The 72,089-nt window shown below is 40.9% G+C and overlaps 1 protein-coding gene across 2 annotated transcripts; it reads left to right on the forward strand.

The window, feature by feature from the left end:
- Positions 1–17,541: 17,541 nt before the first annotated feature.
- bcl11ba (BCL11 transcription factor B a) lies at positions 17,542–55,076 on the forward strand. 2 transcript variants are annotated; one of them, XM_029493514.1, is made up of 3 exons: positions 17,542–18,370; positions 25,941–26,441; positions 53,004–55,076. In XM_029493514.1, exons 1-3 carry the CDS (start codon positions 18,316–18,318, stop codon positions 55,004–55,006), a joined length of 2,559 nt encoding a protein of 852 aa, XP_029349374.1. In that variant the 5' UTR covers positions 17,542–18,315; the 3' UTR covers positions 55,007–55,076. The 2 variants fall into 2 exon arrangements, with proteins under 2 accessions (XP_029349374.1, XP_029349373.1); XM_029493513.1 differs by having other exon boundaries at positions 17,673–18,370; positions 25,941–26,445; positions 53,011–55,076.
- The last annotated feature ends 17,013 nt before the right edge of the window (positions 55,077–72,089 follow it).

The raw sequence follows: 72,089 nt of genomic DNA on the forward strand, positions 1-72,089 counted from the left end.
ACGGGGAGAACATGCAAACTCCACACAAAAAGGCCCAAGGCCAGAAACCAAACCGGCAACGTTCTTACTGTGGGGCGACAGCACTAACCGCTATGCTGCCATGTTGCCCAAAGCAAACTATATGCTTATATATAAATGCATAAATATATTATATAGGACAGCTTGGTGACAGTGGTTAGTGCTGTTGCCTCACAGCAGTAAGGTTGTGAGTTCAATTCCCTGACCTGGGACATTTCTGTGTGAAGATGGCAATGTGGGAGGAAACCCATGCAAGCACAGGGAAAGCATGCAAAGACATGCATGTCTACGTTGACTGGTTAATGTAAATCACCTGTAGGTATGACTTTGAATATAAGTTTTTCATCCCTGTCTGCCTTTATGAGTTGGCCCTGTGATGGACTGGTGACCTGTCCAAGGTGTACCCCGCCCTTGCCCAATGTGAGCTGGGATTGCTCCAGCACCCCTCCCAAGACCTCGCCTTGTGATACGGAAACGGATATGTGGTAGAAGATGAATGGATGAATACTATATATACTGTAATATATCATCGCTGCAACTATATTCTCAAATGGCAGTAGCATGACAGCAGTAATCTGTTGAGTAGGAGTACTAAATACTAATTCAATGTTCCAATGTTTTTTACTTTTCATTACAGTTTTTGCTGTAGCATTTTGTTTATCTAAAGTCAGATATCAGTATGATCATTTGATTTTCCAGTCTAAACAGTTTTTTTTTTCATTGGAGACAAAGGTGAAGTCACTGTCTGACAAGGTTTTCATTATTTTAGTGGATTGGTGTTGAGAAATAATGTGTTGTGTGAATAATATTTCTTGTGAATGAACTGCATTAACGCCACTGAGAAAACTATGACCTAAAATCAAATCTCTTGTAAAAATATTTGAATTAACTGCATCTGTTTTTATTTTAAAGGCATACTGTCACATTTAAAAGACCTGCTGCTTCGATTCGCTTTATTTAGCTTATATAGTGCAAGTATAGCAAGTATATAACAATGAAGTCTAATCTAATCAGACACTGTAAATTAAGATTTACGCATGTAAATTGTCTGGGTAATTTAAGCAGCAGTGGTGTGTTTGAGGTCTCTATAGTGAGTATATACTGTAAACTCTGTTCACAGAGTTTATCACCAGAGTGTCCCTTTTAACTAACAAATTTTTATCCTCTATGACCCCCACTCCACCATCGCCTCTCTGTTCTTTCTCCCGGCTATGGTGTGATGACTTGTCAGGAAATGGTGCTGAGAAGACAGAGAGATGACAAAATCAACTCAGATATATACATACACACACCCACACACATGTGCGGGCATTCACACACCCAGGCACAGCGGTGGACTGACCAGTGAGCGGTGAAGAGGCCCAGTGTCAGTGTCCCACCTCATTTTCATCAGACCTCACATCTGTGACCCAGAATCCTCCAGACCTGCCACCCCAGCTCCCAGTGTGTGTCTGTGTGTGAGTGTGCTTCCTTTGACCATATCCATGAGTACCGTGGCCCTGGCTGCTCAGGTGGACAGAGTGCTTGTGACATGATGGCTCCTGGCACAGTAGGCTCTCCTGCCCAGAAGCCCAACTGTCAGGCCAAATATCTAAGGGAGGATGGAGGGATAGAGAGAAAGACAAAGGATGGAGGAGAAAGCGAGGGGAGATCAAAACTAATGCATTCACTACAAAGTCACTACTGTATTCTTGGCTGTATCTTCTGCACTTGGATCTGAAAAAATTGCAGATTTCTCTCCTTTTTACTTTTTGATGAAAAAGACCTACACAACATAAACACAAGCACCAGCTTAAGGTGTGCTCCTCTAGCACTTTCAGCTCCTTCAGCACCTTCACCATCAACAACTTCTTCAGCTTCTAGAGCTCCTTCGACTCCTCTTGCTCAGTTATTCTAAACATGAATCAGGCTTTTCTTCAGTTCAGATTAGGTCCAACATCAGGGCCTGTACTTGAGGCTCCAATTGTTAGGAAATTCTTTGAGCCGGTCCTTTCCACAGGTCTCAGGTTTGTGGTTGTTAAGAAATACTTGATGTGGAGGCTCAGTATCACAACAAGACTACTTCCTGTTTGTCAGCAGTGTCCTGTATATAGGAAAATATGCATGTGTGTTGGCTTGTGTTGCCATCACCCAAGACGCTATTACCAGCTGATTCACCTGTAGAACTCTCTTCTCTGATCTGTACTGCCTTTATAGAGCGACATTTTTGAACTGAAATAAAAAAGAATACACACCACACAGAGTTCTTTCTCCCCTATACAGAGCTTTCCCATTCAACAAGTGTAGTGCTATAGAAAAAAAGTTTTATAGACTTGTCAGTCTATCTCATGATCAAGTCCAGGCGCATCAGTCCCTGTTAATTATTTTTGCAGCATTTCCTGTTCTCCACTGTCAGCATCATCAGCATTCTCCATATTCCCAAGCTTCACTGTCTGAAAGTAACAACTGTGTGAGACCAACAACTCTGTTTCCATCCTGAACAACCTGAAATGGACCCCATGAATTTGAGACTCAAAAAGCTTCAGGCTCGAGTTTTGTTGAGAAGTTCTCCTGTACTTTAAACCTCCCAAACTCCAGCTCCAACCTCCTTGTAACTTCAGGAGACCTGCCAAGGCACCATTGGGCTTAGATCTACAGCGCACACTGGATCGGATCTGAATTTGAGTGGCAGGGATGAGGCTCAGCACCTCTAAATCTGAGGCTATGGTTCTGAGTAGGATTCCAATGGATTACCGACTCCAGGTGGGGAATGAGTCCTTGCTCCAAGTGAAGGGGTTCAGGTTTGTCAGGGTCTTGTTCCCAAGTGAGGGAACTCACTGAGATCAGCAAGACTGACCAGGGAATCGGGGCAGCTAGTGCGGTGCTGATTTCACTTTACTGCACCTTTGTCATGAAAAGGGAGCTGCGCCAGAAGCTAAAGCTTATGATCTACCGGTCAGTCTTAGTTTCTACCCTCACCTGTAGTGCTGTTCTGGATCTCCGTGTGAGTGTTGTTGATCAACATTAAAAAAACAAACCTGTTGACGAGGGATATTGTCTGGTTCAAGCAGTCAATTGAATTTGCCTATCAATAGAATGAGAGTAACGCAGCTTTCCCTCTCAACCAGTCTAACATCACTAGCCAATCAGAAGTAAGGTGTGGGTGGGCCTGAGAGAACTTGGTTGAGATCCAGCAGCAGGTGATGTGGCATTCGGGACAACTTGGGGACAAAATGAGCTCAAAGTTGTCAAACTCTGGAATTAATGCTTCCAAAAAAAGACAAATAACTGCTGCACACATTTTAGCGTCCAGAAAACAGTGAAACGACAAGCCTTTTGGTTATTTATTTCCTATTTTATATTTAGAATAAGAATGATATAGTATAATATTGCCTTCGTTGAGAGAAGCCGCAGGGATGGAGTTTTTGGTCAGTGCTAGAACACTTAGACAAGATGGCCCCCACCCCAACATCAGAGACATCCACCTTGACCACAAACTGACGTCCAGGGTCAGGCACCTGGAGGATGGGTGATGAGGTGAACCGATCTTTTAGGGTCTGGAAGGCTGCTTCAGCTGAGGGTGACCACTGCAAGGGCACTTTGGAAGAGGTCAGGGCGGTGAGAAGGGCTGCCGCAGAGCTGTAGTTGCGGATGAACCGATGGTAAAAGTTGGCAAACCCCAGGAAACACTAAAGCTGTTTGCAGCTTTCAGGAACAGACCAAGAGGTGAAAACTGAGACCTTGGCTGGGTCCATCTGGATTTTGCTTTGAGCCACAGTGTTCCCCAGAAATGACAAGAGACATGGAACTCACATTTCTCTGCTTTTACATACAGGGAGTTCTCCAGGAGGCGCTGGAGGTCGGAGTGGACATGATGAGTGTGCTCCTGCTTGGACCGGGGAAAGATGAGTATGTCATTGAGATAGACAAAGACATATTGGTTGAGCATTTCTCGGAGTACATCATTTATCAGTGCCTGGAAGACGGCAGGGGCATTGGTGAGGCTGAAGGGCATTACGAGGTATTCGTAGTGTCCAGTAGGGGACTGCCGTCTTCCACACATCTCTTTCTCTGATGCGGACGAGGTGGTAGGCATTGCATAGGGTCAAGTTTGGAGAAAATGGTGGCCCCTAGGAGCAGTTCAAAAGCAGTGGAGATGAGTGGCAGTGGGTAACGGTTTCTTGTTAGTGATATCATTTTATCATATTCAGTCCTCGGTAGTTGATACAGGGTCTCAATGTCTTGTCCTTCTTCCCCACAAAGAAAAACCCTGCTCCAGCTGGAGATGATGAAGGAAAAATGGCATACAGAGAGTACAGGCGCCCCTTTGGATGTTACGTACCAGGCGGAATATCTATGGCACAGTCATAGGGACGGTGTGGGGGTAGAGACTTGGCTCTGGCTTTACTGAAGTCCTAGCGGAAATCATGGTACTCAGGTGGCACCCCGGTGGGGTCAGGTGAAAAACTGGAGCTGGAGGAGTGAAGCGGCGATGAGGCTTGCTGCAGGCACCTCTGGTGGTAAGAGGGGCTCCACTCCTGAATGGCCCCAGTGGCCCAGTCAATGTGAGGGTTGTGTGCTAGGTCTATAGCTGGCCAGATTGTACTGTGATGGGTGGACCCATTGCAGCACAGATAAACCAGGTCTCTGGAATTCACAGTCTTTATTCAACAGATTTAGCTGGAACACAGCAACCAGAAGAAGCAGAGCAAAGCAAGTGAGGATAACAGGACTCAAACCCAGGTCTCCCGGGTTCCGGGGAAGTAGGTTAATGTAGGACCACAGGACAGGCTTGACTGAGCAGTAGTAGTAGAAAACAGACAGGCAATACTTGTAGTCAGGGACAGAAGGCTGGTGGCTTTACCAGGGCAGAGACATGAAGCAAAGGTTGGAGGCAGGTTGGGTTGATACCAGGTAAACACTGAAGAGACTGGCATGAGAACCCCTGCGTGAGCTGGGCCCTGCCCAGCTGCATAGGTTCCTCTTCCCCTGCAGGGAGGGAACGGTGGTGCCCTGCTGATGGTGATTGGTAGAGAGTGGACCCAGTGAAAGCTGGGGATTGTTGCAGGTGGTCAGGCTTCTGCTGGTGGCCCCCCTGGAGTGCCTTGAACTCCCGAAGTCTGTTGTCGCCTCACATGTGCTCTGAAAAGAACAATAGAGAGGCCTACGTGTCCTTCCAGTAGCCTGGATTCACGCCTAAAGTGGGAATTCGAGTTTGAACAGGAACTGAACGCAGACATTAGCTAGACTCAGGCGCCCTCAGCAAGGGTCCCTGGTGATGTCACCCAGGTGATAAAGACACACGGTGGCTCTCGGCTTTCACTTTTCCCAGTGCCCCAGTTGCAGTAGGGAGCTGTCCCAGCTTTCGTCTCGACTTCTCGATCACTGAAGGGAGCAACCCCAAACGTTTGGATCCTACCACCACAAAAACCTGGGTCACAGCCTTCGGGACGGGACGAGCACAGACTGCTGTTTTTTTGTTGTTGCTGTTTTCTTTAATTTTCTCTTCTCCTCGAACCTAGCGCGGACTGCCGCAATCAGCTGCGAAGACCAGCACGCAAGTATCAGCCTTTTTTTGAATTCAACAGGCCAATATAATCAATTTAAAACTGGCTTCGGCTCAGATGCAGCCCATGTATCGAAGGTAAATGCAGAAAACTCTTCTGAAATTGTAATAAACATCCCAGTGCTCCACATCTCACAACTGCTACTACCATTACAGTGAGCAGGGGAATAATGTAAGAGTGGAGAAAACATTAGCGGCAGCTCTGTTAACTCGTATTTCCTCCTGACATGTCTGTGAATTACTTAAAAGAAGACTGCTGATAATATCAAGATGGAAAAAGTCTGTGATAGATGTCTAGTACAAGATGTTGAAAAATAACAAATACCCATGAAATTACTTGACAAATGTTACATAGAGTGAAGAATAGACGTAATAGAAGATTTTAACTAAAAATTTGTTTACGTCTGGCCAACTTTTTTTTTCATGGTAATGATGACCCCAGGATGGAATTGCCCACTTCCCAAATACAGAATACATTAAGCATGATGAGTTAAGCATATGTCAGCATGTGGTCCCACCATTAACACCACCTTTTTTCAAACTCTTGTTACAGATGGATGGACCTAAGTCTAAAAGTGCAGTCTGGCAGGATTTCAATCAGCCAACAACACCAGGGAAGGCTGTGTGCAAAACATGCAATGGTGAAGTCAGCATGGGAGCAACAATAGTAAAAACTAAAAACACTTCCAACCTGTGGTCCCATCTCACGATTCATCACCAAAACTGCTCAGAATAGACGTGAAGCTGTATCAGCATCTCATACAGATGAGGCCACTCTATTGCAGCCAACAGTACTGGGCATGTTTGATAAACAAAGAAAGTGGACAAACTAATCATAGAGATGATAGTTACTGATAACCAAGTGTTATTATTGAACTGAAAAGCTGCAAGAAGTTCACCACAAGGTTGTGGACAAGATCAAAGCCATAATTCAACCAGAAAATGACTCTCTCTCCTTCACCACAGACTGCTGGTCTGGTGTGACAGAGTCTCTCATGAGCCTGACATGCCATTTTATTGACAATAAATGGCCAAGAAGGGAGGTTGTTTTAAATACGAGTGATGCCAGGGTCCCACACTAGAGAATACCTGAAAGACACATTCCTTAGTGTGCTTGAGGAATGGAAGATAAGCAAAGATCATGTAGCACTAGTGTTTTGAGACAACGGCGCAAATATTGTGAAGGGAATGAGGCTTGCTGAACTCCCAGATCTTAGCTGCACAGCTCACACTTTGCACCTTGTTGTGCATGATAGTCTGTCAAGTCAAAGAGCCATCACAGATGTTATTGCAATGCTTAAGAAGTGTGCTCCACATTTCAACACCTCCGTTTTGGCCAAACAGCATTTGCGAAACATTCAGAGGGAACTTAGCCTACCAGAACACAACATAACCCAGGCTATTCCAATGAGGTGGAACTCAACGCTCCACATACTGCAAAGAATGCTGGAGCAGAGGCATGCGCTTTACCTGTACTGTGGTGAACATGGAGGATTTTCATGTCCTACTGGTCAACAGTGGGACCTTGTGTCCAATTTAATTCAAACTCAAACCAATAGAGGAAGTGACACTACAGGTGAGCCGCAGTAACTCATCAGCATCCTGCATCATCATGCCTGACTGTGTTGAAGATGCTACTTCAAGATAATGAGGGGCCCTCCATCAAAGGCATTGGAACACTCAGGCAAGCCATGAGGGAGAGCCTGGAGAAGCATTTCTCAAAATTAAAAGACACAAAGCCGGTGGTGCTGGTCTGTCTCTTAGATCCTCATTATAAGAGTCATGTATTGTCCTTTGCCACAAGACTGAGCAAGGCCAAAATATGGCTGGTAGAGAAAGAGGACGCTGCCACACAACAGACCTCTCAAGAGGAACATGCTGTAACAGAAGGAGCCTGTGTGGAGGAGCAGGCAACTATTAGGAGGCTAGTGTGGAGGAGAAGACTGCTGCATGTGGGACATACGAGGATGATGGAAACACCCACAAAAGACAATGGAGAGAACAGGCGTCCTTTAGCAGCCGTGTGGATGAAATATTCACTTCTCTGTTGGCACCCCACAATGATGACCAGCTGGCCAGCAGCTGCATTGAGGATGAGCTGCACCTGTACCTGAAGGAGCCAGTGATTGACAGGCGGAATGGAGATCCACTTCAGTGGTAGAGACAGAATGAAGTGCGCTTCAAGCAACTTGCCAAACATGCAAGAAAATTTCTTTGTGCACCACCTTCATCAGTCCCAAGTGAGCGAATCTTGTGAGGTATCTGCAATTCATGAGAGCATGCTGAACAACTTTGCTTTTTGCACCACAATCTCGTGCTGCTCAATTGGGACTGATCTTCCCTGCTGCCACCGAGGAACTCATCACGCCGCCATTGTCTGAGGGGCAACATGGACATGCATGACATGCACATGCACACGCGCGCCCACACACGCACACACACAGACCCATAGATAGGCTGGTGCGATTGCGGTTGCTGTTGCTGTGCTATTGTAATTGCCATTGCTATCACTATCTATTAGTATTGCTGCGTATGACATTACTCCGGTTACCGCTATAGCTATCACCATCGCTAAGGCTATCGATGATGCTAATCACTTCTTATTACATGTGTGTTACCTGTTGTAGATTAGTAGCTGATGTGTATCAATGGATAATCAAATTATAACAGCCATTTATCCTGAGTGATGTTATTTTGAATAATTATTGCTGGGCATAAATTCTGTTTATATTTAGTAATTTAATCCGTCGTTGTTTGTGATTATTGTGGCTATAATTGTGACAATTGCTGGATTCCTAACAGTCGCACATTCACACGGAGGAGCCTTCAGCATCATACCCTCATCACTGAGTCACCTGGGGGGGTATTCCAGGTAGGACTTTCAACAAACTCTGAGTCTAACCCTGATCTCTGAATTGACTTACTCTGAGTATCCGGTTCCAGAACAGCTGATCTGAGTTGGTTACCCAATATGAACTGGGATTGGCTCCAGCATCCCCAATTATGAGTGAAAAATGTGACGGACATTTTCATCAACAAAAACCCACTAACAGATTGGAAATAAAGTCAATCAGAGCTATTTTTCATTTTTGTCAACTAATTAACCTCATTAAACTTGCTGCCTAACAGACAATGGGAAGAGGTATGTGTGATTTGGCTCTGAATAGTCAGCATATTGTTGCTTTTTGTCCTCAAGAGGGCAAAGTTCTGGGTTAGAAAGCCAAAAGCCATGTCAGTGTTGAAAGAAAAAAAGGACATGAGAGCTTTTTTAAAACAAAAGCAAGGATTTGGCTCACCACTGTTGGGTTTAGGATGAGTATCTGAGGACAATACTAATTGTGGTGAATACAGAGCTTTGGCAAAGCTGCATTCCACCATCGGAAGCCAGCAATCGTGTTTGTGTACATGTATATGTGTGTGTGTGTGTGTATTTGTTACTGTGCATTCCCTCACTCGTTTGTTTGCTCACCCACTCTGCTTCCTCCAGGGACTCCAGTGGAAGTAGGCTTGCTGTCCAGCTGCCAAGCAAACCTGATTTAGCCACACTCAGCTTCCATTTTTCTTCAGTAAAACAATCATGTTTGCCCAAGTGGCTGGTGGCCAATGACCGAATGTCACTGGGTTCTAAACTGGTCCTGTCTGCCTTCAGGCATCACAGTGCTGCGTATAGATGGACTCTTCAGCGATTTAGCTGCAAGAGTTTAGATGGAGCTTCCCCTGACTAAAGCTCTCTACTATCCCTGTTAAATTTAGTACTGATTACCTCCAGCCCTCTACAATTAATATGTGGAACTTAGACATAAACACATATATGTTTAAAACTGAAGCCATTTAAGCAACATTAGATAACCGCTTCTACTACCGCTTATCCATAAGGGGGTGGTAGAGCCAATCCCGGCCAACGTTTTGGTCAAGGGCAAGGTACACCCCGTACAAGCTGCAAGTCCATCACAAGGCCAGCACACAGAGACATAGAGACACAAACAACTACTCACATTCACACTTAGACCTAGAGGCAATTTACAGTCCCCAATCTACCTAAACATGCATGTCTTTGGACAGTGGGAGGAAACCAGATTACCCAAAGGAAACTCACGCAAGGTCGTCAGTTCATAACAGGGTCAAAACATAGAGACAGACAGAGACAAACAACCACTCACACTCACATTCAGACATACAGACGATTTCGAGTCACCAATTGACCCAAACGTGCATGTCTTTGGATGGTGGAAGGAAACAGCAGTACCCGGAGCAAACTCACGCAAACAAAGGGAGAACACGCAAACTCTGCACAGAAAGGCCTGGGAACCAAACGCACTATTGACCTTCTTATTGTGGGGCAACACTGTTAAATATTACGCTGCCATGCTGTCTCTACTATTATAATTGTCTATATCCCTTACCTAATGCTGATATATTGATTGTTATTATTTCTAATAATACCAGCAGTAGAACTGACAGTTGTAGTAACTGGAGGGCACCAGCAGAGTAGACTTATGGCAAGCTTCTCACTTCCCACTTCCCCTCCTGAGTCATTAAACATGACCAGAGGATGGCTCTTGCACCTGGGACAGTCAGACCACCTTTCCTGATTTCTCACCCCTATGTACTCACCACGTATCCAATGTGTGAAGCCAGCTACAACCATCAAAGTGTGGCATGAAGGGACAGACTTGATATATGTATGTTTACCTGTCACACTACTTGTGGCTCTCACACAGATATCGACCCAGTTGGACTATAACAAAATCACTATAGACAGTGTTACTACAGAGAAACAAATCACCATTTACCCAAATCAGAAGCCATGGATGAACAAGGATGTGTGGCTCCTGCTGAAGGCCTGCAACACTTCCTTCAGATCAGGTGATCCACAGGCTTACAGTATATCCAGGGCCAACTGAAGAGGGGCATCAAAAAGGCCAAGAACTGCTACAAGCTGAACCCTATCAGTGACTAAAAGTCCAGCTACTCCTCCATGACATCCACAGATGTTTCTTTCCTGGGATAGATTAAGCTAAATTACTTTTATGCTTGCTTTGACAGAGACCAAAGAGAGACAACCACCTGGACCAGATCTTCTGCAGACCATCAGCCTCACAGTCACCTCCTCAGACGTCTAATAAAATGGATCTTCTTAATCACCAAAATTCAGTGCTTCTCCATAAAGAATAAATCAAAATAAATAAAACAAAGAAAACTACAGATGACCTGCTATTGTTTTTTGTCACATGCCTTGAAGTAGGGCTGAACAATTTTGGAAAATAATCGAATTGTGATTTTTTTTTCTTCAATATTGTGATTGCGATTTTTTTTTATTTAATCCTCTTTTTTTTTTAACAAAACGACATGAATTATTTTAATATGGCCAACAAAATATTAGATACATTTAGTATAGAATGTTTTTTCCCATAGGACGGGTGCCTTTCTCAGAATTAAAAGATCACAGGTCAAAGGCCACAATAAGATGCAAGAGTTAAAATAAATAACATGTTTATTTAACTGCTCATTACAGAAACATAAGAGCAGCAAATCTTTGGCTTTGCCTCTATGTATTTAAAAGAAAAAAAAGGTACTGTTTAATAGTATGCACTTTTTAAACATTTTGCAAAATAAAGATATTTTTAAATGATTAAATTAAATCTATCTTACTGCTCCTAAGTCGTCATTAACATTTCACATGAACTGAAACACAAAATTTGCCTCTACTGCTTTGAAAGTATTTTGGAAAATCTAAGTAAATAAAGTTATAAATAAAAATATGGGTTAATATGCAATATCTGGATGCAGGGTGTGACTCTACTTTTCCTGGTGAACAGAGGCCACTCATGTTGTACATTAAGATTTTTTGTCTGATTCTTTTTTTAAGTTTTCTTCTTAATAATATTCTTCTTTTCTACTTGAGGATTTTTCATCAATCTATTTATCTGTCCATATATTCTTACTGTGTTTCGTTTATTATTATTATTATTATTTTAGACACGTTGTTGTTTTTGGACTTTTTATATTTTTTATATTTTGTGATTGGCAGTCTTCGTCCTCTTTGTATGTTGAACTCATACAGACTTATGTGTCCAATGTTGTGTTTATTCCTTTAAGATTTTTTTTCTGTTCATCTCCCCCCTTTAGTTTCTTATGTCCTCAAGCGGCTCTCTCTCAGCAGGTAGGACAGGTTGTCTCCTGATCAGGAGGTTGTTGATTTTTTAATCTCCTCCATTTGGCATGCCCCAGTGTCCTCTTTCAAGATACTGAAGCCTAAATTACCCCCAATGTGTCATCAGTGTGTGAGAGGTATATGGCCGAAAAGTCAGGATGTGTGAGTGAATGGGTGATTGCTTTTTGAGAGTGTAAAGCATTTTGAATGGTCAAACAGCACAGCAAAAGCATTATATGCACAAGGCCACTTACCATTTACTTAAGATTTTAAAAGTGTGATGAATGAAAACACAGCCTTTAATAAAAAACTAAATTTTTTGTATAACTATTACGATCACTATTTTAACTATTTATTACTATTTTTCTCATAACATTTTTAGGAACATCTATCCATCTTCTACCACCACCCTGGTCACAGGGGGTGCTGGAGCCAATCCCAGCCAACAATACGGGCGAGGGGCAGGGTACACCCTGGACAGGTTGTCAGTCGAGATGAACAACCATTCATGCTCGAAATCAGACCTACAGTCAATTTAGAGTCACCTGTGAGCCTCGACATACATGTCTTCAGACGGTGGGAGGAAACACATGGAGACCATGCAAACTCCACACAGAAAAGCCCCAGGCCAGGAACCAAAGCCACAACCTTCTTAGTGTGGGGCGACCACAGTACTAACCACTCTGCCGCTGTGCTGCCCATTTGTAGGAACAGTCAGTGACATGAAGCCAAAGTAACATGTAGCCATGCAAGGGTTGGCCTTCAAATTTGTCGTCTGTAATTGAAGGCAAAGCTAATTAGGATGCTACACTTTAAGATGACAAATAATTTTTTCTTGTTTGCTCTTTCTGTTTCATTATATAAGACTCTGAATAATGACCAACATATACATTAAGCATGGGTATAATTGAGGTGGAATTGATGATTCTTATCAAAATCTCTTTGAAAACAGAAGAGGGAAAAAAAAAAAAGTGGGAGAGTAAAAGGTCTTGAAGTGAGAGTGCATGTATTCATGTGTATGCATATATGCATTGACAATAAGGATTCAGTACTATCACTAACTCGCTCTAAATAAATCTATGATTAGCATTATTCCTTTAAAAGAAATTATTTTGACTTTGATATCCATAATTGCGCTTAAGGGCTTCTGCTCTTCTCCACTAGCCCTAAAACTCTTGTTCCATAGCCTGTGCAGAAACTATAACACATGTTGTTTTTTACTGAACACTTTTGAGCTTAAAATTACAAGGCTCAGAAACTATTTTAATAAACCAGCACGATGCCACAGAAAAGTTTTCTCTAGGAATGTTGAAATTAGAATAATGTACAGCAGACAACTGTGTGTAGACATACAGCAAAAGATGCTGGGAGGAATCAATCATCTGTACACAAACGCATGCACACAAAAACCCACTTGAAAAACAAACTTGGACATCCAGAGTAGAAAAGTGTGTTCATCCACTGGTGACATACACGTTTCTTCCCAAACGCACATACAGGATATGCATTCAATTCCTGAGGATACTCTATTATCTCACATGAACCTAACTTTAAATTTAACCTGTCTTCACCTAAACATCAAATGACGTCTGTTTCAGGGACTTGCTTTGTTGTCCACGTTTAGTTCCTAGAATGTGACTGTTAAATCAGATTTAGGCTCCAAAAATGTGAGTAATACCTGAACTACAAACACATACATGCCTGCCTACATATGAAAAAACCAAAGAGGTCTACGTACTTCCACTCAGGTCTACGCACTGACTCTGGTCAGCATTTTCCAGGTGACAAGCACTTGTTTGTATGTGACAGCAGCTGACCAATAGAGGGTGGTGTTGCATTGCAGGTTTGTGAAGAGCAGCCTATTGTGCTGAGCTGGGTGCAGCCATGGAACTCATCACATCAACACCTGCCTTTCTAATCTGTTTATCATTACTGATGACTGGATGAAAAAAAAAAGAAGGAGAAGAAAATCACCCCTTTAATGGATGATGCTGACATTAAGACTTGAGGGAGGCTGTCAAAGAGGACTGTCAGCTGCTCATTGATAAACTGAGGTCTCTTACATGTTGGATCTGGTATCTGAAATAATGTATCTTCTTTTCGTTTTTCTTTCCTTTTCACCATTTTCCAGCATGGACTTTAGATTTAATAGAAAAAATTACAATGAACACATACTATACTTACTAAAATTAATATTATTTCCTAAAAACCGTCTCATTAAAAAGGTCCATTATACAGTTTTCTGGTTCTTTTAAACATATCACATGACCACCTTCAACCAATTAAGTGCAATTTCAAAGTCAAGCAACTTTAAGACACACACTGAAATTCAAATATCCCTAAAGGGAAAAATCTCACTCACAATTCCATGAAAACTCATTCATGATGATTCAGCAGAGATACCAAGCCAATTAGACTGTTTCAGAGGTCAATAACAGTATTCGTACTTCCAATAATAATCTTTCATTGTGATAAAAAAAAAAAAAAAAATCAAGTTAACTAAAATTTCATCCAGTATCTTTTGGCCCCAATCCTTCAGCCAAATTCCCTCTTCAGCATTTGAGATTTGCTAGTAGTAGCTTAGTAGTAGTAGCAGCAGCTTCTAATAATGTTGACATGTTTGGTGTTGCTACCTGTCCAGCATGACAAAATTTTGCATTCCTATCTCAGATTCTGTTTGACATAGTGAGCCCACTGTGCAGATTTACCAACCTCTCCATTTCGAACTTTATCTCCCAGCATACATCTGAACACATAAACATCAATATTTGCAATTTAGTGGTGAACAGTTGTTGTGAAAGTGATCTTAAAACTCTAAAGGACACCTCCACATCCCTCTAATTAAAACTTAACCACCCAATTGAGGCAATGGGTGATTGGAGGGAGAGAGGAAAAAAAGTCTTATTTAGCATTAACATAAAAACAAACAGCCACATATATATATATATATATATATATATATATATGCAAATGAAGGAAGAACAAAAGCAGGATGCCAGGACTCATCAGCCATAAGTCACAATGATGGCCTTTAAGTGAGAATTCGCCTTCCAAAAAGGCCCAATAAGAAAGTTGGAATGATCCACCTGCCAGCCTGTCTGAATAATGAGCCAATCATGTTGCAAGGACAAGGAGCACATCCAGGTAGTGATGTTGGCCTGGAGTGTCACTTCACACAATTCCACAATAGTGAAGATTTCAAAGCCTTAGGAATGATCCAAACCTGCCACACGACACCTTAAATACACTAAAGCTGCAATAAGAAAATGATTTACAAGTTGTTGTAACAATAGCAGGACTCAAACTGATAACAACATGGACCTGGAGATGGGTGTGTGTGTGTGTGTGTGTGTGGACTGAACATGAGTGACAAAGGCAGTTCCTTGTTCTTCCCTCCATCCATCCGCCAAGCTGCTCAAAACAGCTTTAATCCCATATTTCATGAAAAAAAAAAAAAAATCACTGGCACGGAGTTGCGCCTTAAAAATGACAATGATTTACATTTCAACATAATGCTCTCTGTCGGCTGTTATTGTGACAAAGTGCTGCATGTATCCCTCCCAAATGAAAGTGGGTGTTCTGTTATGTGCACAACAAAGACATTTGGACGAACCTGCCATCCTCTCCTTTTTCTTGTAAATGAGCATGGGAAATCTATTTATGTCCTCCTACAGTATACTTGTGAAATAAGGGAAGGCTTTTGGCTTACGGGGAGACAGCCTGAGCAGCTGAGACGAGCACCCATGAAGATGTACAAAAAGAAAAAAAGAAGGAGCGTGGAGGAGAAGAGGAGTGGCAGCACTTGAGGCGACGCAGGAAAAGTAGGAAGAAGTCCAAACAAAAAGCTGAGTGGATGAGGGACGAAGAAAGACATTTTCACTGAATGATCTGCCGCTCTGACAACACCTGGCCGAGGAACAAACTACAGGCTTGTCTAGATGCGAGGTAGGGAGGGATAAAAAGAACCCTGGGGCCTGGACCCCCACCTTCCCTCCCAGCTTCCCTTTTTTTTTGCAGGCAGCAGGGTTGAGGATAGACATGGAGCCGTGAAGTTGAAATACAGAAATGCAGATGAAGAAAGTAAAAAAAAGAAGAAAGGTATTCTGGAACATGATAGCAGCTAATCCAGCTCAGATGTGGCACTATAGGGATGAAGGAGTTGGCAGCTGTAGTTTGTCGTCATGGCTGACTGGCCACTAGTTCCAAACTCTGCTTTGAAAAACACAGAGGTTCTCTGTAGTACAAATCTGAGCAAGGTGGTGTTTCGTCACAGAGATGACACCGCACAGCTACCACAACTCAGCCATTCACTTTCGCCCACTTTCTCCACAAACACACACACACACACATAAACGCTCCTACACATTCCTCCAACTAACCAAATTTTGCTTTTGCTTTCGAGTCTTTTTCTCTCATACAGGGATGTGCGAGAATGAAAATCAGATGCTCTTCATTGCATCTCTCTGTTAAACAGTGGATGCTGCTGGGAGCAGTCAGAAGCCTGCATGATGCTGCTTTCTGTAACCACACCAGTTATCCATCGGCAGCTTGTTTCTGACTCACACTCGTATACACAGACACACATGAACACGCTGTTCCACTACCATCACCCTCGGAGTATGTGAAGGCGTGGTGGAGAGTGTTAGGATTTCTTGCATTCTGAAAATTTACTTTAAAAAATACAAATATTTTTTTATGTAACTGAGAAAAGCCTGTTCACCCTAAACTTTCCATTTTCAACTTCCACTTCCACCGGCTGAATTCATTTTTTTTTTTTTTTTTTAGCTTGAGGTCACCGTGAGGTCACAAAGACGCTCCATTCAAAACCTCATTCAAAGCATCAGGGATTCTTTCTGACATCTCTCTGACATTCTCTGACATTTACATTCCCTGCGTTATTAATTAATGTGATAAAACAATTCAGAGAGAATGGCGTGTGTTTTCATATCCTACAAGATACACATGGGTTATTATTAAATGATTTGAATGAGTGAATATGATTGAAATATGTGATCCATAAATTCGCTTCTCGCTTATCCAAACCAAGACGGCGCATTAATCTGACTCCGAGTCAGATAAACACACACTCACTACATGAATTTTAGATCTGATGAAATATATACACGTGTTAAAAGAACCACTTATAAAAAGTGTGACTCACCCTGTCAACCAAAATCATAAAATGAATATAAATTATTTATGTTTTGAAATATAGTCTTACAGCCTATATTAAAACAAACAAACAAAAACAAGAACAAAAAACAGCAAAAGAAAAAAGAGTGTGCTCAATTTATTGACAGGGAGCACGCTGGGCCTTTACTGTGGTGGAGGCATTTGCAGGCAACGTGGAAGTGGTTTAAAAGGGTCAAAGTTGAAACAATATTTACCCTCAGAGAGACTTAATCACCCTCTCCAGCTAGTGGAGGAAAGTGTTTAACGAACTAAACAACTACGCACTGCAAGCCGGCATGCATTATGAATGTGAGCACAAGCTCAGGCAAAGTGTCCAGCAACCAATGGACTAGCTACGAAGGGCCCTCACATGACACTTTAACAGAAATAAATCCCGTTCTGATAGGGATGGGACACCAACGGATGCTCTCTCTGACCTCTGCCGCCGTGCTCGCCACTAACCCGAGAAGTGTGTGTGTGTGCGCGTGTGTGTGTGTGTGTATGTGTGTGTGTGTCAGTCAGTGTGTGTGAAAGCCACCACTAGTCGCCCCCAGTGCTCTTCAGTCTCCACTCTCCCTTCTCACCGCAGACTGAACGTCACGTCCGCACTTGAACTTGAGTTTTCTCCTATTGTAGAAGCCAGAGAGCCGCACAGAGCCGCACAGAGCCGCACACAGCCCGGGGATGCGGGACTCTGCAGTTAGCACAAAGGGAAAAGAGGGTGGCAGCCTGTCCTCAAACCGACACTGGGCTTTGACTTAAAGAGTTCTTCTGAACCTGCCTGCCTGGCACTGCCAGTGCAGCTGAAGAAGTGCCCACCACTTGGCGACGCCCAGTGAAGTGCAAAGGAGAAATTGGGTTTCTATTTGACTCACTTTCCGACGTTAATTGGCGTCCGTTCACCCGCTGTCTCCGGACGGGAGAGCACGGTGTTCGAGGTGGCCAAAGAGTGGACACAGGTAATGAACTGCCACCAGGAGCTGACTGCCGCTCCACTTCACTCCTCTCCTTCCCCCGATCTGCTCTGACAGATGGTGTGAAATCAGCGGACGGCAAAGACGGAGTACCCCCCCCCCCCTCACCGCCGCCACGACCGAACAAGGGAGGCGCAACCACTTTGGCACCAAGCTCCTACCGAGCGCCCAGCCGCCCAGCGCTGCTCCACGGCCGATCCAAGGCAGAGCGCAGGAGTCTCTTCCAGCTGGAGGAAGATCCGTTGCGGAGGGGTCATTTCGAGTGCCACGTTTGGGACCGGCGCAGGGTGGTCAGCTTTGGGGGGTCAGCCGGCGGCCGCTTCTGGGGCCAGATTGCGGTCGGCATACAGGAGCAGCGGAAGCAGCGGCGGCGACAGCAGCAGCAGGACGAGGAGGAGAGCCGACCCTTCCAGCGCAGCTCTCCGGGCGATGCCAGTGTAAATGCCAGGGCGATGTCCCGACGCAAGCAGGGGAACCCGCAGCACCTGTCCCAGAGAGAAATAAATCGTAAGTACACCCGCCAAAATTCACACAATCACACCACAGGATCAGCTTTATTTTATTCAGTTTGCGCATTTTGAGGATTTTTCTTTCTGATTGAGGGGCGCGTAAAAATAAAATTTTCAAACTTTGAACAGAAAGTTTGCCAAAGTGCTTTTTTTCCATGTCTTTGGTCATTGCAAAATTAGACAAAGTTCTTCATTTACCGATGAGAAAAATAACTCTATTTCGAGCAAATTGAGAGACTAAAAATGTTTTGGCTTGATTTCGAGCGAAGCCAAAAGCTGGTCGCGGAGAACTCAGAGATCAGCCCTGGTATATTACAAACACGTGACATATACATTTTACAATTTTTGTTTGTTAAATTATAACCAGCTGCGTGACGGAGAAAACTTACAGTAAAATGTAATTGTACATGTAAATAGAAATGGTTTCAGGATCAGATATGGGTAAACAAATGAAGCACCAGCCCTGTTATATTAAGGTGAAGAATTAGTCCATATTTCGAACAAATTCTTTTCATCTTCCGCTGGAGGAAAAAGTGACAATAGTTGCATCACACGACTTTCAAGTGCAACTGCCGTGACGAGAAAACAGCAAAAGAGTTCGGAGGCGAGTCCCTTCTCTGATTTTCTTTTCTTTTTCTTTTCTGTTTTCTTCTGTTCTTTTATTTCCTCATAGGTTATTGAACCTTTTAGAAGAAAAACCGTAGACCGTTTTTCCTATTGCACGTATGCAAAAAGTTTGCAGTCTGATTCTCCTGGTTGTAATATTAATGCTTTTGGATTATTTAGTACCCTGCGCGTCTTGACTAGGGGAAAAAATCCGGGGTTTCCTCCCGGCACTTTTAAGCCGAACGGCCATAAAAAATTATGTCAGTTAAGGTCAAAATACCTTTAAGATTTGTTATATTTATGTTATTATAAATAGAATTTGCAAGACTTTTTGCTGCTGCAAACCAAGATGTTGGAAAAATAAATTAAGACAAACGCAAAAAAATTAATAAATAATTAATATAACATAATAAAAATCTAAATAATCATAATAACAATAATAAAAATAAAATAAAATGAACTTTAATTATGCAACTGAATTCACAGTGGAGGTGCATAATTTGGCGAAAACGTCTGAACTTTTTGGCAGCGCTGAACTTCTAAGCAGTGATATGAATTTATTGGTCTAGGAAAATTTGCTGTGTGTGACATGAGAAGAAAACCGTCATGCAGGACCAAATAGCAGTGAAGGACATTGAGAGATGGACTGACTGAAAGGCGTGGTGCATATGGAAGATTTTGAAGTTGCAGCTCAGTAATCAAGACTTTACTTTTGGTGAATATCACCAGTCTCTTCCTGTTACCTGGGGAAACTTGTGCTGTGTGAAACCTACTAGATCAGCTCAGTGTGCACCCATGTTTACAGTAGAGACTCAGGATGGCTTTATATACTTAGTGTCCTGCTAGGGTTTGGGGCCATGCTGTGTGAAAGCCTCAGTCTTCTGCTTTGTGGCTGGCTTTTCTGTGCTATACTCTCAGTTTACACAACCCCTGAGCAGAGGCACACACACACAGGCCTAAAGACACTGCTTGTGGCATGGATGTCAGCTCACCTCCTGACATGTGGAGATTTGATTGCTTAACAGAGCTGCAACTTGTGTCTGGCAGCTTGTACACAGGCCTGCAGTGTAGACTGGGTTACCTTTAAAAATGGGTCATGTCATGCATGCTGCATGCTTTGCTGTGACATAAGTTTCTTCAGCAAATAGTGAAATAGATAGCACACATTAACATTCTAACAGGCAGACACACAGAGAAGCGTAAGATGAGGAAAGGCAGAACATGCAGATGAAGGATAATAAATTAGCTTCCTGTTTGCACTATATAAAAGCTGCTTTACTCTCTCTGTATGTGTGTGTGTGTGTGTGTGTGCCCGCGTGCATGTGTGTGAAGTGAAGAATGCAGTTTGTTGTTTGGGTCCTCAGAACAGGTCTGAACTGTCAGTCTGTCTGATTTATGCTGTACATTCCATAATTCATGTGTAAAGAGATGCTCCTCGATTTAGAATGCTTCAGTACACGCAGACACACACACACTCAACACCTATAGATGTATGTGGGCTTGCATGGACATCAACACACACCTATATGCAAATGAACACATGTGGACCCCCCATCCCCTTCAGCAAATAATTTAAATAATTCATCCTGGAGCTGCCAGGTCATAAAGTCTGTTTGACCTGTGTTTTAATTGGAGCAGCATTTTAAATTTGGATTTTGAACACAGACAACACAAACACACACACACACACACACACACACACACACACACACACACACACAGAAACAAAATGACCAGAACTCTAGATTTCAGCATGAGGAGAAGAAGAGTTATTCCACCTCTTTTGTCTTCCAGTATCTTTTCCTGAATAGGAGGAGTTGTTGAAGACAGTGTGACAATTTTTTCTGGAGGTTAAATCGCAGATTTTTTTTAAATGCAGCTTGGCCTGAGTCACAAAGGCACATTTTTACAATTACTGCTGCATTTTCTTTTGCACATGCAAATGTGTAATTCATCTGCTAACCTTTGTTTCCATCTGTTTCTGTGTGATTAAAAAAAAAGAAAAGAGAAAAAGTGATCAATACTTTTGCCTGGAATCAGCACTCAATTCAATCCATGACCAGTGAATAATAATTTGCATGCAAATAGTCTTTTTCTACAATAAATTTACGCTTATAAATTGACACTAAAGCAAATACAACATTGTGGCTTTCCATTTCACCTAATTCACACTAATTTCCTGCAATGTCAAAATCTAACACTCCGTCCTGAGTGGATAATCTTCACAAATATCTGATTTCTCCCACAGAGACACACAGAGAAGATTAATCAGTGGAAATCCATATATTCAGTTTTATTTATTAATTTTTTCTGTTTGTCACACGGATTCTGTGTGTGTTTCGGTGTCACCACGCCAACAGTTTACACCCGAAGGTGCAGACGTGCCTTCTGCTTTTCATTCACTGCAAATAACCCCAGCTTTCCTCTGAGAGGCTGATTTAGTGTGAAGAGACGCAAACAGGACAAGAGCTCCCATTGTAGCTGTACGCACACACACACACACGCATATATATAGAGAGAGAGGGGAGAGAGAGGGAGTGAGAGGGCTGTGTGTAAATTGCAGTCGCCCACTTGAGATGCATGTTTCCCTTTGGCTTGTCAAATAGCTGTGCACCCTGCTGGGTCTAAGTCTTTGTTAGAAAGAGAGAGAAAACCTGGCAACTTCGTCTGTTATATTAACTGACTCGTTTTACAAATGAGCTGAGTGTGTGTATTTTTTCTTTTCTTTTTTAAACTATAAAAATGAAAAGTCTTGTATTATTAAGTGTCATAGCTGATTGACACGAGAACACAGTGATATTCCTTAATAATCCTTCTGTGTTTGAACAAATGTGCTCTTTACAAATAAAGCTCAGTTTACACTAATCAGCAAAACAAATTTTCTAATTGTAAACAGACGCTAAAGAATGACTTACTATAAAATCCTATGACACAGAGTTGTGTGTGTGTGTGTCATTTTTAATTTTTATTCAGCCTACCAGGGCACTGAAAAAAAATTCTAATTGTTTGACAGAAACAACTAAAAAAGTTTCTGTTGGAAATTTCATAAAAAAAACACTGAATTTTTCAAAATGTGGGTATATGGATGTCTGTATGCCTGTGTATGTGTGTGCTGGTATGTACGTGTGTGTCTAAAAATCTTCAGGACAAAGGTTTTGGATACCCAGAGAATGTACAGTACAGGCCAAAAATTTGGACACACTTTCCTATTCTTTTGAATGAGAAGGTGTGTCCAAACCTTTGGCCTGTATTGCACCTAAGCTAAAGTTATTGATCATCAGGCTGTAGACACTCTTGCAGTACTGATACCATGTTACACACACACACACACACACACACACACACACACACACACACACACACAGAGCGAGACTGACTGCATACCAGAGAGATGGTTTGCTCAGCTGACGCTTGGTGGTGAGCTGTCTCTTGCTTCTTGTCCTTCACCCTTCTTGCCCCCCCCTCGTCTCACTCTTTTTCTTTTTCTCTGTTTCTCTCTTCCTGCTAGGGGGAGCTCTCAGGCTGTCAATGCTTCACTTGCTCTAAGGAGGAGGAGGGTAGCACTGTGAAAACATGTAGCAAATATAGTTGTGTGTGTCTGTACGTGTGCATGTGTGTGTTAATCAGATGACATCAATACCAAAAGACCACATTCACCTCTTTACTGTCAGCACCCGTATACCATGTAGTTGACTGTCTCTCTCAGTCACATGCGTCATTTACACCCTCTAACCGACTGTAAATTCACAACTCTGGCTGACTGATATCTATAACCGTCAGCCACAGTGTAGTGGTGTTGATATAATGCAGCAGTCTGAGAAAGTTACCTGTGCTTTTTAGATGTAAATGTTTGATTGGATAATTGTGGACTGCTTCAACAGTGTTTTCAGGCAGGAAGAGCAAACACACACAGTGAAGTCACACAGAGTTACACTATTTGTTGGTTTTAAAATCTTCAGGTGTGTTATTTTGGGGAAGAAACTGCTCTTTTGTGCTGTTTTCTGAGGAGTTTTTCTTCCCACCACAGCGTCTCTTCTTATGTCTTGCTTCCTCCTTCACATGTCTGAACTATGTGTAGTTAACGCCACAGTCAGACTGAAATTAATGTGCAGAACTATTTGCGCATTTTTCTCCAATCCATATGTCACAGGCTCTACACGGTAATCCTTACTGCGACCAGAGCAGGGATTTACCTCCAGATGAACCTAAATTAGCTTTGAGCTAAACGGGATTTCATTTGAAATCAGGTCAGATCTGAAAATAGGCTGTGAATCAAAACGGCAAAGGTTTATTCTCAGACACTTCCTTTTTTTCTGCTCGAATCCATTATGTTTTAAAAATGCATAGAAATTCACGTGACCACAGCAGGAGTGAGTCTTTCACACAGTTGAGGGTTGAGGGAAAGAGCAGGAGTGTCGCAGTGACATATTTGAAACCAACTACAGCTTAACAAAATTCGTGAATACACCTTGAACACCCCTGAGTGCAAAGAACAGATTAATATATAAATTACTGACTTAATGAAAAGGCAGTTTTTCTTTCCGCCTAAAGTCAGCATCATATATGTTTAGACATACTGCGTGTGTGTGTGCAACAGTTGGTTTCTTCTACTTGGGTTCAGAGATATACTGGGCTGTGGAAGTGATGGATGTCTGTGATACTAAAGGTGTGTGTGTGTGTGTGTGTGGTTGATCGAAAACCAGGACAACTAAACTAAGGAAATATTTACCAAAAACAAAACAAGTAACGAACATGTGTGTGTGTGCGTATTTTGGATATTGTCAGTTTCTCCAGAAAGGCTGTGCCAGTGGCAAATGAATGTGAAGTTGCAGATGTGTGTATGCATTCTGTTGGCATGTAACATCTGTAGATACATGTGTGTGGGAAGTCAGTCAGTTTTGATGCTGATAAAAAAAACCCAGTAAAATATTCTTCTCGAAGCTGTGGAAGAGAGAGGAAAAGGAATGTTTGAGAACCAGTTATCTGTTAATTTCCTTTTGCATTTGTTTCTGTGAATATAAAGTGGGAGTTGAGTGGCGAGCATGAAGGGTGTAGATGGATTAACATCGCATTTGCAGTGATGGAATACAATAAAAGAAGCCAAAGCTGAAAGACGAGGGAAACTTCTTCCTTGACATCCAAAATTCAAAGCTATGGCCTTTTTGGCCTACAAGCCAAACGCTTTAGCACTTCTTCCTTTGGCTTCCATGCAAATACACAAAAGGGTTTCTCAAGAGGTGTTTTTCCTTATCCTTACTGGGTAAATCAGGCCAAAGTCATGACTCAGCCTTTGTATCTGTCCTGAGCAAACTCCATCAGCTTGTGCTAAATATGGGTGAAAAAACCACAGCCAAATGCACATTTTATTTACTGAAGCTGTCTTTAGGAGAATCCAATCTTGATGTGGTTGATCAGAAAATCTTCATACTCAGAGGAAGTCAGTAGTTTTTTTGATGTCTGTCATTTTAATGTCATGTGTCTATAATAGGTGGTTTCTCAGATGAAATTGTGTTTATGGGGGTCAGTATCAATGTAACGTGTGTTTGTTCCAGGTCACCTTACTGTCTTCATTCCCGCTAATGTTTATCAGTGGAGAAACATGGCTGTTCATTTCAATAGAGGAAGACAGATGGTGGCAGCCTGCAGGCCATATACGAATGCACGCACACACACACACACACACACAATGCATACGCGTGTGTATCCACAAGGTACGGTGCAAGTACAAACATGAAACACATCCACATGTGTAGGAGATGGTATAGGGAAATGTGGGCTGATATAGCTCACACGCTGTACACCTGCTGTCCTTCACTCTCCAGGTTACACACACACATACATAAATCCAGGAACAAAATAAATCTAAAATAATTAAATAAAACTCTAGCAAAACAAAAATTGTTAATTAAATTATATAATTCACAATTTAATAAAAAAATAATATTATAATTACATGAAAATGATATTAAGATTTCTTTTATATTTTTAGTTTCTGTTTATTTTTAAGCAGTAGGTTTATGTGGAGTGACATATATATATGTTGGCTGTATCTTCCTCTTTCCTTTTCCTTTCTTTTTTGATGTATCTTTTTTATTTTTATTTTTTTTATCTCTGCTAATCTCACTAACCTTTATATGGCTCTTGACAGTGTCAATAATAATATCAGTTAATCTCTAAATAATTGTTATGATCGGTCAAATCCAAAATTGACACTTGGTTTTAATGTGTCACAAGCATAAGGGTTGTCGCATGAAGAATATTCAGAGCCATTAACTGCTTCCAGTGCCAGAGGCGTTGGGCCTGTCAGTGGGATATTTTAAAGCAGACCTAACACAGGTATGCTATGAGGCGGTTGCTCCTTCTGGAGCCTTCGTCTGCATTTGACACCAAAAATCTGTTTGCATTTCTAACATGGAGGCTGAGACAAATGCCCAATCTGCTGCTAATCCATCATCTGGTATTAAAGTGAGAAAGAAATAGAGTCTGAGAGGATGATGATGTTTACGGTCTTTTTCCTTTTCTGCAGCATTTTTCAGATCTCCCTACTTTGTTTTTACAACAGTCCCTCACTTACTGCCTGTTGCAAGGCGTACACCTCCACTTGAGCTGTCGCACAGTATCTGTATCGTCCAACAAGGAACAATGACCGGAAGTTTTGATGTGCCCATGAAGACATGGATCAATAATGGTCAAGGGCTTCCAAAGATGAGATCAAAGGATTATATCTGAAGGTTGATTTCTGAGCTGTCATGATGGTCTGGTTGCATTTAGTGCAGTAATTAGTCCCACAATTGCCCAGGTTAAAAGAACAGCAAAGAGAGCTTATTTAGCCTGTTGTTAAACAGACCCAAACAACAATGTTGCTTGTTAAGAAAGTCAAACCACGTTAGTTTTTCAAGAGCAAGTTGGAAAAAAAGCTTTAAGTGTTAACTCATGTCTCCTCTGTTTTTCATATTGGACAGCGGAGGTTGAGCACCAAGATGGCAGCCTGCTCTCTGACTCCTTACCCCACCACCCACTTGGCCTGCCCTCCCACTCACTTGGCCTACCTCCCCACCCACTGGAGTCTGGGCTGGCGCACACCCTACCACCGGGCCTACACGCCGATCATGACCTGCTGACCTGTGGTCAGTGCCAGTTGACCTTCCCACTGAGTGACATCCTCCTGTTCATCGAGCACAAGAAAAAGCACTGTCAAACGGCACTGCTGGCCAATGGCTGTTATGACAAAATGACTGACCGTGGAGGAGAAGGAGGAGAAGGAAGAAGTCCCACTCTGCAGGGTGTTCATCACCACAGCCAGCGAGTGGAGCTGAGGAAGGTGGTTGAACCTGTGGAGATCGGCATTCAGGTGACACCAGAGGAAGATGAGGAGGTGGGAGGAGGAGTAAGGGAGGCAAGTGGGAGGGGAGAGAGGACGCCCACCAAAGGATTTTGCACCAAGCAAGAAAACACACTGGCAGGTAAGCAAGATGAACACACACTCATCATAAAGAAACAAATCCAGATTCTAAAGCACTTTCTTTCAAAGGGGTAACAATATTAGGCCCATGTCTGTGTGTTCTGGTCAGACTAGCTTAGCATAAACATTAGAAACAGCTAGCACAAGTGGCCATAATACTTGTTTCCCACCAAAAGAACAGCTTTGGCAAAATTTGCTTAAGGAAAATTTTAGAGGGTTATAATTCTTGTTACCATCAACAGATGAGCCTGCCACCATTATGACGACATTTGAGAGGAAAGCCTGCCTATGCGGCAGCATGGCGGCATAGTGGTTAGCACTGTTGCCCTGCAATAAGAAGGTCGCGGATTTGGTTCCAGTTTGGTTTGGTTCTGGTTTTTGGCCTGGGCCTCCGGTTCCCGGTGACCTTTCTGTGCGGAGTTTGCATGTTGTCTGCATGGGTTTCCTCTGAGTGCCCTGGTTTCCTCCCACCATCCAAAGACATGCATGTATAGGTTAGCTGGCAACATTAAATTGACCGTAGGTGTGAATGTGAGTGGCTGTTTGTCTTTGTGTGTTGGCCCTGTGATGGACCTGTTAGCTGGGATTGGCTCCAGCAGCCCCATGACACGGAAATGGATAAAGCAGATGAAGATGAGTGAGTGAGTGAGCCTGCCTATGGAAAACAACGTTAAGCCATGTTTTTATGTAATAGCCTGTAAAAAGGCCTCAGCTACATACCAAATATGTCCACAATCTTGCTGGAGATATCACCCCTTCAGAAGCCAAATTTTTCTTCTTTTCCTCAGTCTGACTTCACTTTTCACTCGGAGTCACCTGTTGTCCTGTGGAACGAGACAGATCAGTGCAGAAACTTCTATGTGGTAATTTTTAAATTGTGGGGCAGAATCTGAGAATTTCCTCTTTTTTTTCTCTGGGCATGATAGTACGAAACCTGGCAACTGTGATGGTTTCCTCAAATATAATGATAAGAATAAACTGTAGTTTTTATTTTTCTCATTGTTTTGAGCTCACAACAAAACAAAACATATTCATCTGTGAGCTTTTAAGGTTAGGGTGGATTTGTTTTAGGGCAGTGTCAGGCTTGGCTAGGCTAACCACATGCCACCTTTAATCACTGGTGTCAGTATTATGTCACTAATACAAAAAAAGCAAGAAGCTTATTTCCCACAATGGAGAAGAGATAGTGAGGTGCAGTTTTTCCATCTCCCTAAATATGTTGGACATTTGTAACATAACACATGTGACTAGATATTTCCTGCTTTCATGAGAAAGAAAGAGAGAGCTGGAGAGAGAAAAGGGTGTTCATTCCATTAGAAGAAGAGGACAACAGAGAAAAGGAAGTGAGGGGAGAAGAAAGGCATATTACCCACTCAAAGCCCTAAACCTCCCCAAGGACTCAGTTAGTTGAAACAAATTGTGCAAAACATGACAGAGAGACTCACCCCGACTTTCATGGAGAAATCCAGCCTAAGCCATCTGCTTAAAAAGGTGAAAAGCTCATTAAAATTCAAATAAGCAAAGAGGAAAAAACACGATGAGAGCAGAAGGAGGAGGAAAAAAGGGGAATTAAAAAGAAGCAAATTTCTCCCTCATTCAGTTTGGTAAAGAGGCATTTTTGCAGGAGAGCAGCTGCCAGAGGGAGAGCAGCAGCAGCTATCTTTAAAACCAGTCAAGTCGCTCACAAAAGAACCTATCTGGTGATAGAGTCCCCACAGGTCACCGTGCATACCAGGTGATGTTGGTGGTTCTATCAGGAACACAAAAGAAGTGTTAGTCCAGTCTGACAAATGAAGAAAACATGTGGTTGTTTACTGTCCAGGACTCTGGTCTCCGGCCGGAGCAGCACACAGTTATAATTTATTTTGCTGGTCTCAGGTAATGTCAAATGCAAAGTACCTTGTATTACAACCACTCACACTCACATTCAGAGATATATACAATTTAGAGTCACCGATTAACCCAAACATGCATGTCTTTGGACGGTGGGAGGAAACCCTCGCAGGCACGGGGAAAACATGCAAACTCAACACAGAAAGGCCCCAGGCCTGTGTACCGAACCCGTAACCTTCTTATTGTGGGACAAAAGCGCTAACCACTATGCCGCCGCCCTGCTAGGATCTATATATATATATATATATGAATGCTAAATATTCAGAAACAGGTTTAACTGACCTGTATTTAGTAGTTTGCAGTGAAATAAAGACTGAAAAAACTGAAATGAAATTAAATAAACGTTACCGTTTGTCTTGAGTGTAAGCAGCAGCACATTTGACTTGAAAACAGATTTTGTGACTGGGCTCTTAACACAGAAGCAGAGCAGGTATGTTCTCTTGAAGACTTACTGTTTTTAAATGACAGCAGCTTTCTGAGTGAGAAGAGAGATGAAGACACTGAGTGACTGAAAGCTTGTTCCCAACGGGGCGATATGAGCAAATTTGTTAACACAAGTAACAACAATCTTCATTCTGTCTTCAGCTTAATGAATGAAATAGCTGATGTGATTTTCTGTAACTCAGGAAGCTCAGTGTGTTCTCAGTCAAGGTGATGGGGACACCTGTGGTTTGCTCTGTTTATGACCACGTTTTTAATGTATATGGAGCTGCATTACATCTGTACAAAACCAGCAGATTCATCATCATCAACATCTTCAGCAGCAGCAGCCATGAACTAAACTTAGTATAGAAAGGTAGCCTGAGGCCACAGTAGAGTAAGTGCTCACAGGTAACACTCCTGACTGTGGCACTGTTTAGAGTGTTGCAGCGCCTCTGAACTTGTCAGTCTGCGGTTTTGGCCTGCACTGGAAGACACTGTGTTTGGGCCTGAACTTCATGAATATTTTACCAGGCTGTTCAAGCTGATGCATGGTACAGCGCAACCTCTGGTAACAACTTATCCACTTAGCTCTGTAAACACTGTTTTACATCAAACATGCACCTGATCTCTCAAAGGGTGTGAGCTCTTCTAATACAGTTACAAAACATCTGCAGAGCTGCACTCAGGCATGTGCACTAATTGATTGGCGTCGGTCACCTTATTAAATCGGCGTTATTCATATTTATGTGCATAACTATATGTTACCTCCTGTGTTTAAATGCTTGCAATATGTCTAACTGTAATCCTCCTGTGAAATCAGCTCCACATGTGCAGCGTTGGAAAGCACCAAATTATAATTGCACAATATTTCTTCATAACAGAACACGCAATAATTTTCACAAAAGCAAAAACATGTTAGCAGCTCAATTGGACGTGCACTGTGGCAACTGTAAACTATATTGGTGCAATAACATTTTATGTTTCAAAATTACCCTCGGTATTTCACAATTTCCACATGAAATATGTCAAAGTAGGAGCCTTATTAACATGAGGAGAGGACAGGGGGGTTTATTAATGGAGCTGGAGTTTAATTCGGAGAGAACTCGCTCAGCCCTGCTCATAATCACCAGGGGATTAAAATATGGCAGGTGGAATTTTCACTTTGTAACTAAGACCTAGATTTTACTTCTGTAGATTTTTACACCTTTCATTACCTGCAAAAAGAAAAGAAAGCAAGAGACGTTGAAGAAGGAAGCAGGAAAAGGGAGGTGGGGTGGGGGTGGGGTGATCAGGGAGTTTGAATGTCAGCTCACAACATGACTGACGACAACACTTCGTAATTGGGTCCCAGCAGGTCAAACTACTCTTTTATTTTAAGCTTTTTCACTTCCATTTCTTTTCCATGTTAAATGGGACACACACACACCCATATTTGCATCAATACAGTTTGTACCCCTAATTTAGAAGCAAGATGTTTTTTGTTTTTTTTTTTTTTTGCTCTGTGTTGCCTCTGTCTGTAGGCAACTCTGAAATTGAAAATAAAGCAGCACTGAGCTTTTCTCAGTCTCTGAATTTTAAACTTCTGTGCTGTTGAATGGCTCCAGTGGTTTTTGTACAAAAAAACACTCACACTCGCTGGCCACAAGCGATCTCATGTTGTTTTGGAGTGTTATCGTGAACTGCTCTCTGTCAGCCTCGCTCACTGACTGGCCACAGACAGGAAGGAGTGTCTCAGCTGTGTCTGAGCTGATTTTCAATTTCGGAAAAAAAAAAAAAAAAAACAAACTCTGAAAACATCAATCAGATCTGTCCCGAGGTCAGTATATGTTTTGTTTTTTATTTTTTGTTTTTTTGTAATATTGTGTTATACGAAGTTGAACTACGGTTGAATGAGAGGAGGCTTTTCTGTATATCATTCACTCAGATGAAAATGGAAGCTTCTTCAGGAAAAGATATTTTAAACACGCTTCTTTATTAGCTCATCAATCAGTTAATTAATTCGACTGATATTTTCTCTTAAAATGATTTTGTTATGATATAAGTACCAGCAGCAAACCTTCCTTCCTCCGCCTCTGTCTCTTGGATAGGATAAGGATGGCCATCAGTGTCTTGGGCAGGTAACAATGTGTGTGTGTGTGTGTGTGTGTGTGTGTGTGTTTGTAAATTGGCACAGATAAATCTCTCAACTGTTCATACCACCATCTTTAGCCCCCACCTCACTGGTGTATCCCTCCCCCAGACTCCCAGCTGATGGGCAACTTACCTATACACTCCTTTTTCTTCAGATTATAGATAATAGAAGGAAATTTGTCCTTTTTGTAATTTTGTAACTAAAATGTAACTAACACACTCACACGTCCACAGAGGATAGATATATCACTGAGCTGCATTTAACACCATCTGACACAGTAGTGTGCAGTCCTCAAAGCCTTGCCAACCATGGTTCAATTCAGATAATTAACTAAGTCCAATTGGGCAGGTAAGGAACACATACACACACACACACACACACACAAACTCAGAAGTGTGTAGTAGTTTTGACAAACTCATATATGATGACACCTTTTTAATATGACAGAGCCATTTGAAAGGCTGAGTCTGTGTTTTTGTGTCTGTGCCAGCTATCAAGCTTTACCTTTGCTCTCACATCAACCTTTTTTTTTTTGGTGACTGACTGACTGACTGACTCTCTGACGTGGTCAGACGAACTCTCTAATTGACTGTGTGACTGACTGATTGTTAGATGTTCTAACTGACTCTCTGACTGACTGAGTAACAGTCTCACTGACTGAGTGAGTGACTGTGGCTTTCTCACTGAACGAGTGCCTCTTCAACTGACAGACTGACTGACTGACCAACTGACAGTCAACAGTCAAGCGACCGACTGTTGGAGTTTCCCCACTAGCCGTTTCTCTTTCTAAATGATTTGACTTTTTCTGTTTCCACAATGGGTTAAGAGGTGTTCACAGGCTGCAGTTGTTTACAGTAATTCTACAAATGCTTTTAGTTACATCCTCAATTTCACACACTGACCAGAAGCAGAGTAGCCAAACAGCAGGTTTACAGCTTTCATTGTTTTTTGCAGTTCATTATCTCAGTCTCTCACTCTGTCACACACAGATGGTTACACACCAAGACAAGAAGCTCTATTTCACACACACAAACACACACACAGAGAAACAGATATGAGTTGATTATCATGCAGAAATGGGAATAATTAATGTGCATTACTTAAAAGAGCAAGTAGAGTATGACATAAGAAATCACAGTCACAATAATAAAAACTAATTTTCAGCAGTTCATGTTTGAATCTTAAGTAAACACTCCATGTGCACACATGGAGACACACACAAACATACATACATACACACACACACACACACACACACAATGGCTGAGCACAGTGCTGTGTCCTTAGAATATTTGCCATATGCTTATTTATCTTCCAAATGAAAGCACAGAAACTAACAAACTTAACAAAGACCATTGTCTGTGTGTGTGTGTGTGTGAATGTGTGTGATATAACAGCCTGTACTTGAGAGGAATTACAGTGCCCACTCCTCTTGTTTTTTTGCGTTGTTTCAATAAAGCTATGAGGCCTCTTGGATGGAATGCCTGCTTTTTCGAAGTGGTAATTATTCTGGTGTATATCGCTGCTTATTCTCTCCACCTCACTCACCCTTTGTATCCTGTGTGTTTTTGGTTAGTTTCATTTTGAGTGTGTGTGGCTGAATTCACACAGTACTGTCCTGATGCATTTTTAATAGGCCTGGGAGGGTGTGGACACCCACCCACACACACACACACACACACAAACATACGCAAATCTTAAACACTTGAAAAAGTTAGTTCAAAAGGTTGTTAAGTGAAGAAATAATTATTACAGTTTTTCTTTGATGATTCTTACGCCACAACTGGCAACCTTTTGGTCTTGGAAGAACTCAACTGTGTGCATGAGTGCATGTGTGTGTGTGTGTGAGAGAGAGAGAGAGAGAGAGAGTGCAAAAGAGAGAGACACTCAATTTATTTTCCCTCTTCCACTTATTCCAAATGCTGCTCTACCTTTCCTCTGTAAATCCAACGTCCTGGACACAAACCAGACACCAAGAGCAAAAAAAAACAAGCGTGACGTGAGGACATGAAGGCTGGAAAAAAGACAGAGCAAGCTGGGGAGAGAGGCATACAGGGAAAGAGACATAGTTTTCACCATTAATAGAGCATAAAGAGGCAAAGCAGCATCTCATGTGCTTCTTCGCATTTTCAAAATCCCTTTTTGCGATTTTCGCCTCATCGCGTCTCTGCTGCGATAATCACTTTGCATGCACTCATTTAAATATTAATTTTTTTTAATCATCAAAGCAAGTGAGCATCATGCATATTCATATCATCTTACCCCCACTTTCCCCCCTCCCCTTCCCCCTCCATCCTTCCATCCTCTGGATCTCAGGTTCATTACTCTGCTGTGTAGCCATTAGCCACTTCCCTAATCACACAGTTTAAACATGCAAGCTTGCTTGTGTACCTGCACGCACACACGCACATGCACACGCCCGGACACACACACACACACAGGCATATGAATAAAGAGCTATCTCACCAGCACTAACTAGCGCTAATCCACTAACTAGACTGAAACATACAGGCATCCCTCCAGTCTAAACTGAGTGAACAGACTTGTCATCCATACTGGCTGCTAGATGGTCGGTGCTGGGAGTATTTGTCAAGAGGCTCAACGAAACCCTCATTTGCATAATGACTTTGTAGTTCTGCATTAATAAAATTTGCATATGAAGCCATGTTAATTACTCCTGATCAGCCTTTTTTGCATTCATGCATGGTAATTTTTGACGACTTGCGAAAATTGATGTCCTGGCACCAGGGATAAGATTGTGGTAACGGCTCTGTGTGTGTATCTGTCTGTGTGAGTGACGATGAAGTCAGGGTAGAGATGATGAAGACTTTGGGTGTGCGGGGGGGGGGGGGGGGGGGGGCAGATTGGTGTGGTTTGTTTTTCAGACAGCATCTCTCTTTTTATGTCTGCACATAACTTTTTTGAAATCTCCTTAAATTGTTGAGAATAACAGGAAAGGCTTTTCAGCAACATCCCCTCCTCATTTTGTCATACAAAACACACACACACACACACACGCACACACACACACACACACCCGCATACACTCACTGAAGCTGGCTGGCAGCCACTGGTAAAGCTTTTGTTTACTCTCAGTTCGCCATTTCAAACAGCAGAGACTTTATTTTGCACTCAGATTCTTTGCCGTATTCACAGCATTTTAAAGATGTTCATTTGGTTCTAATTTTGATTCTAATGAGAACAATTTTACCCTGTTCAGTGTTTCCTTTCTTCCTGGTGTATGTGTGTGTGTGTTGTGCTAGAATATGGTAAAGTAGATTCCTTCAACATTTTTGAGACAGCACCCTCTACACAGAACCACATTCAAATAGGTTTTTAATGCCAAGCTATTTATTGCACTCGAGGTTCTTTGATGAAAGTGGCATTTAAGTGAGTGAAGGTTGATTTTAGAAGCTTTCCATTTACTTAAAGCCCCCCCCCCCCCCCCCCCAAGGACAAGTTCATTTGAATTCCCCACCAGGCTGATCAAGTTTGACAAACCTTCTGCTTAACCCTTTAACGCCTGAATTTATATACAGATAAAATAATAAATAATTTGCGTTTTTGCTTTCAAGGAAATGTTACTATCTATACATAAATACATGACAATAGCACATAAAATAGATAGATACGCTTGGATATGTTGCAAATTTGCAACAACAGGCCATAAAGGTTAATAGTAATGAAAAAGTAATAAAACAAGTTTTCCTGTCTCAGGAAATGGAGACGTTTTATTAATGCCACAAGATTATTTTGAGTGTCCTGACTATAAAACCATATATTATAAATATTGTATAATTTAATTTCAAACAGAGCTCAAACATTTTGTTTAGAACTGAATGAATCCTAACATTGACAGGAATAAACTGGTACGTACTGAATATGCACAAACCAACACCCTATCTTGGCTGTTTCCATAATGGAAACGGTTTGTTGCAAATTTGCGACAGTCGATATTAAGGGGTTAAACCTGGACAATTTCTCCACAGTCCCCATAGAGTTCAGTCATTTTCATGGAATTTCTTTGGTCTCTTGCTTGTGGTTTTGGCATCAGCAGCTGAACGTATGTGTTATGCGAGTCACCGGCAAAAAGGAGAGAAATGTGTGTTTTCCTTGGTGGTCTCTGATTCATTTCAATGCAACAACAGAATTAAAGCCAGAAGCTATTAGCAGCATGGAGAGTACGGGGTGCCGGCCCACATGCAGACAATTCCAACAGGATGGACATGAATCACAGGCAGCCATGGAGGAAGGTTTAAAGTGCTAATACTAAAGATGCCTCTGCTCTGTTTGTCGTCCTCTGTGTTTTTAAATGGACAAAAGCTTGTGAGAGATTTCTGTTCTGCTTTGCATATCCCACTGATCACCAGTCAGTCACAAGAGAGGCTTTTCCCCTGCACGTTCTGTAGGCGGCACTAGCTGTCTTCAGTTAGCAGCTCTCACTACACAGACTTACCAACACACTCTTTAATTTCTAAAATCACTTAAAACCCCACTTCCTGTGCCCTACAATGGCAAGCTGATGAAATGTGTAAAAATATAATTAGTCTTTGAACTAGCATGTGCTGTTTCCTGGTTCATTTGGAGAGCCAGTGAACTTATGTCCAAGTAACAACCCATCAAGACATCACCCATAAGTTTGTGAGCTGCTGTTCTGAGGTATCCAGTTTGTAATTTGTCTGTCCCTGTCTTGTTTTTGTTTTTTTTTTTTAACTAGAGGTACCCCCTCTTGAGGATAAGGTGGAGTTGAAGAGGAATGATGGGAGGATCTGACCTCCTCTGTAGTTTACCCTGATTGGGTGGTATGGTCTGTCAATTACACTGTAGCCATGCCCTTGCCTTATGGATTATTTTCCCCTAAATGCGGTCATCATTTAAAAATTTACATCATGTTCTATTGAAGAAGATTTACAACTAGAGACCCAGACCATAAACTCATTAGGAAAATGAGGACTGAGCTAATAAATTAGGGAAGAAGTTGTGTAATTTTCCTTCGACTTCAGTACAATCTGGTAGTACAACCTGTGGAGTCACTCCACAGTAGTCATTAGCTAGTGTGCAGGTTGAAGACTATTCAGCGTTGGCTAAATTTTTATTTACAGGTGATCAGCAGCTTTCTCACCTCATTCACTGCAGTGAATATCTCCTGACTATGTTAAACATTTGTCACCAGCATGTAAGAGAAATAATCAGGACCAACATGTCACCATGCAAGAGCATCAACACCATAACTTTGTGTACCATCACCTGGCTTTTGTGACGTTGTCAGCTCAGGTGACACAACACATAGTGTAGTTTGTTCCCAATTGTGCGTGTGAGTGGGGAGCTATTTCAGGTAGGTAGTTTGTGAAGGTCAACAGAGGAGGAGGCTGATTGAGGAGCTTTGTAAAGGTGACAATGGCTGGATGCAACACTATACTTCACTTCATTTATCCAGGCTCTCTGCTGATGGGATATCAGGATGAAGCCCTCCAGGAAAAGCTGTGCCCTGCACTCATTCTCACTCCTATTGTGCACTATACAGGCTGTGTGTCTGTGTGTATGTGCACAGATTTCCAGAGAAACTGAAGCTGCTCTTTCTCTGTTTATGTGAGATTACACCTTGTAACATGTGCATGTCTCAGTTTACGCTGCATTATACTCCAACTTACTCACACACACACACACACACACACTATATATATATATATATATGTGTGTGTGTGTGTGTGTGTGTGTGTGTATGTGTGGTCAGGATCTCCCACAGAAAAGTTTTTGGATAAAAGTAAAGGAAAAAAAAAAATCAAAATTAGAGAAAGAAAATATAAAATAGTATCATAGTGGAGTAAATACCAAAGACTTGGGCAGTTGTACAGTTCAACCAGTGTCCAAAGAAATTGAGATGTAGCTACAAACATCTCACAGCAACAAAAAATAAACAAAAATTGAGTATAAGAATATCACTTCAGGTTTTGTCATTTGTATTAACGCAAAGGTGAACATGGCTAAAAACTGTGTTCCATATGACTTAGGGCACAAAGAGTTATCGTTTTCCACATAAAGACGTTAAACTCCCTGTGTGTAACTCCATGCTCAGTAGAACTGTGGTATCTTCCCACCACAGCAGGGGAATAAATTTGACAGTCTGGCCCGGGATTGGCCATAAAAAATGTTTGGCACACAGGTCACTGCCAACTCTCTCTCTAGCAGCTCTTTGGTCTTCTGCCTTTTTCACTGCCTGAAAATATCTCCTGCTTTCCAGCTCTGTTATAACACCCTGCTATTGCAGAATTCTCTGATTTAGCTCCTGAGTTTTGCTCGGACCAAGACCAAGTCACAGGGATTTTCTGAGGCAGATTTCTCCCCATTGAGTCTCAGGGGCGATGCTGTGCTTTGTCTCCCCCTGCCAGAACAGTCTGTTCAGTCTCACCGGCTTTGAGGATCGGAATCTGCAACCATTTCTCATGTCGTCTATCAACTTGACATTGGTGGCTCTCACTGCAGCCCTGCATACAGGGTTTGAATTTGCAAATTGAGGGATAGACGCATGAGAAGGGAGGATAGAGTGGCAGTGGGGTGGTTGTATATGTTGCAAAACACCTTGGAAATAGGTAATACTTAGGTAAGCCAAGCTGACATGGTGATGCTACAAAACCTCTTTGAACAACAGAGAGATATAGCTCTTGACTAAAAATAACTTGGCAATATTGTCACTGCACAATAGCACACAGCAACAGCTCCAGCCTGGCCACATGGACAGAATGGGATTACCACAGTATTTGCTGTGCTGGGGGGGGGACTCATGACTGCCCCTCTCCACTACAATGGGCTGTTGGCGTTAGGCACTGGCCAAATCACCACTTAACAAAAGCTAATTTCTCACTTGGTTAAACTGGGAAGGATTAGGGGCCCTGTGTCGGTGCAATCCATGTTTGGTGAAGAGTGAGGGATGGGTGGGGGGATGAAGGAGGCAGGGGTATGTTAGGAAAGGATTTAAGCCTCAATTACAAAGGACTGAGGGCTTTTGTGTGTCCGTGGCAAAGGTGGGAGAGTGAGGTTTTAGCAACTTTGCTGTAGATGCTTGCTGCCTTGTCATTCACATGTGTGGAGGTGTGCGCATATGTGTGTAAGCAGCCGAGGGTGGCATAGCCTGACAAATACATGTTGATCCCATTGTTTAGGAGGGTTTAAGCCTCCCAGTTTCACATACTAACACTACTCAGACTACACATGAGGAGGGAAGACTTACAAAGCTTATGATACAACAGCCAATTTAAACCCTTCCTGTTTGTGTTGTGCATTGGAAACATTGGATGGTTTGGTATTATTGCCAATGTGTTGCCAGTGCAGCTACCATATTTAAAACCCCTGACAGAGACTTTATTCACCTCGAAGCCTCTTAATCGACTATGGTGGTGCCTAAAAACCCCAACAAACTTGTTAAAACCAAGCACTTTGGACATTACAATCTAAAAGCGTTTGAGACCCCCTCCACCAACATCCTTTCCTCCCCTTTACCCCTTCCACCCAGCAGTATGGCCCCCATTGTATAACTTTCTCTTTGTGTGTGATACCAATACCTTCAGGGAGATATTGTTTGAAAGTGAACAGTGAATTGATTATTTTATGGCAGATTTTGAACCTGAATGAGTCAATTTCAGAACCTTTTCAACCTCCAAGACTTTTCAGTCCTTGAAATCCTGTGGCAACACCCAGAGCACTTGCCAACAACCCCTTCAGACTGCTTCACACCACTCACTGCATCACTGCAGTGTTTTAAGACATTCTCCTTCACCCTGTCTTTTGAAGATTTTGCTGCTTGTATCAATATATTTATTTTCTAGATGACAGTGGAGTAAAACTATACAGTTGGTCTCGATCTATTCACCTCAAACCATATTTTCTGCATCTCTCGTCTCCTCAAGACTTGATGGGGAAGAAGAGGGTGGAATAAGGAGGGGGTTCAACCGCCCCCACCGCCAAGCAACAGACCCTTTTGTTTGAATCAGAGCTTTGCCTCACTCATACTGACTGAATTATTCACTTAGAGAAAAAGATAAACAAAGCTTGCTACCTACACTTGTTCTATTGATTTCCCTGGGCAACATCACAGTTAACAAAAAGAGGGCCAGAGGAGAGGTGCTGGGCTGACAGATCTCTCTTTTTTCATCTGCAAATAAATCAATACCACAAATTGTTTTTTTCCTGAGAAAGTAGCCAATGTTCTGTTCCCCAGGAAAGTAAATAATGTCTTTAAATTGTATTATTGTTATTTAGATAGCATACATGTATGGATTGGGGGCCTTCCCATGTGGAAACGGTCTTTTCTAGCTATTGGTTTTGCTCAGAATGCCCGTTAATGGTGGAATTTGTGGCTTAGAACAAATCAGGGGGTTTACCAGGTAAAAAGCAGGTGCGTGGTGAGGGCCCATACCTCTGATTAGAAAAAGGCACATGCTCTCCTTCTTCCCTTTCCTTCATTCCTTTAGTGAAATTTTTAAAACCAAATCTTATACTAATCTGCTCACCTTATGTGTTACATCATCAGAAATATATTGGATATTGGATTACAATTATTGCTCATTTAGCAAACACCTCCCATATTCCCTGACCACGATGCTCATGTGCTATATCAAAAATAGTGTCTGTGCACATTTTTGAATGACAATCAGAAAAAGTTTTGGTCCATTTAGTGACATTCTCGGCCAGCCACAAGATCCCTTAACTGCCCCTTTGGCATTATTTGAAGGCTTGCAGATAAAAGGAACCTGGGAGGAAATTGCAGGTTGGCATGAGCAGTGTTTTCTCTCCCCCTGTCTGCTTAATCACCAAAGTGCTCCTGCGTTGTTTTTGTTCCCCTGGCTCCACAGTACGTTATTATGTCATCAAAATGCTTGAGTATACTGCAACGCTGTACAATTGCTCATGCAAGCATTCACACCCACCAGAGGAGACCTGAGACATTTTCTTCCTCTGCCCAGCTGCGACCCTCGGCAGAACTCCTGTTATGGCTGCCAGTGCGGCATTGCCATCTGCCTGGCTGTGGTGAGAAGTCTCTCTAGCAAGGGAAATCAGATCAGTGTACCCAGGGTAGTTTGACTACTGTAGCTAGACAATCACTCACATACATACACACGCACAGACACACACACACACACACACACACACACACACACACACACACACACAGACACACACATACACAGAGGCACCAAGGCGAGCAGAACAGATCCAGCAGTGGATGTCTTGACCTAAATGGTCAGTTTTTGAGGCTAATGAGCAGCAGAGGAGGCTGCAATCTCAGCTCTGACCAACTCTGCCACTAACCACACGTGTCTGTGTTGTGTGTTTTTGTGTGTGTGTGTGAGAGAGATTAAATACATTTTGAAGAGACAGAAAGAGGTTGAAGAGTTTGATCAAGCCTCTAACAGACCACCTAGCCTATTTTAAGTGTTTTAAAGAAGCTGCTGTGTTTGTTTCTGCTATCTAGCTGGAATTCGAAGTGATTTTGCATTTGTACTCAGTCACAGCATTCCACTGGTTTGATAACAGCTCACAGCAATAGGTCATTTTATTTTGTACTCTAAAGCCCAATAAACAAATCTAGGTCTAGGTTGCTTAATCATCTTGCAGTGAAAAATGATAGTTGACCCTAAACGCCATCCAGGCATAAGTCCTTCAAGATGAGTTAAAAGCATTCTTTCCTTCTTTCACTCATCATCCATCTTTCACTACTCTCTGTTCACGCCTTTGTAGTGTTCGGCTGCTGTGTGGTCTCTGACATATGAATATGAGGTGCTCTCTCTTTCCAAGCCTCTCAGACAAGTCATGTACTCACACGACAAAGGGGTCTTTCCAATTTTTCTAGTCCATCTGTGTCCTTCTCTTCATCTCCTCTTTAATTTTTACAGCCTTGGCCTTCTTTCTTTTTTTCACTCATAATATCATCCCTCCTTCATGGAGAACTCTGCTGTAGCATGTCTTGGGAAGCTATGTGCTCAGACTTGTCTTAGCGTGCCATGTCATTGCACTGGCCCATGTCACACTATGTTGCAGCATGTCCCAGCATGTCACAGCATGCAGCATGCAGCATGTGTGCACACATTGTGCACACAGTGGAAAAGATGTTTGTAGTGTATTTGATGTTTGTTTGTCAGAGGACGGTGTGTCTGCTCAGTGAACACTGAAGACTGTACTAAATGACTGCTGACGATATAACTATGTAGCTACTGTTTGAATTACTAATCAAACCATTGATTTTCTTATTTAAGAAAGGAGGCAGCTGTTTGATTTTGTGCGTCAGACTGTGTGTGTGTGTGTGTGTGTACATGTGATGATATGAGACTCACCAAATGAAAACAGATTGGAGTGGTTATAGGAGCAGGTCTGCTTTCAGTTATTGTGGAGACAGCAGGAGAAAGTCCTTTTCTTTCCTTTCCTTCACTTTTTTTCCTTTTCTTTCCTCTCCTCTACCAGTGTTAACCCGGTGTTAGAGCTAACCTGCAGCTTTTAACTTCTTTTTACATGACTGATGTGTTGACTGGTTGTTGGATAATTATCTGGAGTGACTGGATTGGAAAGACAGTAACCTTAACCAGTCAGACTGTCCAAATACAAATATTTTGTAATGCTCTGAAGTCACTTCCTCAGCACTTTATGTGGGAATAATGTTGGACACTGTTTACACAAGTTTAAGTTTTCAAATTCTTCTGTTATCAGTCCTTCTTCAATACACATTAAAAATGAAATTAAGCAGATTCATATATTATACATGTGCAGTTCAAGAGTGGAAAATGATTCCATGATGACTCTGCAAACTATATTTGCTTATGAAGAGCATATGACGCACCAGAACAGCTACTGAATGGACTTGGCAGGGAGAATCCCCTTGTCAGCACACATCAGATGTACACAAGTAATTTAATCACTTCAAATGTGAAAGTGATTATTGGAAAATCAGAACTCACTCACTCACTCACTCAGCAATCAGAATTTGGAGAGTAAAAAATATTTTTAAGGAAAAAGTAATTTGTTAGATGATGACTATACAGATGACTATACATGTAGTGTTGCTAACATCACCACTTTGAACAGAATGAAGCTAAAACACATCAGAAGTGCCTCAGTGTATGAATGCTGCTGAGAGGAACTTCAGTATAAGCCGACTTCCCTCTGAGATTCCTCCCAGCCTGCAGGTATATATCTTTGCCCTGACTGCACCGTCGCTCCATAACTCGCCGCTTATCCAGGCCATATAAGGGCCTCTGAGACAGACCTGTCCCCTCATACCTCCCTCCATCTATGCCCTCCTTTAGCCTCCATCTGGTCGGGATCTGCTATTGTCCTCGACCTGCTCCCCCTCAAGCTGCTGCCTCAACCCCCTCCTCTCTTAACTCCTACTTCTTGCTGCCATTTCTGTATAAACAAATGGAGTCTGACCATAACACTCAGACCCTGGGTTACACTCCTTCATTTTCAGCCACCCTTTTTCCTCCTGAGTTCACCTCTTTTTTCACCTCACCAAACTGCTCCTCTCTACTCCTGCCTCTACAGGTGAAGGTAGTCCATTTGAACATGACTTCTTCTGCTCTGTGCTTTTAAAGTGTGAGAAGATTTAAATAGCTGTGAAAGGTTGCATTTACAAAAGCAGATCTCTTTATCTCTTGAAAAGATGGCGCTGATCAGAGGGAGTAATGTTGATTTCATAAACCTGGGCTTACACTCAACTCATTTGTTCACTCTTGGAGCAAGACAAATGCGAAAGAACAAGATGAGAGACTCTTTTCTTCTTGAAATTGCTGTCAGGCTGTGTTATAATATGTCTTATTTGGACAGGAAGAGCAGTACTACATTGTAGTTTGGAAATGGGCTGTAGCATGTGTGTGTGTGTGGATAGTGTGTTCCAGGAGTGTGTTCCAGGAGATTCCCAGTTGGCAGTTTATAATTTGGATAAGCTTCATATAAAAGGGGGAAGGGGGAAAAGGATTTGGATGTAGAAGGGACAGAGATGGAGAGAACGAGGGGAGGGATCCAAGAATGTGTTGGAGCATCCCGGTCCAATCAAGCTCATGGCCTGCATTGTGGCTACAGGGACTAAACCAACTCTTCACCTGACAAGGTGTCAATGACTAAAGTTCTGAGTCTCCACAGAGGAGCCATCTTTGCAGGATACGGGCCACTGAAGGTCTGCCTCAGCATGCACAGTGAGGGACTGAATGTCTTACACTGCCACTTAAATCGCTCATTCTTATCAAGCAAATTTTCTTTCACAGGCTGTTTTTAGCTACATCCACAAAAACTGGGTGTTTGCTTTAAAAATGTGCATGATTTTCTATTATTACATTTAATAGATACTCATACCTGAACCTCCATATAACTTTTCTAATTCACCCCAAAACAGTCCTCTTTTTCTTCCTTCTTTTCTACCTTTTAAGAGTATATTGACAGAGACCAGTAAATGTTCTGGTCCAGGGAACTGTGCTATGATAAAATGATAAAATGTCAGTAATGTTATATTACCAACATTATGCTCAGTATCCCTTGGAATTAAACAGACATCCTGCACATCCAGATCCAGAAAAAGGAAGACAAAAAGGTTTGATTGGCATAGGAAATTTCTTTTTTGCAAGAATTTGTCTATACTATCATTGCGTTCTTTCCATATAACCTTCACCAGTTCTCCTGTGGCTTGTGGCTGTGTGGGTTTCCTCCCAAGTTCTCCAGCTCTGTCCAAAGACATTAAGGTTTAGGTTGACTGGTGACTCTAAACTGCCTCTGTTGTCTTTGTATGTCGGCCCTGTGATTGACTCTCAAGTGGTATACCTCACTCAAAGTCAACTGGGACTGGTTCCAGCAGCCTGTGGCCCTGCACATATAAGTCGTACAGATATAAGATGGATGCATTCTAAAAAAAAAATATATATAACAAAAAAAATAAAAAATAAAGTTGAAATTTTAATAATCATCCAGTATCACAACCACATGTTATAGTTAAAGATATTCCTTTTTAATAAACTGCTTTAACAGCCTCCGTCTGTCCTAGTCTTAGCCTGTTCTGCAGATGTTGAACTTGCTGTGGGGATTTGTAGTGAGGATTGGTGAGGGTCCAACCCTGATGCTAAGTGATAAAGATCTGTCTTAAAATTTGTATCATCGGTTCCTCCCATAGTTGGTGGATGGGGTTTACGTCTGAGCTCTGAACATGCTTTAATTAGCCCTGGCCTCTTGCACCATCTTGCACATTCAAGGTTTTCTTTTGTACAGTCTCTGGATATACATGCTGGTCTTATGTATGACAATCACAGCCTTTACACCTTACCTTATCCACCCCTGACTCAACCCTATCCGCCCTCTATGCTAAATACATAGGTAACAATAAAAACAGAACAATAGAATTTTTAATTAATCATAGAAATATGAAAATGTTACATAAAAATTTGTTTATAGTATTCATAATGGACTGAAATGTATGTTAAAAGCCTGTTGACCTGGAACATTGGCACCTTGCAGCTTCAGTCACATCGATACACACACACACACACACACAGGTGCTGTATGTGTCCAGGATTAGGGAGACCACTGGCACAGGGCAATGAGTGTGTTTAGGGCCACCACCTTACAGACCCAACCCCCCTCCCTCCCCACACACATGCGCACACACACGCGCACACACACACACCTAGTAGGTGCAGTGGTGCGGGCCAGTGTGTGGGATTAGCTGCTATGCTCTGGCACTTCCCTTTGGTAATCCCTCTAATTTGTTAACAGGGCATAGAAACAGTGACTTACACACACACACACACACACATGCACACACTTGCTGTGTTAGTTTGTTTTTGATTGCACCATAACTCCTAATTTAAACCATAGCACTGCTGTGGTATGAGGCTGCTTTTCCTTATCCCCTAATGAGCTAAATACATCCTAATTTAGCTATGATCAGCTATGCCTTCCTTTAAAATTCATAACATAAGAATGTCAAAGCCCCTTCCCTCCCTTCCCTACCTCTGTCTCACTGAGGTAGAGAAAAAGGAGAACTACTATCAATTAATACAACAGCTACAGATGCTGTTGTATTAATTGATAGTAGTTCTCCTGATTGAAAAGACAATGGAGCGATTGGTATATTGCATAATATATTGCCTATATTACTATTGTGAGGCACTGGAACCAATTCTACTTTACCTTGGGCAAGCGCAGGGTTTGCACTGGACAGGTTTCTAGTCTATCACAGGTCCAACAAATAGAGACAAACAGCCATTCACACTCACTCCTATAGGCAATATAAAGTTACCACATAACCTCAGCCTGCATGTCTCTGGACACTGGAAAGAAACTATAGAATCTGGAGGGAACACATACATGCACAGGGAGAACATATGAACTCCATACAGGAAGGTCTCACACCTGAGCTGAACGCAGAACCATTCAGCCCTACTTTGGCTCTTTCAAACAGAAAATTGGGAAAAAGAAGATAATGTCAAATTGAATTATGAGGTGAAAACAAAACAGTAATTGATAGCTGAAGCCCTGACAGCTTCCCAGCATGTAACTCCCTCTCCTCCTGTGAGTTTATTACATTTAACCTGCAGAGGGCTGCAAGTAGTTGAGTTTTTGTTCGTTAGTTAGTGTTATTTTCACTGAGGAAGGTTTTAAAAAAAGGTAGAAAAGTACTTTTGATCTCTTGTGTAAAAAAAGCATATTCTACATATTAATCTGCCTTAATATTCAAAAACAAACCATTATAAAATTCTATTCAGCTTTTAAATTCTGACACATAATTTACAGAAAGAAAAAAATTAAATATGTTGGATGGAAATTCATTCCATGGCCTGTAGGCTGACAGTAACAGCCTGTATATCAGCAAGAGTTTGGGGTTTACCTCTTGGTCTTTAGCCAACAGCATCTGTGTGAGCTGAGCTCAGAGATGAATCAGTTTCCCCAGAAGGAGGTTTTAGTCTGGCCAAGGAAGGAGCTGTAGGAGCCATGAAGTGGCTGTAGCTTAAACACAGACTGGGGTGCACCAGATAAAGCCTGCACTGACTCTGTTGTCACAGTGCGGGTTTTTTATTCCTGTAGTTTGGCTGATTTAATTAAAGCTGTAGCTCTGTGGTCCTTTAGCAATTTTAGCTTCTGCCAATTTTAAAAGTTGATGACATTAAAATCCTTCACTCAAACCACCTCATTCAAAACTAACAGCCTGCTCACAGGACAAGAGGAGAAACAAACAGCAAAATAATCAGAATAATAACAGGAAAAAATTATTTTCCCTGTGGTTCCGATTGTAGTGTGAATGTATGTACAGTGTGTACACATGTAAGAGTGTTAGGGTTAGAGATGGAAACACACATTGAGTGATTTGCATGAAATTGTTGTTGTGCTATGATCATGATAAACAAGACATTAGTCATGCAGGGTGAGGAGTCCCTGTGCTTTTGTGTGTGTTTATGTGAGTGAGTGTATCTGAGTTGGGTTGGAGGGGGTCACATTCATGCTAATGATGGCACTAGTTTAATAATGAAAAAAAAGAAAAAGTCATGAAATTAAATACAAGTGTGACAAAAGGCTAAGCGTGTCTCTCACGCACACACACACACACACACAAACACACACACACAGTGCCCTTGGCTCATGTCAGCTTTGTTCTTTATGTAAATGCCCCCCCACTCATCCTTCTGCACTTCCTGTGTGCAAACAAACTCAGGTTTGATTGGATGGGGTAGGTGGGCAGGGGGAGTCGGTGCGTCTGTACAGTAAATCTTCCTGATTGAGAAATGAAGGTGAGGAGGATGACACTGCACTAACACACTAACCTCAGGGATCAGGCTTAGGATCAGGTGTGAGGTCATTCTTTCTCATCACCTCACCAGGGGGGTTTCCTTTCTTCCTCCATCTCCTTCTTAAAGCTTCATAGCTGTTTTTGTCTGAGGCAGAAGTCTCTTATTTATTAAGATTATTAGTGCTGGATAAAAATAACTAAATAGTTTCATAGTGTAATTAATATGCATTGGAGGAAAACCCCCCATGAAGCCACAATTATCTCTGATGCTGCTTGTTTTTTAATATCATAGTGGTGTCGAAATTACAGAGCTTTAAGGAGTTACAAGCTACTGATACAGTTATTTAACAACTGACATTCATACTTATAATACCTCTCTCAAAATCAAAACTCAAACCACCCACCAATGTTTCCACATCACCCCTATCTGAGTATCATCTGACTTTCTGTTTTCTGACTGATTATAAAATTCTTCTAATTATTTTTAAGGGTGGGCTCGGGCTGCTGTTGGGCCATATATTTGTGGAGGACGCAGTGAGAGATCCTCTTTTTGCTGCTGGTCAAACCAAGGCCTAGGCAGAAAACCAATGCTCTATCAGATGTGGCAAATCTGGCAAAAAAAAATATTTTGTTATTTGTTTTTAATTTCCTTTCCATTAAATTTAGATGGTTTACATTTCAGGGGGTTGAGTTTTATTTGGTTCAGTACGATCATGTTCGATGTTATGGAATTCAGTTTAGACTTCATCTCTATGATTAAAAAAATCAATGAAGCTTGATGTGCATCATACCAGCAGCTCCATCTGAAGAGGAAAGAAAACATAAAAAAGGGTGAAAGTGTGAATTGAATGTAAAAAAGCTCCAAGTTGAAGATTAAAGATGAGCAGGTCTCTCAAGTCTCTCTCATTCTCTCTCTGTATGTCTCGTCCTCAGCTGCTGGCCACTGAGAGAAATGATATGTGTAATAATTTGACGCAATAATCCAATGGTGCATTTCTGATATTCGCAACATTAATCGCACACTTTGAGGCCGATCTGCACTTCCTCTGTAATTGTGCATATCTGACTCCCTCTCTCCTCCTTTTTCTCTCTGTCTGTCTATTCCTCCCATATCTGCAATAGCTGTGATTTAATTTAGCTATTTAACCTGTAATTCCAGCAATATTTATTGAGGAGTGAGGGCGAGAAAATTGGGCTATTAGCTGCCCCAGATGAATACACTGAGATGAAAATGAACGCAGCTAACTGCCAGTTGACCTTGCACCGGATTTCTAGCCGTTCCCTCTCTTCCCCTTTTTTATTAGCAGCAGCCTCAGTAATTATGGCAAATTGAATCATCGAGAGAACTGGAATCAGTCATTAATGAGAGTTTTCAACTGTGTGTGAAAGTGAACCAGGACCCAGCAGCAAGGAGGGCGGGAATTCTGCATGATGGAGGGATGAGGAGGGAGCAGAAGATATGGACATCTATGTGTGTATCGCATTGTTTCTGTTTTGATGTTTCTACTCCTTATGGCTTCTGCCAGATAACACACACAACACACACACACACACATTATCATCAGTGTAGTACTTATAATGTCAGACTCTTACACAATGTGACTGCACGTTAGCACACTTTTTTTGCCAGTGACACAACTTCAGCTGTCAAAATATATGTGTATGAGGGTTTGTGTGTCCACAAAATGATCAAGCCTTTTAAAGAAAGGTGGAAAAAAAGAATACAGTTTTTATTATCCACGACAGAACACATTTTCCTTCTCACTTACACTTGTCTAAACATGTTGTGCTGCCAGGGTGTGTGTGTGTGTTTGAAAGAGGGAGAATGCAAGCCAAACAAAACACAGGCAATGGGCCAGACCACACTTTGACTAATAGAAAGGGGCTTAAAAACAGCAGCAGAGGCAGAGAGTGAGCCCATGCTGACGGACCAAAATCACTTCTCTGTCAACACCTGTGTGTTTATTTCTGCCATGCTGCATTCAAACCTCCCTGATATGTCTTGTTCATATTCATTTACAAAGACAGTGTCAGTATGTAGTCAACCTTCTACTTACTGCACAATGATGAGATCACATTGACTAAAACTGAATACTGTGTAAAATGAGGGACAAAGTGTAGCGTTTGGAAGTATTGCTGCCTACAAATGCTAGAGCTAATGTTGTCAGAAGAAAGAAAAAAACAGTGTGCTCTTCATTCACACTTATTACATCTTAGCAGACTTCACATGAATCTATTGGTATAAAAATGTATTTTAATGACATTTAGACCACACGAGAGGAGAACAGCAGAGCGAAATCAGCAAACACAATACCAAAAAGCCTTAACAGACAACCAAGATGTAACAGATAAACATTGAACGTGACACTTGTAATGGAAAAGGTGCTTCAAGGTGAGGGTAGAATTAATGTAATCTGAAAAATTGCTTTATAACAGCAAATATATTCAGCACATAAACAGCTGAATATATATTTAGTCTTTTATGCTGTGTTTGTTCTGTTGTGTTTTGCAGGCATGTGTGTTAATGCTCATGGAGTGAATCCTTATTTATTGCTCCTTTTTTATGAGTTAAAAAACCTGCTAAGACTTGCTAATATCAGCGTTTTCTTGGCAGTGGGAAAAGCTGGGTCACATGACAAGTGAACCCACTTATCTGGCCGCTTCCTCAGAGGACACAGATCTGGTACATGTTCAGCACGGTGCTGTTCAACCAGAAACACTGCAAGTACACTGAGATTGGGGATTACAGAGTGAACTGGAGCTGAACTGGAGGGAGAAAAGAGGGGGGGACAGGTAACCGCGGGAAGAAGTCGAGTGAGTGAGGGGACAGTAGAGACGGTAGAGAGAGAACCGAGAACTTGTACTGTACTTGTACTTGTGTTTCATTAATGGCAAAAATTTATTTTTACTTTTTACTTTTACTTTGAAAGTATATTTCAGAGCCTGTAATTTCTTACTTTTACTTGAATAAAAGAGTTCAGTACTTCTACTTTTATCAGAGTATTTTTTTACACATGTATCTGTACTTCTACTTAAGTACAGAATATAAATACTTTTACCACCTCTGCACATGTGGACGCTACAGCATGTTTACAGAAGCAACAACCTGGGGATGAGATGCTACAGATCTGCAGTATTAAAAAAATAAAGCCACATAAAAGGGTATATTTTAGCTGTGCTGACTTACCAGCCCGATAGTGTTGTCTCTGTCTTTCTGATTGCCTCTGAGGCTTGGCACTTATACACACATCCGGTTTTCTGTCTAAATCCTTCATACGAGTGATTTCATTCCACACATTTGCTGGACACAGTTTCTCAGCAGTGTTTAAAAGTTTTAACTTTAAAGGTGACACCAGCATGGAGCTCTGAGGCATTTCAGAGAAACAGAGCCAGCACTCTGGGCTGTATCCATAAGTCACACCAAGAATATACGTCACACACTTAGGTGGAATTAACTGAAATTATGAACTAACTGAATAACTACACAGAAGCAATAATACAATGGTAAAGAACGTGAACTCATGCAGCTTACATGGAGTGATGGACAAGTTGGGTTTCATGACTAATCTCAATTGATTTTAATCGTTTACTCATTAGATACACGTTTGTAAAAGAAATCATGGACTGACCCAAAACTGGAAAGAAAAAGTGAACTGATTTAACCTTTGGAGAGCTTTTCTGTGCAGATTTGCAATTTGTGTGCAAGTCTGTGAGACAGCAACGGAGAGAGGAAGAAAGTAACTATACAGAGGCTGAGGAGGGAGTGTGTTTTCTCATTCAGTCACTAGCTCACACGACACTCCATAAAACATGGGTGTCTGCATGCTACCAAATAAAGTGATGAGCTGTTTTTTTCTCTCTCTCTCTCTTTCGTTTTTTTTTTTTTTTTTTTTTCATATGGAAATAGGAAATAATGGGGTGATTAAATAGAGTCGTATATTAAAGTACAGCTGACATTAGAATTAGCATAATGTGCTCTCGCCTCGGGCTGCATACTTTATTTGCCATCTGCGTTGGACTGCCTTCCCCCAGGAGGGTGTGCACTCTCTCTCCCCCTCTCTCTCTCTCTCTCTCTCTCTCTCTCTCTCTCTCTCTCTCTCTCTCTCTCTCTCTCTCACATACACACACACACACACACACTTCCCCAAACAAATTCCACGACCCACTCCTTCCAATTCAGGCAGAGATAAATGCCGCTTCAGTGCAAGAAACACACGGTAGCTCAAATACACACAGATGAACACACACCCCTCTGTTCTTAATTGTTGGGCAGAAATGAACATCAACTGCCCCCACCCCATAACACCTCACAACAACCACCCCCGACAATGACTTCTGTCAGCCGACGACAAGTTCGTTTTAAAGATAGGAAAAGATGGAGGGAAGATCATCCATCCCTCTCTTTCACTCACAGATTAACGGGTTGTACGAACAAAAGAGAGAGAAGGAACAAGGAGGGGTGTGTGAGAATGAGAGAAAGCCTAGAGACAGGGAAAGGAGCTGTTATTTTGATTGTGGCATCTGTGTGTGTGTGTGTGTGTGTGTGTGTATTTATGTGTGTGTTGGGGTAATTGGTGGGTGGGTGGAGAGTTTGTTGTCCACTATAATTAAGTGAAAGGGCTTTATAGGAATGGTGAGGTGAACAGCTGTTCTGCCTCTTGCCTTTTCTCCTTACCATACACACAAAGACACACACAACCACATTGGAGAGACATGAGAGAGTGAGAGAGCAGTTTCAATGAGAGGTCAGTTATTAAAGTTTCATGTCTACTTCTGAGACATGAAATGAAGTTTTTTCTGATATGCTTATTATTTTTTATTATACTTATATTCCACATGCTTTTCAACAGAATTGTAATTTATTGGCAAATGTTGCTAGGTGCTTTGAAGCTTAATTTTTTTAAACATGTAGTCTTTAGATATACTAAATGCATCACATACAGCATTTATTTTTTCTCAGAAAATTTTTTTCCTAACAAACAAAAGTTATGAAAAGAAGAAACATGCGAAGGAGAAAATGTTTATGGTGCATTCTGATATAAATGCAGAAAATATTATTCATCCACAGTGTACATGTCTGTATTTATTTGTTTAACTTCCTGGAATAGCTGGTAGCCATTTCCACACACACACATACACACAGACACACACACGTACAAATAAGCGAAGGAATTACGGCTTTAATTGTTTTCCCAAGCATCAGAAACTAGCACAGGCCCAGCACAGGCTAGGAGGTTTCATTTATTTGAGATGTGAAGAAGAGCACATTTACTACTATTTACATATACCCCTGTACTCATCAGCCTGTTCTGGGTTTTGCTATAGTAATAACAAGTTCCTGAATGTGTGTTACATTAAAACACTTATATTAATTATTAAAACCACAGAAAATTATTTTATTGCTACTACCAATCTCGAGCTCTGGAATTCATATCACAAAGCTGACTGACAAATTAATCTCAAGGAACAAGGTATTGTTTTCTGTATGGTTAGAGTCCATACTCAAGTTCCCAAACGCAAGCGTTTTATAATTATTACACTAACCATATTGTAATCTAATGCCTCCTCACAATTTGTATTTTCCTCGTACAATCATTTATTTGTCTGTCCCACCAATTCACTTCAATTTTATTACCTCTAAAGCACTAAGACCTTTATTTGCTTGTGGTGATTAACCTCCCTTAAATGACTCTGCAGATCTACATCCTCAGACTTTGACAATAATAATTTAATATCTTTAACTCAGCAAACATTAAAAGACCCATTGCTTGGAAATCACTCAGCACGTTAATGCAGGTACACATACATACATTCATGCAAACATTACATTTACTGTTGTGTAAGCACATGTGCGCACACACACACACACACACACACACACACACAGTAATAATTCACCAGTTTGTAGTAGGAGATTTGCTTGACTAAGTGAGAGATTAAGCATCTCTTAAAATGTGGCTCCAGTGTCGGCCCAACCAGTGTAACTGTGAACATGCACAAAGCGTGTACTAAGCATTTATGTGACAACATGTTGAGCCAAGGCCTTTCCAGCTACTCAAAGAACAGGGCAGAGTATAAAAGACACATGCATCTCCCGTCACCTGTGAACTAGTTCATAAACTGCAAGTAAACTGTCATTAGAAAATATAGTGTTAATTGTGATTTAAATCATGAATGAAGACAAGTTTACTATGACCTAAAAAGGTATTTAGTGAAAGGATTAGTTTTTTTTGTAAATGAAAAATGGTTATGATTTCAGACATGACAGGTGCGTGTTTTTCCCATGGTCTAAAGCTGTGGTGTGAATGAGTCAGTCACAGCAGAAATATTTAATGTATTTCCCTCTCTGTGTGTTGCAGGTGGCAGGGATGAGCCTTCAAGCTATATATGTACCACTTGTAAGCAGCCTTTCCCCAGTGCTTGGTTCCTGCTGCAGCATGCCCAGAACACCCATGGCATTCGCATTTACCTGGAGTCCAACCCATCCAGCACAGCCCTCACCCCACGCATAACTATGCCTCCACCCATGGGCAATGACTCCATCCCACAGTCCCCCCTCACCAACTTTCTTGGGGACAACAATCCTTTTCACCTTCTAAGGATGACGGGTCCCCTACTCAGAGAGCCTCCACCAGGCTTCGTAGAGAACCGTCTCCCAAACACACCCCCATTTGTCAGCCCGCCTCCCCGACACCACCTGGACCCCCACCGGCTGGAACGCCTTAGTGTAGAGGAAATGGGCCTCATCTCCCAGCATCCCAGTGCCTTTGAGAGGGTGATGCGGCTGACCCCCATGGCCATGGAGTCCCAGTCCATGGACTTCTCCAGACGGTTACGTGAGCTGGCAGGGAACACCAATAGCACCACACCACCATTGTCACCCAACAGGGCCAACCCTATGCACCGACTACTAAACCCCAATCCCTTCCAACCTGGGCCAAAATCTCCCTTTCTGAGCACTCCTCCCTTACCGCCAATGCCCCCAAACAGCACCACCCCTCCCCAGACGCAGAACAAGATCAAGTCTTGTGAGTTCTGTGGAAAGACCTTCAAGTTCCAGAGCAACTTGGTGGTTCATCGGCGCAGCCATACTGGAGAAAAACCTTACAAGTGCCAGCTGTGTGACCACGCCTGCTCCCAGGCAAGCAAGTTAAAGCGCCACATGAAGACACACATGCACAAGGCTGGATCCCTAACAGGACGTTCAGATGATGGACTGTCTACTACGAGCTCTCCAGAACCAGGCACCAGTGATGTGACTGGTGAGGGCATGAAGAATCGTGATGGGGACTTCCATGGGGAAGGCAATGAGGAGGAAGAGGAGGAGGAAGAAGAAGAGGAACTTGAGAATGAGAGTCGACCAGAATCCAACTTCAGCATGGAATCTGAGTTTTACCGTAACAGGGAGAATGGGTCTAAACCACTTTCAGAGGAGAAGTCATCGCTTGCCCTTGAGAAGATGGTGGAAAGTGGGGGGCTCAACTCTATACAGCAGTACAATAATTTGATAGTTGACAATCGTAAAACTATGCCCTTCTCCAAGAGGGGCTCAGACAGCCAACGGGACACTGGGGATGAGGACTCAGTGGCTGGAGAGATGGATCACCACCAGCAGGAAGAGAGGCCCACCATTAATGGCCGGAACTGTGGCTCTGGTGACTCTTTCTCAGGCCTGTTCCCCCGTAAACCCACCCCTATCACCAGCCCCAGTCTATCAAACTCTTCAAATAAGAGAATCAAGATTGAGAAGGATTTGGACATTCCCCCAGCACCCCATATCCCTTCTGAAAACGTCTACTCCCAGTGGTTGGTGGGCTATGCTGCCTCACGTCACTTCATCAAAGACCCCTTCCTAGGTTTCACTGACTCCAGACAATCTCCTTTCGCTACTTCCTCTGAGCACTCATCGGAGAATGGCAGCCTGCGGTTCTCAACACCTCCTGGAGACCTGCTAGATGGAGGCCTCTCGGGCCGCAGCGGCACCGCCAGTGGGGGGAGCACGCCTCATCTGGGTGGAGGCCCTGGCCCGGGCCGACCTAGCTCCAAGGACGGCAGGAGATGTGACACCTGTGAATTCTGTGGCAAGGTGTTCAAGAACTGCAGCAACCTGACAGTGCACCGCCGCAGTCACACTGGTGAAAGGCCCTACAAGTGCGAGCTGTGCAATTATGCCTGTGCCCAGAGCTCCAAACTCACGCGCCACATGAAGACACATGGCCAGCTCGGTAAGGAGGTCTACCGCTGTGACATTTGCCAAATGCCCTTCAGCGTGTACAGCACTCTGGAAAAACATATGAAAAAGTGGCATGGAGAACATTTGATGACCAATGAGGTCAAAATTGAACAAGCAGAGAGAACCTAAAGCAGGTTCTCTATTCCCATACGCTGCACCACACTTTGACTGAAAAAAAAAAAAAAAAAAACAACAAAACGGGGTAGCTGGATACTCTTTTTCTGAAATATTACTTTTGGGTTAATTTTGTGTTTTTGCCTAAGAAACTGCCAACTGAAAAAAATTTAAAACAGAGATCTTAACACCAACTGAATTAGTCTAAACTGCTTCGTTTGGTGTTCCTTTTTAAACAATCAGTAAGTTGAGTCATAATGTATGTGGAGCCTTTAACTGTGCAATAATTTCTGTATTTATTACATTTTGTATTTGGGCATGTGCAGGTAAATCTTTATTTTAGCATTTTTGGAAAAGATCAGTTCTACTTTTACTTTGTGTGATTGTCTTATTTGTTTTCTTTCTTTCTTTTTTTTTTAAACCCTGATATCTTGGGAGCTTTTTAGAAGACAAAAGTCAATTTTCAGCAAATCTTTTTTTGGCCGTGATATGTAGGAAGTTGTATATTCAGCAAAAGTGATTTCTTGAAGAGAAGCAGAATTCAATTTGGAAGTGGCATTAACTGAGAATGGTAGAATTAGTTTACTTTGTGTGATGATGATAGTGATATGCGGACAACAATCCTTTCGCACTGTAGCATGAACTGAATTCTAAAACATGTCAATGTAATTGGATATGTAGCACTGAGTGTCATATTTGACAGTAAATGTAAAATCAAAGGGGTTTCCTCCTGAGAACACCACAACTATCCAGAAGAAATGTATCCTAAAAAAGGCAGCTGTTGACTGGTACCTAGTGCCAAGCCCTGACAACGCTACAACAACCATCCCTAATTTTTTTTCTGCTCTACAGATCCCCCTTCCACTTAATTCCTTATCTACACTCATACATCAATTTATTATATTTTGCATGATGCCATATGATCAAGGCTATTATTATTTATCAAGACTAAACTGAGCATGAAGCCATGCAAGACGAGTAAACATAGAGAGAGATTTAAGAATGGGGACATGGGAGTGGGCACAGGGACATCTCAGGGTGAGCTATACTACTTATCTTTATTTATCCACTCATTCTTAAGTTCCAGTGGCATTTCTCTTTTTACCGATGTTGAATGGATAAGTTGGAGTCCATCTGCCCCACTCTATCTGACAAATGTTCAGCTTCATCACCTTAATCACAGTATACATCTATATTTGAAGTCACAGCTTCTAATTATGACATTAATTAGTTAAGAGAGGGTTAAATGTATGTGCTTACTGCTTGAACTGGATCTCTGCAGAAAATTTATTTCACATTTTATTGTCGGATTTTATATAAAAAAAAGTCAAAATTCCTATGCATATTTGTGCTAAAATATATTACAATTTGTTGAAATGACTTTAGTAGTAAATTTTGACATGTATAGTTATAGTCAATCTATAATTGTATAAGCTGATTATTTAAGTCACCTCTCCAGGAATAAGAATCCTTCAAAGTTTCACAGTGACTTGTACCGACGACATTTTTTTGTAGAACGCTTTAAGTGTCCTGAAAGACAAGCAGAACCAGCTTGTTCGATGCTCTTTCTGGAATTTTAAATACCATTGCCCCAGTTTTCTTTCATCGCGGCATTTTTTTTAATTTTATTTTAAAATCAGATTTGAATTAATGTTGTCAGTATACAAATTTAGAGCTCTTATCAACAGACCCACACTTTATGATTTTCCGTCCGACATATACAGAAAGCTGGACAGAAAAAGATACTAAAGGGTCTTACAGCTTGAGATCTCCTGACACTGAAGTGCCCAGGATTGTTAAGCATGGCTCTCCCATTGCTGGCACTATAAAGTTTTAAAAAAGCAAAAAAAATATTTATCCATGACAGCTCTTGTACTGTTGCTCAACTTGACGAGTGTGCCTTGAATGAAGATTTTCCTGTTTATTTTCTCAGCACAAATGCAACCATTGTTGATGAAGCATCAATTTGAACAAGACAAATAAACAAAAATTGAGCTAAATTTGACTTGTAATTTGACCTTTCAAACAGAATGATTTAAATTAATACAAATTTAGGTTTAGGAGTACCCAGCACAATGTTTATGTGTTCGTGTATGTATATATGTATGCATATGTACATATAGAGACACAAACATATATATAGATATTTATCAAATTCCTCACTCATGAAGGACAAGCGTCTATCCAGGAACTGAAAACTCGACAAGCCACACAAAAAGTCAAGCAAGACTGGACAGAAATCAGGAATTGATTTCCAGTGGAAAAAAAAAATAATAATAATTTCATGCACTCTGTCTTGAAATAAGTTTACAGTATTGAAACAAGTACAAGGGTAAAATAATATTTGTGTATGTGTGTTTTGAAAAACTAAGTATTTTATTTAATTTTTTCAAGTTTGCTTCTAAAGTTTCTCAGAATGCCATAGTGGCAATGTGTAATTATATATTTTTTTTTTTGTTTAGTTTGTTCTTTTTTTAATTTCTTTTCTTTTATTTCTTTTTTTGGTGCCAAGGTTTTAGTATATATATATATATATATATATACTATATATACTACTACTATATATTTTAGTATATATATATATATTGCATTTTTCTCATTTACTGTAAACGTATAACAGTATTTGTAATATGGAGAATGCCTGGGCATTTTACAAAAATAGAAAAAAGAATGTTTTTTATTTTTTATTTTTTATTTTTTTTTATGTTACAGTCCAATTTAAATTGTGGGTCTTAAACTGTTTTTGTCACTGTAATTGTAAGTCTTAAGTTTTAGTAATTTTATTCTGCATTGGGTGTAATGAAATAAAAAAAAAATAAATAAACAAATTAAAAAATGACTGAGCTGTAACACACTTGGATTTCGTGGGGGGGATTGGGGTCCTCCAATAACAGATGGAGATTTTCTCCCGTAAAAATGATGGAATGTTGGTTCTGCTGTTCAGGAAAATCACACAGGATCCTGACTTGTATCTATTTTTGTCCTTCTGGAATGGCTTATTCTTCATGGACGGTGTGAAATACATGTGTTGGCACTTGCTATCTTTCCTAAGGAACTTGTCTTTTTTAACTTGTAGACTATGTGCATCCTTTGTGAATAGGGTACCATGAGTACCTTGGGACGTCTTGTTATTGTAGTGGGTGCAGGGGGATGACTTCATTCCATTGACAAGATGCAACTCCCAAGCTACCACGATTTCATTTTCCTTTCACTGGGCAGGAAAAACAGCACCTGATGAATTTGTACTGTTGTAATTAATTATATTGTATAGACGGGGATCAAATAAGATTGTTCAATGGCCTTTTAGTGACAAAAACACAAGTTGATGTTTTGTTTATGCCATTGGTTGTAAATAGTTTTTTATGACTACACAGATTTAATTTTGTTCTGCTTTTTTTTTTTCATTTTCTTTTTATTTGTTTGTGATTTCTAACTGGCACTGACAGTGAATTCTATGTTTGGGGTGTTGGGTGGTGGGGTGGGGATACTTCTGTTTTACCTTTGTGACCTCCATGTCAATTTTCAGGCACATGCCTACCCCGTTGATATTTCTCGGCATGAGAACAGAGCACAAATACAAGCTGTTACAATTCTCCAGCCTCTGCTTGTTTGTCTCATTTTGTTCTTTGGCTGATCTGAAGAAAAGGAGTTGTCAATTAAAAACACAATTATAACATAAACATATTTTTTTATACACAGGTTTTCAACACAGTGGAGAAAACAGAGTATGTGTTATCTACAAACACATTTACTGCTGCTGAAATCATCAAACGCACCACCAGCAATGAGGTAGTTAGATAAAACCCTGAAAACTACTGACTTACCCATCAACAGCAGGAGCACCTCTCTAAAGGAGGCATAAACTAATCCAGCAAAGTGGCATTTCATAGTTTTATTATGACAGCAGCGTGTACTGTCAACCACTTTCTGATGCTTTCCTGTTTCCTGTTTTTATTTGCTTTCCCCGTGTCTTTCCAATCAAGATCTGATCAGTTCTACATTCTATACTGACAGCTGACTTTAGATATCCTCATTTTTGTACTGAAAATTATTCATAAAAATAAAAACCGATGTTGGGATGAAGTTGGGATGCCTTTTTTTGAGTAGGGATGAAATACTATTTGGGATGTAACTTCATTCAAATATATAATAATTCTCTCATATGCAGGTTACAATAAACATGCAAGTACTTTCTCCAAGAGCACCTAACATTAACAGACACAATGGTACAAATATATGCCATTCACAACAAGATACGCAGAGATGCAGTTTACAATAAAATATACCTTCTCAATAAACTTCACAGAAACATATCTTCTAAGAATTTCACAAAGATACACAAATAAAGTTTAGTATTAGTACAGTATATATATGTATAGTACAGTTACACAAAGTTGCAATTCGCAGTGAGACAAACAAAAATACACTTTACAATAATTTCACAAAGATATACATTTGTAAAGCTACACAAATGTACAGTCTACAATGAAGTTTATTAAGAAACATTTTGTGATAAGAAGTAATATGTAATAAGAGAGATACACTTTAAGGTAGACAAATAAAAACTTAGATTAATATAGACAAAGATATATACCAAAAAAAACAAAACACAAAGGAAAGCATTGCAAGTAGCACAAAAGGAAACATATTAAAGTTTACAAATATGCATATTAGAAGACATTTCACACAAAGATACATACAAATAAACCCTTTACAACAAGTTTCATAGACATAAACCAAATTGAATTTAATAAATTTTCACATTATATATGTATATTATATATTATTATATATTATAAGTTACATAAATATATACTGAAAAACAGTTTTTTGTGTTTTCACAACTTTGCTGTAAACGAAATGACTTCTCACTGTTGTTTGGGTAAAATACATCTCTGAACAGTTCTCATCCTCCCAATGTGCTTCATTTCATATAAGAATTAATCGTAAGAAAGTTGGCGGAAAGGCCCTGATTTATCATCTTCTTCCCATTGCCTCCAGCCGGATAAAGTGATCATTGTAACAATGAGGTATTAATTCCATAGGTATTCTATTGTACATAAGACTTATAGATATACTCTGTATACACTTCAATATTGAATGCGATCGACTGGTGACCTGTCCAGCTGGGATTGTCTCCAGTACCCTCTGCGACCCAGAAACGGATAAGCAGAAGAAGATGAATGAATGTATGAATTATGAAAAATCTAATCTGATCCTGGAAGACATCTCTGGTCATCTGAAGTGTGCCATTTCTATTCAAAGCAAAACAAAACAAGAGCGATTGAGATCACTTATTGTTTAGCTCTAGTCAGTCTGTGTTGATTGAAGATTCATTGTTGAATTTTCTTCTGAAGAAAGACATAGAGGGAAATCTGCTTCCTAAAATAAGGTTGCTAACTCTCGCTACCTGTTTTGGTATTTTGATTTCATTTAATCTTTCAATTTTAACTGGAGAGAAAGAAAAAGAAAAGAAATCCAGACCCACAATTAGTCTAAGCGAGGCAGGAGTGCAGAGTCGGACGGACTGGGGCGAGTTGTGATTTGGCTTGAGTTTCAAGGCAAATGGGTAATTAAGGCTTTTCCCTGGTTGGCCTGCACTTTGAAGTCCCCTACAGGGGGGATTATCCCAGCCAAGAGAAAGAAAGTGAGAGTGAAGTAATGAGACCCAGCAAGAGAGGGAAAAACTGAAAGGCTATGGAGGCTCGCTAAAAAAAAAGAGGTTAGAAATTACATTAACATTCATTTTAAAATAGATAAGATGATGAATCTTGTATGGATTTGACAACATGACACGTCACATCTTTGATGATTAAAGGATATGTGATTGCAATGTTGTCAAAGATAGAGCTGAAACAATAACCCAATTTATGGATAGATCAATTGACTGTGTGTGACATTTTAAGTTAAAAAAATGTCTGCGTCACAGCTTCCACAATGAGCAACTGAATATCTTCAGTTGGACTTTTGAAGAATCACCTTGGACATGGACAATGTGCTCTGCTTTGTCCAATATTGGATCCCATAAATATCATAGGAGGCATCCATATGTAATATTTATTTTATTAAAAAACTGTATAACCGGGTTGATTCTTGGAGTCTTGGCTGACCTGCATATTAACAGCATGACTATGTTTCCCTTTCTGCCACCATTTCCTCATTATCTGCCCTGCCCTTCGACCTTTTACTATATATATATGTATAATATATACATATATATATATATATATATATATATATATATAGTATATATAGTATAGTATATATATAGTATATACATATATATATATATGTGTGTAAATGTGCGAGGATGGCAAAAGGGACAGATGTATGGGGGGGGTGGATTAAGGCAGACAGACACCTCTGGTTATTCAGAGGTATGGAATTATTTCAAGACCCTGACTGGCTGTCAGCATTCACTGCACCTCCTCCCCTCCTCATTAAAAAAAGCAACTTCAAATGACTTAAGCCTCTGGTCGTCAGCACCAAAGCCACTCTGTTGACAGGTACAGTAGGGTCTTAAGCCTTCAAGATCAACGCTGCTATTCTCCCTGACAAAATCCCCCTGCAGGGCTCCTCCCTGACTGGATGGCAGAGGAATGAAGGAGGGAGGGGATGGGTTGTGGGGGTGGGTTTCGGTGGAAAATGAGAGAAAGGGTCAGACAAGGTGTTGTCACAGTGTCAGGAGGTAAAACCAGGAGGGAAGGGATAGAAAGGGGCTGGGGCTGGGGATTTATTAATGGCAGAAGTTTCACACCCAATCAGTGTGTCCTTCAATGTTCAATGTACTGGTAATTATTGACATTATCATTCACGAGCATTATGTCTGTCCAATTGATTGGCATGCCTTTTTGCTATCATGGTTCCTGGTCACTGCATCACCTGAACTGTCAATTTCCCTTGGAAAATCAACCCTCATCAAACTTTTACTGGGCTCAATCTGCAGTGCTGCACACAAATAAGAGGAAGAGCCAGCTCTGCCTCCTCTTCAGATTCCTAAATAAAGGAACACAAGGTAACTGATTGTTAGCTAAATACACCATACATATGGTGACTGAGCTCAACATGTTGATCCAGCGCTTTGTTTCCCTCTGCATCTGCATATTGTTCCTCTGCAAAGCTTCCTATTGCTGTTTCTGAAATAAATGCATCAATTTATATCAACTCACAATCATAGCTGCTCAGACAATTACACAAATATTGTTTGTAATTATCTGAATGAATCAAAACTTTCATATGTGGGAGATAAACAAAAAAAACAAACAAACAAACAAAAAAAAAACAACCCAGGCCAAATAATGAAGCAAAATGTGATTGTGATTTCTGCTCTGCAACAAACTTCGGATTGTGTTTTTAATACAGGCCAAGTAAAAATCTGAGTGAGTTCTTTTAAAAAGCAAAGGGAGAGAAGGAGGGAGATAGAGGGAAGTGGTGTGTTAGCGGTGGAAGTACTGCAGGCACCATATAAGAGGTGCGTGCTGTCTTTTTGATATTCAGATTTGCCTGCCTACACACGGCATTATGACACATTTGGATGATCGCATTGTAGGATTAACGGGCCTGCCTTGTCATTTTCAACAACAATGCGACGATTTAGGGATGCTATTTCTCACATGGCGCTCCGCATTAACGCCCGGCCTAAAGATTTACATAAATCTTTGTCTTAAGATGAAAGCGGAGTGAGGCTTGAGACAATGAAGTTAAGCTTTGGAAATAGGAGAGAGAGGAGGGGAAGGAGAGAAGGAGAGCAGTCACTGGGCGTTGGTGGTAGAGGGATGAAGAGAAGGAAGAAAGGGAAGAAAGAGGGAGGGAGAGGGGGAAGGCTGAAAGTTTGAGGATAAATCAACCAGTACTCATGCTGGTTTGTAAAAAGACCAAGCCCGGCATCCAGATGGTAGACATTTTTTTATAGAAGTGAATAGAGAAGGAGGAGAGAAATTAGCATTTCTGTATCTAAGTTGTGGTGGGGGAGTATGGAGGTTGGTTTTCTAACAAATGGAAGTGAAGGTGATGAATGCATGTGTGATTTAATGTTCCATCACAGAAAGAAAGGTTTCTTCATGGTAGAAACACTGACTCGCTAACACTCTATCCTCCTTCTCTCCCGCTTCGTCCTCTAATCTCCTGGCCTGCAGCAGTCAATGAGGAAAGTGCCCTAGATTGTTGTGCCTCCCCCTTCGCCTTGATTGGATTCATCCTTGCTGATTGGGAATCTGCTTACATTAAAGGCAATGGGACATAAGAGGTAGGATCAGATAGATCTGACCACTGAAGGCAAATTTTCTTTTGGCTTTGAAATAGAGAGGAGGTTACAGGGGAAAAACAGATTATAGGCCAAGAGAGACAGTGAGAGGGAGGTGAAGCATAAATGACACTATCAGCACCATTATCACTGTGCACCAGCCTTGTTTCATAGCTTTTATTTCACACACTCGCCACGATTATAGAAATAAAGTCTCCCAGCAAAAAGTGAGCAAAACACGCTCTGTACTGCAGAACTTGCGAACCAATATCCTCCAAAAATTGATCCATATAATGTAGCACACGACAGGAGATTCAAACAAAACCTTGTTTGCTTGTTCACAATTAGGGAAACAGTTCACATAATTATACTCTCCCCATTCACAACTAAATCCTACAGGAACATTACTCCACTGAGGGACACCTCCCTTTAACAGTAACAGGCAGCAAAACGTCCTCCTGAACCAGACAGGATGAGTCTCACCTGTCTGGACATACCGTTAATATTCCTGTATGATAGCAGTGATAATTAGAGGTGTAATGATTTTTGTTAGTGTAGCATGTACCATAGAAAGACACACACACGCACACACACACACACACACACACACACATGCTATGCATTATTTGCCTCTTGCTCTTCCTATGTCTCTACTAATGTCTCTCACCCATCTGCATGCTTCCTGGCTCGGCCATCATTCTGCTTGGTAAACACACACACTGTAGCACACAGGGACAGGATTTTCTCTCTGTAGGCTTCATCACTGTGTATGTTTATTTGTTAACTGATAAGACAATGTGAAGGATGTACAAAGGCCTCAACCTGCCAGCTGGACACATACAATGAACACACACAAACACACATAGGGAAACGAACACAAAGGCTGGCATGCATCATAGGCGCACGAAGCAAAAGAGCATGTGTGTGTATGTGTGTGTAGCTTTTGTCTAAGGTGAATACATTAATTCCTGATTAATGTATTCCTGGTATAACACAATTGTGGAGAGGTTGACAGACGGACTGACTGATTCACAGACTGACAGACTCATAAACAGACAGACAGATAGGTGTTTAGTCTGGAACAGTCTTACAGAAGATGTGAAACAGCCCTCAACTCTGACGTTTAAATCCAGGCTGAAAATAGTTCTATTTAGGTGTGCATATGTCAACATGAAGTATTTTATCTATGCTTTTTTTTTTTTTAGCTTTTAATTCATTCAACTGTTATTAAATTTTTAATGATTTATGTAATGATTCTATCTGCCTTCTTGTAATTTTTACTGTATCTGTAACACACTTTGAATTACCCTGGGCACAAATTGCTCTCACCACTGCTTCGCCATGAAAGATAATAGACACTGAACAAATAATATTGATGTTAGACAGACATGCATAAAATGTATGCTTGACAGGGTTAGGGACTGACAGAAGAGAACTGACAAAAATTTAATGTTGCAGATACAATGAAGAACAGCGTTAATGCAGCCTGGGTAGATATCAAGCAAGGAAGCCTTAGCTTTGTAGCCATGACCATAGTTTTTGTAGAATAGCTTGTTTCGTTTATCGAACTAATAATAATAATAATAATAGTAAAATCAGAATATTGATTAATTATAAGATTTTTGCTGATTTTATAGACAATTTTTTTTTATTAAGTCAAAAAATCTAAATCTGCTATCTTGTTTTATGCTAAATTTCAGCCTTTCATTTCATTTCATGCCCACGGGCTGTGTGAACAATTCCACAGAGGTTAAATACATGGGTCCAGCTGTTTGTCAGACTAGTGAGGACTAGTCAGACAAATGCATTACAAACTGATGAAGCCCCTGGGATAAGGAGACGACACGTCTTTGACAAACCTAAGTCCAGTTGCGTTAAATTCAATTGTTGGCCGGATATGACTATGACCTGGATAAATGAGAATATACATAGACATATGTGAGCAAATGTTTTATAGGTAAAAGCTAGGAAATACTCAAATTAGGCTGGACTGGCATCCAATTGTAACTGTTAATATTATTAATATTAACAGTTACAATTGGATGTCAGTCCAGCCTAATTTTAATAAAAGCTATGATAATAAAAGCTGATCTTCAGGCAGCTTGATCAAATCTTTTCAGCTCTTTTCAGAAGATCAGTTATTCATATATGTTAAAAGTTTTTTTCTGCACACTCTGTTTCTATTTTCCAGATCAATGGTGAGTTTATGCAAGTGCCAACAGTTCCCTTGGAGACAAAATTCTTGGTGCCATTAGACAAGAACTCCTCCAAACTCAGGAGCAAGGGCGGATGTGTAAAAGACCAGACCACTGTGATCTTGAAGGTTTTAGATGAGGTATGTATGTATGTATGAGTTGGCTATCAGTGGGACTCAGTGGGAAGAGAATGCATCCTTAAATGTCTGATGATCTACCTGGGTGAACCTGTTCAGCACCTTATCAAAGAATGCCAGGTAAGGGCATCTTTCTCTCTCTCACTAACAACACCCATAGACCCATTTTCTTCAACATAACACTATATTTTTATTTATTTATAGAAAAACAACCCCAAGTGAGGGAAAAATTAAAATTTTTGATGACTCCTTGACCTTTATTGTAGCAGTCTAAACTGAGAACTGTCTTTCTGTCATTTATTCAATAAATTGTCCAGTCTTTAAGAAAGTGGAGAGACTGTTAGGCTTTGGCAGAGGTCTGCACTCTACTGTGCACTCTTCTCGTTGTCCTTATTCGTTGCATTTTTGTGTGCGTGTGCATGACATGCAGAAAAATTAGGCTTAACCAGAGCAGGCAACCATGGCAATTTTTATCACTGGTAGAGAGGCTCCTTCTATCCCGCCAAAGACAATAAGATTGTCATTGATGACACACAGGTCCTGAACAAAGTGCCCTCAGTTCCAACAGCTGCTGCCATGCTCTTCGGGCTTTCATACGCACTCAACCTAAAATAGCTGAAAAATCTGCAGTACACCCTTGAATTTGTGCAAAAAGTCCTAATGGAGCTTGGTGGGAAAAAGATGTCCCCAAAAGCTCATAAGCTGAGCACCCAGCGCTACATCCCAGAGTAGGTAGAATTGAATTCACCTGATTCACCTGATTTTATTTTTCCATTGTTAGGTAAAAAGACCCACACATATTTGTAGGTCTTGTACATCATTGATTAAAAGAGAACTCCAGCCATTTTTGACTCCTATATAATTTTTCTGAGGGTCACCCAGTGTTGGAGGAAGAACTCTCAGAAGAACATTTGCTCCAGACATTGTTCATTATTTTATTGTATGGAGTAATTCCTGTTGAACTAGCTCTCTGATGGTGTTACTATTCAGAATTTATTTTACTTTGAAAATTTTGAAATACAATCATTTTCAGATTTTTGTTTCAGGAACATGTTTGTATCTGTTATTTTTTTATTGTTTTATCAGTCCATTTATACAGAACTATTGTAGTGTTCAGTGTTGTGATATTTAGTTTGCGTCTGTTTCAGCATTCCAAGCATGCATGCCGTGTGTTGTGACAAATGCAGACATTTCTAGATAGTTTTCTGTCACCTTTTAAAGACAAAGAGCAGGGTTGTATTCATCTTTGTTAATAAAAAAAGCACAATGTTAAAAAAAAAATATTAAACAATAAATGTTGCTTTATAAAGGAATGTACTCTGAGTATTAATCAAAATGTTTTTAAAGCATATATATACATATATATATATATATATATATAATTATATATACAGCTTTAAATTTTCATTCGAGACAACTTTAAAAAAGTAGTTTGTTCTGACTTCCAAAAATGGTTTACATGAAGTTAAAATTTTCAGGTTAATCTGAAAAGATTATATACATTAAGTAATAGATCCAACTTATTTATTTTAATTTTGGACAATGTGAAATTAGAAAAAAAATTACTTTAAGTGAAAAAATTCAAGTTAAACTAAATGAATTATTTACATTGACTCAATGCTAAAATATTAGGTGTGACCGATTACAATTTTTTTAAGTTGATCCAATGTTTCATTTTTTTCAGTGTACATTGATTGACCTAATGAGGGCGCTCTGATTAAATGTCAAACATTTTAACAAAATAGTCCCAGGCTGTTGCTCCGATTCTGACAAAACTACTACTGATGGTATACTTTGCTGCTGTGTTCTGACGTTTCAGACTTTGCGCTGATTGGCTCAGCAGGGAGTCTCCTAATTAAAGGTCAAATTTTCAGACTTTGAAAGGCCAGAAAGGCTATGCCAGTGGTCCGATTTGGGGGAATTTAAACAGACGATACATCTTGATTGGCCCACCGGGTGTCTGCATCTTCTGGGCAAAAAAGGTCTTTTAACTGCAGATAAATGGCAGAAGGTGTTGTTAAGATACAGAGATTTTTTTCTTTTGTAATATTAGTTATTCTTAACTTGTTTGGTCTTTTTACAAAGCAATCTCCACTGACTTTTGCATAATGTTTCATTGTAGTTTGATGAAACAAAACTAGAACAAGACTTTGTTATTGGTCATTTTGTTGGAAGGGGCAGTAAAATCCAACTCAACAATGCAGCACTGCATGAGCTCCCTAGAGAGATAAGCAAACCTGTGTATTACACAACTGGTTCGTAATCCACTATACTCCTTGTCCACACACACAGGAGATTCAATGCCGCTATCACTGGCTAAACACCAACAGCAGGTATCCACTGCTCATCAACTGGTTGAGAGTGAGTGGTCCCTGGTAAACACACACTGTCTTACTGTAATCAGCAAGTGTCCATTATCATGAAAATGAAATATGTGAATAGAACTATTAACAGAAAGACTCAACTGTAGGTGGCATGTAGCATTGTATTTGTCCACTGTACAAATTTGTGCTCCCTAACAAAACCAAATAATTATTAAAAGTCTTACCCACATTATCTGATTGGCTACAGAAAACAAAATAAGAATATGCAAATCTTATTAATGGATGAAGTAAAGTTCTTGTGAATGTTCATTAGGCCTCTAATCCTGTAAAGGTAATAGTTAGTTCATTATTTCATTATTATTATTCATTATTCATTCATTATATTCATTATTCGTTATTATATTCAAACAGGTGTAGGCAGGAACATGATGTTGCAGGAAGTTCATGGAGATGATGCTGTAGTACGGAATTAATGAGGATAAGGTAGCAGCAGGCGTTGCAGGAACATAGGATGACAATGAGTCACCACATGCAGGATGAGGACAGGGAGAGAGAGGAGAGGACCTGGGAGAGACAGAGACTTCATGTACAGATCTGTGAAAGACTTTCCCCTCAGGGACAATGTAGTCTGAAGACACAAGCCATCCATCTTGAATAACTTGAATTACTTTTTATTTACCGAAAAAAAATTGACAATCTTCCTGAAGGACAAATAGTGAAATTGTTTTTGAACTAACAACTATATTTACAATGTATATTGTGGAAGGAACTAGAGATGAAGTACAGATGCGTGCATGCATGTCGGAGCGTGGAACACAAAATGCTGGACCAGGATGTCTACACCCAAGATGGCTGACCCCAAGAGGGGTGACACCAAGATGGGGAACAACATTTTAAGAGGGAATAGGTTAGTTTTACAACCTGACCCATGTGGTTTGTGTCACCAGGGTCCTCACAAGTAAAAATCTGAAGCCAACATTAATATTTATACTAGCCAGGCTGGTATGTATGTGTGTGTGTATGTTGGGAAGTTTACACATTGGAGATACGGACCTGCTCCGTTTCACCATACCACACTAGATGCAGGCTCAGTGAACTGGACGAGTGTATGCCATTTAACCAGTGACATTACAGCTCAGTCTCTGTGATACTACAGCCAAGAGATCCACAGACCCAATGCTTAAACAAAATAAAACACATTGGACACTCTCAACTCTGGCCAGAGACTATTAGGCTCTTATTTTTTGTTCAACCCTGGTGAAGAATGGCTTTTGACGTGATCCTTCTTATTGGTGTGGCTTTGACCTGATCTCTTGATCCCAAGCAAAAAAATAAGACATAAAGAGATAATGCATTTTGGAAAAGCAAATAGAGAAAAAAGGTAAAAATCAAATAAAAGTAATCCAATTGGAAACGGGGGAGGAAGCAGTCTTTTCATGTCCCGCTGCAGACCATGGCTCAAACAAAGAAGGGGAAATCAGTCTTAACAGCATTTTCAGTATCAACATATTTTCTCAATTAAAGTAAAACTGGGGAAATCAAAAATAAAATACATATCAAATATTTTTTTGAAAAATGTCCATCTAAAAATATATTGCATTATTTTAGGGAAGCTAAATAAAATGTATAGCTTTATGGCTACCTTAACACTTCCATCAGTAAATGCTTTCCTGTGTTTCTTGACATGGTCTCTGAGCAAACAGGTTTGAACTGATTGTGGATGAACATGAAGGAATATGTCCATTCTGGAGTGAAAGCCCTACTTTCACTGTCAACATTTATTTTTTTAAGATGTAATGTTGAGTTAGTCCTAATTCTTTTTCTTCAATGCATTTGTTAGCAGATAATTAATCATGTCTTATTACTTGCTACTAGTCTCCAACTGTGACTTTGTCACTCTCACCTCATCTCTTTCCAGCCTGTCCAATCGACAGATTCAGGAAAGTGCAATTTTCATCAGCTGAGGCCCTCATGTGTAATTCTCAATAAGTTGGCCTCGGCCCGGATAGTCTGGCTTTAGGATCCTGACCCAGACCATCCTCTGCCACTTGGGGACACCTGTGTTAGAAAGAGTACTTTGGTGCATACAAACTCAATTTGAAGGGGGGCAATTATTCTCTGTTGCTTCCCCCTTTTATTCTCTTGGAGTTTCGCCCCATGACTCAGTTTATGGGGCCTCTGAAAAATTGGGGCCCCTCTGTCCCCCCAACCTAAGTTTAGCAAATTCCTTACTTGCTGAGCAGGTTGGTGCGATTTTCAAAGAATCATTTAATCCTTTGTCCTTGGCTCAATTCTAGTCAGGCTTGGACATTGTTGTTGTTGTTCTCCCTTTGTTCTCAGCGAATGGCCAGCACCCCAACAGAGTATATCCAAGGTAATGACTGTTAATATTGTGTTGTAGCTGGAATGAATTAAACAAAAAAAAAAAAAAAACCTGAATCAGATAAAAGTGAACAATACAATGAATACAACAATAAAAACACAACCTGTACCTTCACGGTGGCTCTTTTTCTTCACTGTCATTTGTTGATGTGTTTTTCATCCTCCGTGTCTCCAGAAGATGATGAGCACCTTCTAATTAGTTGCTAATTTACAACCGAATGGTTCTACATCCAGGAGGTTAATGCTGCCTGATTCCACAGGAAATAACTGGCCCAGCTCCAAACAGGAGCTCTGACTGAGGCATCATATCATCCCTCCCCAAGGAGAAGTGGTAACATTAGTAATTACTTCCTGGACCACGAGGCCAGATATCTGCCGACCTTTTTATGAAGTCCACAAATTGAGGTCAGTCGTGGAGGGAAAAATGCTGCAAGGTGTTAACCATTGGTTAGAGGGAGTTATATTGTTGAAAATGCAGATGCACAGAGTAAATGTCCTCAATTAAAATATTGCATTTCAATCTATCCTCCTCTCTCTTTGTAATCTTGGATATATCTTTTGTGTTGTGTTGAAACTGCAATTATCTGGAGGAAGCCTGAGGGTTGAAAAGAGGGGAAAGGATCTCTTGGCCTGATGGAAAAGACGAAACAGGAACACAAGAAATTCAGCCCTGTGACATCTATTTTGTCTGCTGGTGGCAAGCCTCTGGCTATAAAGTGATGCCAGTGCCAATGAGTCTTATCCTGGCATTCTTTCTATTAACCATCAGAGGGAGTCTCCACTGGTTGTGAAAAGAAGTTAATGTACTGAAGTGATGTGAAAATGTCCCTGTGGTCACTTCACTTGCTTAGATGAGTTCCGCTGAGTTTGTGATCTCAGTCTCTAGTTTTAAGTCTTCAATACAGCATAATGGTAATTTTTTAAATGACAGCCCCATTTAGAGGAAGATAGACAATAAAGCAGGGGATGCATTAAGGTGTAGCTCCAATGTAAATGACAGACTGTATCTTTCGGATGTAATGGCCTGCCTGACTGTGAGGACAAAGTAGAGAGAAGCTCAGATGCAGCCCTCACTCCTCTTCAACTCTACCTTCACCATGTATGGTTTCTACCCATTTCAGAAAAGGTGTGCAGCTCCACTGATAAGTATACAGATACTTTCCAAAGCCTCCATGTTATTTTTTTTGGAAATGCAATAATTACATTTTTGTTCCCATCAACTTGTTGTCTCATCATTGCTTTATTTTATTTATTTTATTTTATTTATTAATCACGCAAACTTTGAAAAAAATTTACCTGGCCTGATGAATCTGGACTTATGCAGGAGATTGTAAGTTTAGAATTTCACATCAACAGCATTAATCCATGGAACTAACCTGTCTTTTGCTGGATGGACTGATGGAGTGTTAGTGATGTAACAATGAATGGAAATTTTTCTCTCCTAACACAGATTTATGATTTTTTTATTTGATTATTTAGTATTTTTGCTGAACATGTACTCCTCCCTAAGGCCACAGTTAACCAGTAATGCTTACCTATAAGGTGTTGGGCCTCCACCATGAGGTCAGGCAAAGAAAGGCCTACATCAAACCATGAGGCCTGACCATGAGGTCACCTCTGTCCCTTTGTTCTCTGGAAGCAAAGGAATCCATCCACAGACTCAATTTCCCTTCATCCCTTGCAGTTCACACCTAGATGTGAACTCACCAGGAGGTGGAAGGCAGAAGGTTTGCCTTTTAGATCAGCTAGATCACAAACGAAAGTGACCTGTACACGTGTGCTTATTCCCCCTTCTTTGGAGTTTCACCCCTGCTAGGC

Source organism: Echeneis naucrates, chromosome 22, assembly GCF_900963305.1.
Source record: "Echeneis naucrates chromosome 22, fEcheNa1.1, whole genome shotgun sequence".
Classification (NCBI taxonomy): Eukaryota; Metazoa; Chordata; class Actinopteri; order Carangiformes; family Echeneidae; genus Echeneis; species Echeneis naucrates.

Excerpts from the sequence above, each read along its gene's own strand:
- bcl11ba (XM_029493514.1), top strand. The coding sequence starts at position 18,316 with ATGTCCCGACGCAAGCAGGGGAACCCGCAGCACCTGTCCCAGAGAGAA. Across the intron at positions 18,371-25,940 it reads GTCCCAGAGAGAAATAAATC|CGGAGGTTGAGCACCAAGAT; the intron begins GTAAGTACACCC and ends CATATTGGACAG. Across the intron at positions 26,442-53,003 it reads GCAAGAAAACACACTGGCAG|GTGGCAGGGATGAGCCTTCA; the intron begins GTAAGCAAGATG and ends TGTGTGTTGCAG.